Source organism: Mirounga angustirostris, unplaced genomic scaffold, assembly GCF_029215605.1.
Source record: "Mirounga angustirostris isolate CCGP_5_RB_7025 unplaced genomic scaffold, mMirAng1.0.hap1 SCAF_4, whole genome shotgun sequence".
NCBI lineage: Eukaryota > Metazoa > Chordata > Mammalia > Carnivora > Phocidae > Mirounga > Mirounga angustirostris.
Window position 1 is genome coordinate 73,086,265 of NW_026991712.1, and position 72,089 is coordinate 73,158,353.

General features: G+C 39.3%; 1 protein-coding gene across 1 annotated transcript; it reads left to right on the forward strand.

Moving 5' to 3' along the window:
- Positions 1-1,120: 1,120 nt before the first annotated feature.
- BPNT2 (3'(2'), 5'-bisphosphate nucleotidase 2) lies at positions 1,121-38,819 on the forward strand. The gene is made up of 5 exons (XM_045896532.2): positions 1,121-1,792; positions 19,026-19,188; positions 20,484-20,579; positions 30,593-30,754; positions 32,841-38,819. The coding sequence occupies exons 1-5, from the start codon at positions 1,403-1,405 to the stop codon at positions 33,110-33,112; spliced, it is 1,083 nt and encodes a 360-aa protein (XP_045752488.1). The 5' UTR covers positions 1,121-1,402; the 3' UTR covers positions 33,113-38,819.
- Positions 38,820-72,089: the final 33,270 nt, after the last annotated feature.

Genomic DNA, 72,089 nt, shown 5'->3' on the forward strand with positions numbered 1-72,089 from the left:
AAGGATGTTCAGAATCTATTCTGTATACTTGCAGTTTTTAAGGTCATTAATGTTTATTAAAGCCCACTTAAAACCACTGACTTTTGGCTATGAACTGTAAAGTAGTCTGCATTTTAAGTTGATTTTATATAAATATTCTAACACTTGAGAATGATACTGCACATCTTAATATTCACTGTGATGGAAAATAAACTTAATGTTTATTATAATACTTGCTAAAATTTAGTAAGTATTCACTATGACTGCTAATTTAAGTGGCATAGAAGGCAGTTATATCTGTTACAGGCTTCTGCAAGTACATTTGGAGGGCCTATATTGACTCAAAGGTTACGTATTCTAGATTGACTGACCATCCTGTGATAATCTTTGTATCAAATGGGCTTTCGCAGACCTTTCCTCTTCGTGTAAAGTACGTGTAAAGTATCCTAAAAAAAAAAAAAAGAAAGAGAGAAAAAAGAAATGAGAGAAGTTCCGAGCGTTTTCTTTCATTATGAAAGTCCAGAATCAAGCCATGTTTTTCAGTCGCATAAAGGATGGTTTATAGTCTGGCAGATGGAGGTATAGGTTAAAATCTATATAAACATACAGATGTAAATGCATGCACATTTAGATAACCACAGAGAGACCAATACACCAAACAGCCAAGTGAAATTCTCTAGCACCGTTCACTGCCCACCTCTCCCAGGGCAGAGCAGCGATTTAAAGCTACAGGCTCTGTCTACCTACACAAGCGCCGGAGAAAAAAGGATACCGATCTCTCTGAAAATGGCTTGTAATTTCCTCCGTTCGTCAATAATTTGAGAGTGATGGGACGTCTAGACTAAAATAACGGCTAGAACTTATGTCAGCCATACATCTTCGTTCGAAGGGAGATTTAATTTAAAATTGCACAGGGCACTCAGCACCTTCCCTGCATGGAAAATTGCCCCGTCACAAGCAAGAACGATTCAAAAACCCGAACACTGCTCCATCCTGACTGAAAGAGGAGGAGCAATCCGGCGGCTCCCCGGGCTCGCCGCCCGCCGCCCCGCCCCCAGGGTCACCCCGCCCCGAGGGCGGAGCCTATATCGCCCCACCCCGCCCCGCCCCCCTCGCGTAACCCGGATACACACCCACGCTCCCCTTTCACCTCGTAGCCGTTGGCTAACGTGGAAGTGAGTCCCGCTGGCCGGCTGAAAAGCCGGGACCGCGCTGCCCGGGGCAGTTGGGCGCGCGGCACGGCGACGGTGGGCTTCTCGGCGCGGCTCGGCCTTTCCCGGGAGGGAGCAATGGGGCGCGCGGGCGCCGGCGAGCGGACGCCGGTGTAGGACGCGCGGCGCCCGGCCCGGGAGCGCGGCGGCGGCGGCGGCGGGCGCGGGGAGGCCTGTGAGGGCCGGCGCCCCGAGCCCCGGCCTCCCGCGCCATGGCCCCTATGGGCATCCGCCTGTCCCCGCTGGGGGTGGCCGTGTTCTGCCTGCTGGGGCTCGGCGTGCTCTACCACCTGTACTCGGGCTTTCTGGCCGGCCGCTTCAGCCTCTTCGGCCTCGGCGGCGAGCCAGGCGGCGGCGGGGCGGCGGGGCCCGCAGCCGCGGCCGATGGGGGCACGGTGGACCTCCGCGAGATGCTGGCCGTGTCGGTGTTGGCCGCTGTTCGCGGCGGCGACGAAGTGAGGCGCGTCCGCGAGAGCAACGTCCTCCACGAGAAGTCCAAGGGGAAGACGCGCGAGGGAGCCGAGGACAAGATGACCAGCGGGGACGTGCTGTCCAACCGCAAGATGTTCTACCTGCTCAAGACCGCCTTCCCTAACGTGCAGGTGGGTGCCACGAGCGCTGGGCGCGCTGGGAGCGGATGAGCGGGGGAGCCTCGGAGCGAGTTCCCAGCGCCTTGACTCTTCCGACGGCCCCAGGTCGTGGGGTCCTGACCCCCATTTTGCAGATGTGGAAATTGAGAGGCGAAGTTTAGGTGCTCAGGGTCGTACAAACAGCTGGCGGGTGAGATGGGTGAGGTTGCCGGTAGTCTGACTCAGAGCCTTTGCCCTCTGGCCCCTCCCGGGCTATGTGTTCATGCTTGTACCTGGGAGCTGGAGCTCTCGGTTCTGGGTGGGCCTTGATATCAGAAGGCTGTGAAAGTTAACTTCATTCCTTACTGCAGGCCCTTTTCTAAAACGAAGGGGTTGGACTAGAGCCCCCATGGCCCTCTATCCCTCCTTGATGTAATTGCTGGAAGGGTTGTGACTATGGAATACACGTTTTCTGCCGGATCTACCAGGAGCTAATTGAGGGCCAAGAACTGTGGAAGTCTTGTTGTGGAGCTGTTAATATGCAGGGCATTTGTGGGGGGGTATGCTCATGATTTACTTTAGGGGTAGAATGATCTCTTAATGGCATGTATTTTGGGGGCTCTTTAAAGAAGTGTTTGGAAGTATATTTCCCAGCAACTTCATTTCAGCCGTCTACCTGGTATTTTCTCCAGAGAATGAGAATTGAAGAACCTTTGCCTTTTATTTGGGTAGGTTTCTGGGGGAAGAAATTGACATTTTCTTAGATAAATCCAGAATTTTGAATTTGTTATTAGTACTTTTAAAATTCATTTTAGGGGAGCTGCTGTTGAATGAATAAAACTTAAAAAAAAAAAAAGTTGTAATTCCAGAGGAAGAGTTTAGCATAGTGTAGCAATACTTTATGAGTGTATAGTGTTAACTCACCTGACAGTAGATTTTGGCTACTGGGAAGAAAAATTGTTTCCAGTGGAATTCTGTTAATTAGATACAGTGAAATCTAAACCCCAACTTCTTTGGAAGGTATCTGACCTTTTACTGTTGTTATTGGAAGAGTTAGGAGAATATTGTCATTGTAGAATTTACTTATCTTGTGTAACCTTCCTTTCGGTCTGTCATATTATTGTTTTGGTTCTCTTCTGTCCTCTGTCATTTTTTCTTACTTTTTATTTCCTTAAAAATTTTTTTTTTGCAGGGGAAGGAACATTGGCTTCATATGGTGAGCTGCTGGCAATCAGCTGTAATTGACAGGAGAATTCTCAAACAAAACACCAAACATATTTTTCTTTTGCCCTACCCTACTTTATCATCACAAATAATACTTACCTTGTATTTGCATAGATGTTAAGATGTGCTTCTAAAGTATTTTCTTTCTCCAAAACACGTGTTCTTTTCAGAGTTTGTGGAAGAAACAGGAGTTTCAGAGAAGCTGATGGAGAATAGTTAAAACAGTAGAAAAAAAATCTTTTTTTTTTTTTAAAGATTTTATTTATTTATTTGAGAGAGAGAGAATGAGAGACAGAGAGCACAAGAGGGAAGAGGACAGAGGGAGAAGCAGACCCCCTGCTGAGCAGGGAGCCCGATGCGGGACTCGATCCAGGGACTCCAGGATCGTGACCTGAGCCGAAGGCAGTCGCTTAACCAACTGAGCCACCCAGGCGCCCAATAAATAAAATCTTTAAAAAAAAAAAAAAAAAAAAAGAAGTAAATTTTATTTATGCCAGTTTACGGATGGGAAATCCGAGGCTCATGACACTCCATAGTTTACATGAACTATCTAATTCTTCATTTTAGCTAGATCTTTAGGAGGCTACTTCAAATTTATAGTATAATTTCCTGGGGCAAAACATAAAATTGTAGAAGATTAAAAAGCAGTAGTAATAAAATATATCAAGCAGAGTTGAATTTTTTTTTTAAGGGTAAAAACAAAAATATTCTTAAATACCAAAAACATGGAAGTGTGTGCATGTGTATTCACATGTGAACTCCACCCCACCCCTACCAAACCTTTTGCTTTGGGTAACCTCCACAGGATTCTGCATTTGTTTTCTCACTTATTAACAAATGCTAAGGGAATAGCTGCCAAGGGTGGTGAGCTGCATCCTATTAAACATAAAAGCTAGGCTTTCAGAATTGCAGATGTTGAAGGCTCTGCCTTTATGTAAAATAACTTCTTGTTTTCTTGTGATTGTTTGAATGTTCACATGTATATCTTTAGTGTTGGACTTTTGCTGGAGTAGAGGAGGTTATGTTCATTTATACAGTGTCAAAGTAGCGTGGTGTCATGTTGAGCTGCCTCCTTCTATCACTATGTTGTTAGACTAGAGGCCAAATATTGTCATCTAAGTAGAAACTCAGCCCTGATTCTTTTCTTCCCTCTTGTCCTGCAGCACCCAGAATACAGTCTAAAATGTCTGGTTGTTTTTGAAGCCTCACCTGGATTTTTTTGTTAAGGAATTTAAGTCAAATCCCACTCAGTTGACTTCCTTATGGAAAATTAGCATTGAGAAACCACAAATACTTCCTTCTTTTACCTGGTGCCCTGTGCAAATAGGGAGAGGTCTCTTATTTTCTCCCACGATTTTCCTGTCTAGAATCAGAAGCTTGAGCTCTCCTGATGTTTACTTCTCAGTACAAGGATATACCAGATGTATATCTCTGTACACTCTGGAGTACTCAAGTGGGAGTGGTTTTACCCTTGGGGGACATTTGGCAAAGTTTGGAGATTTTTGCTTGTCACAACTGGGGGTGGAATGCTATTGGCATCTAGTAGGTAGACCGTAAAGAGCCCACAATGCACAGGACAGCTCTCCATAACAAAGAATGATCTAGCCTAAGTTTTCAGTTGGTGCCCTGGTTGAGAAGCCCTACTCTGCAGAAGTGAGTGTTTTCCTAAGAAAACTCCCAAGTTTGTCCCTGGATTTCCTTTTGTCTTCAGCCTTTCTTATGTTAGGGATTTTGGGAGAGTCCTCAGGGCAGTCTTTCTCCTCTTCCTAAACACTCTATGCTTGATTTTATTGTAAGAAAGTAATAGTAACTGCAGCCATTTGTATGATATTGTCTGTAATTATATCCTTCTGAATAGTGAAGAAAATGAAGGCTGACCATAGGTTTTGGAGTGATTTATAGCCACAGAACATACAAATTTGGATTTATAGTTTCAGTTTAACACGGAACTCTCAATGTGAGAAGCTCTATGTCCTCAACTTTACTTGTTCAAAGTTTTTGATTTTGAAAATGATTCATTTTATTTGAAGTTAAAGCATGGTATTCCAAGCTGGTTGGAGTCTTGGGTCTATGCTTTCCTTGACCTCTAGGATGGGAGTTAAATTCTTCTCTCCATAGGACTGCTCATTGGAAAAGTCTGAGAAGTGCTAATATACTGCTGAGAACACCTATCTTGAGGGGCGCCTGGGTGGCTCAGTCGGTTAAAGGTCTGCTTTCGGCTCAGGTCATGATCCCAGGGTCCTGGGATCGAGCCCCTTGTCAGGCTCCCTGCTCAGCGGGGAGCTTGCTTCTCCCTCTCCCTCTGCCTGCTGCTCCCCCTGCCTGTGCGTGCTCGTGCTCTACCTCCCTCCCTCTCTCTCTCAAATAAATAAATAAAATTAAAAAAAAAAAAAAAAAGGAACACTTGCCTTGGCCAGTCACCCACCTATGTGATCCTGGCCAGTCATTTCACTTCTTTGAGCTACAGTTTCCTCTTCTTTAAAATCTAGATAACTGGTAATTTGATAATTAGTGCAGACATAAGCATCGCAGACAGAAGAAAATCAGGTTGAAAGGAGCTGGCCCAATAGAGGTGGTAGTATAATAAATTCAAGTATCCTGATGGGTCTGAATCTGATGCACATTGGGGGAAATGACTGGAAGAAATGAGGAAGGTAAGCAGGGGCTGGATGGTATGCCAAACTCAAAGAGGTTTGGACCTGATCTTTACTTTAATCCTAAAGTACTAAAGAAGACCAGATTTACCTGACTTTTCTTGAAGCCTGCAGTATGCTTTGTTTGGGCTGTGGGCATTTGGAGGTGGGTGAGACCAGTTAGGGGTATGTTAAAATAGGCTGTGCAGGAGATGAGGACCAGAACTCAGGCAATGGGAAAGTTATGCTCAGCTTGGTTTACTAGCTAACATGTATTTAGTTCTCAGTAAGTAGCAAGCACTGAATTAAGCTTTTAAGCTTTTTATTTCCTTTATTAATGTATTCTTGACAACAGTATAGGAAGTCAAGTACTATTGCCTCCATTCTGCAGATACAGAAATTGAGGCTTGGAGAGGCTAAATAACTTACCAAACTTTAGACAGCTAGAAAATAATGTTAGGCCTGCAGAGAGATTCACTTCATGGTCTTAGAATCATCTCAGGTCTGTTTAATTCTATATATTAAGGCAGTATAGGAGGTATGACTACAGTGTACTTTTAACTAACCTGCAGTATTTTGAATGATTAGAAGGCCTCAGAGTTGATGCTTGGAGAATAGTTTGGAGGGAGTAGACTAGTTAGGAGGGTTTTTCAAGAGAGAGATGATACATTTTAATTTGGGGGTATGTTTGTAGAGAAGATAGAATTCGAAAGAGATGAGAGAATTCCTAAGGATGTTACAGAGGATACGATTCTATATCTGAATCTGGCTTTCGCAATTGGTGTGTTGCTGGAGATAAAGAAGAGTGAGGGATGACCTGTCCAAGGGGGCAGATCATGAGTGCCATCTTATTAGACTTATGAAGTTAGAGTTGTCTTTGATATGGCCAAGGGGACATGTTAAGGAGGTATTTGAATATTTGGGTCTGAAGCTCTGAAGCGGCATCTGAACTTGAAATATGAATTTGTGAGTCATTATTGTTGTGATATTAATTGGAACCCATTGTGGACAGGATTGCTTATGGAAAGAATATAGTGTGAAAGGGGAAGATCAAGGGCCTAAGGCCAAGGGTAACAAAATAGAAAATAATCATTTAATAATAATAGCAGCCAGTTTTTATTAAAAGCTTACTCTGTGTTAAGCACTATGCTAAGCTTGTTTGTTTTACCTATTCTATTTCATTAATTCATCCAGCGAACCCAGTAGGAAGATATATTTATCATCCACTTCTAGCAGCTCAGAAAGATTAGGTGGCTAGTCTAGGTAAGTCACATTCCCAATAAATTGAGGAGCTGGCAATGACAGAACATACTCTTAATGATGGTCCTGTATGGTGAATGGTCATTGGTGAACTTTGTGAGAGCTTGCTTGGTGGCTTGATGGAAAGGGAGCAAAATTGAAAAAGATGGGACAGGGGACAATGGAGGTAGTAAAGACAAAGCTTTTAAGAAATTGGACTTCTAAGGAGCTTGGCTGGGGTCTTATATGGGACTAAGACAAGTTTCTATGGATTTTTTTTTTTTTTTTTTTGGTGTTTTTAAGATGTGAGACACTAGAACATGTTTAATTAATTATAGGTATATGTTTGAAAGATGGTATTGATAGTAAAATGCTTCTAAAAAGGTGGAAGAAGACATCCATTTAGAAAATAGTTATTGAGTGTTCGCTGTGTGATAGGCACAGTGCGAGGCACTATATCTAAAAACTTTATGATCTTATGATTTACGGAGAAATGCAGTAGTTGGTGCCTTCTTAAAGCATTAACCAAAAGCCTCTTCAACCCCAAAGTACCCGCAATTTCATGTGAATAGCATTAATTGTGTTTTGAAGTCTTGCTTTCCTATTCTTCAGTTCCCTGTTGAGGACTGAGACAGGCAGTAGCAATGAGGGAGGGAGAACAGATTGAACGGAAATGGTTATGGGGAAGAAATGAAAGTACATTGGCAAAGAATAATGTTGTCAATGCAGAAGTATTTATTCAACACCTACTGGGCCAGACACTGGCTTAGGCAGTGGGATGTGGCTACAGTGTGAAGGAAATTGTGTCCTAGAACTCATAAAACTTAAGTTCTGGTGGATCAGAATAGATGGTACACATGTGAACAAATAAACTGATTTCAGATACTGATAAAGGTTTTGAAGAAGAAAAATAAAACCATGTCAGGAGAGTGAGTGGGCGCTTCTTCGTTGGCCATGGTAGTCAGGGCAGGCCATTGTAAGGCTTTGTCATTTGAACTGAGATCTGAATGATAAGAAGCAGGCTAGCATGAAGAGATTTGGGAAAAGTGTATATAGCAGAAGAGTACAAGTACAAAGGCCCTGAGGCCAAGGGACCAGAAAAAACATGTCTGGAGTGTAGGAAATAAGGATGCCAAAAGAGAAAGGGTACTGGGGCCAAATCATCCAGGCCTCACTTTGTAGGTGATGGTAAGGCGTCTGGATTTTATTTCTGTGTAATGAGAAACCGTTGGCAGGTTTTAAGCAGGGGGTGACAATACTCTGATTTAGGAAGATGGCACGTTGCTGGGTTGCAAAGGGAAGCTCCATAAAGGCAATGATTTTGTCCATTTTGTTCATTATTTTATCCTAGTGCCCAAAAAAGTTTAGAATATGTGGTCATTAATAGTTGTTGAATGAATGAATGAATGAATGCATCAGTGAATCCATTATAGGAGACCAGAGCGATCGAAGGCTATTTTAGAAATCCAAGTGAGAGATAGATGGTAGTTTAAATCAAGATTTGCTTGGTATACATAATTTCATGTATTTAGAATTGGGAGGTAGAATTTCCAGGACTTACTGGCTGGTGAAATGTGGAAAAGAATTGAGATAGACTTACTGATCTTGATCTTACCAGCTGTTTTCAAGGCTATTTACAGGATTTATTCAATTTGTAGGTGTGTAATGATAGTGGCAGGTTACAAATAGCAGTTGTGCAAAAGTAGATGAGGACATCGTGCTGATGTTTTTGTTCTCTTGCTCCATTTGTTTCTTACTAACCTGACTCTCAGGAAAGATGTTTTCAAATACAGTTCTATAATTTGTTAGGTCATACTACATTGAAAGGATATGGAGAAGCTGACTTGAACTTTAGGCAAAAATCTTGATCATAAGGCACAGTAGTTGCTTCCTAGACTTGGCATTGCCATTTTTGTAAACTGCAGGGGTTTGTAGTTTGTAAACTACTTTGTTGTTTCTGGTAGTCACATTTGTTGTTTAAGTTTATTCTGTGATGTTTGCATGGTGTTACTCTTACATTCATTCATCTGATGTAGCTTAGCACTGTTTATTATTAAGTGCATGGGCCCTAAATCCAAAGTACTTTAAATTGATGTCTGCAAGATGGTAGAATAGGGGTTCTCTACTGTCATACCCTCACAGGACATTGATTTGGGTACTCATTCACAGACAAGAGTTCCTTTGTAGGAGTCTGGGAGTCCAGCAGAGAAGTTCCAGTATACCATTGGGGCCAAAAAAATAAAAAAAATTTTTTTTTAAATCTTAAGAATAGATGCATTGATGAGAGTAAGAGGGATATTTTCACTTTGCTTGCATCACCCCTCCATCAAGGTCAATGCCAGGAGAGACCCGTGCAGCCTGCAATTTCACCCACAGGAGTGTGTGAGTGAGTCCTGGCTTTCCCAGCCAAGCAGGACCCTGCCCAAGGAATCCACTTCTGTCTCTTGTCACCTGTATTACTAAAGTGATCTTTAAGGCTGAGGGGTTGGGAGAGGCTGTGGGCACATAAACCAGGGCTCAGAACTCCAAAGGGATGCTATGAATCTCTTCATAGATATCCATCAGGAAGGCTGCCCACGAGCCACTGAGGAGTCCTTACCCTCAGATCCCCTCAACTGGCTCACAGTCCCCCTCAACACTCTATATGCCTTGCCCAAACCCACCCCACTCACCCACGTTGGCCTGATTTTAGCGTGTGCTCCTGTAGATGGTGAGACAGAGCCTTTGCAAATGGCTGGCAAACAAGTGCAGAAAGCCAGCATAACTGCGGAATTGGGAAAAGGTTCACAGACTTGAGTATTTCAGGGTACCACGCTAAAGAAAACAAGCCTGACCTGGCTTTGTGGGATTGAGACAAAGCATATAATCTTAATGCCCTCCAGGAGGGAACAAAAAGTGTGTAGAAGGTACATCCATAGAAGAGGTCAGAGAAAGCCTCAGAATCCCACATCAGACTCAAGGTAAGATAGCTCTCTCCCAAGGCCAGTCAGTAAAGACTAGGGGAGATAACTCCTTCTTCAGATGTGAAGGCAGCAATGCAAGACTTCAAGGAATACAAAAAAAAAGTAAGGAAATACAGCATTGCCAAAGGAACATAATTTCCTAGTAACTAGACCCCCAGCCCCCAAATAGAGATCTACAAATTGTCAATTCAAAATAATTGTTTTAAGGAAGTTCATTGAGCTTAAGAGAACATAGACAACTCAAAGAAATCAGGAAAACAATACATGAACAAAAGGAGAGATAACAACAAAGAGAAGTTAAAAAAAACACTAGAAATTTTAGAGCTGAAGAATACAAGAAATGAAAATGCAGTAGAGAGAATTGGCAGAAGACTTGATCAAGCAGAAGAAGGAATCCACAAACTCAGAAACAGATCATTTGAAATCATCCAGTCAACAGAGAAAAAAGAAAATAAAACAAGTGAAGAAAGCCTGTGTGCATTATGGGGCACCATCAAGTATAACTATTTACATTTTGGGAGTCCCAGAGGAGGAGAGAGAGAGAAAAGGGCAGAAAGTTTATTTAAAGGAATGGTGGCTGAAAACTTCCCAAATCAGGGGAGATAGGAACATCTAGCTACGTGAAGCTCATAGGTCCACAAATTCAACTCAAAGAGGACTTTATTGAGATACATTATAATAAAACTGTCAAAAATCAAAGACAGAATTTTGAAAGCAATAGAAAAGAAACTCATCTGATACAAGGGAACCCCCATAAAGCTATCAGCAAATATTTCATCAGAAGTTCTATAGGCCAGGAGAGAGTAGGATGATCTATTCAAAGTGCTGAAGGAAAAAACAAAAAAAACCTGCCAACCAAGAACACTTAATTTACCTTGTAGCACTCTCCTTCAGAAATGCAGAATAAAGACTTTCCCAGACAAATAAATGACTAAACCTGCCTTACAAGAAATGTTAAAGGGAGTTCTTCAAGCTGAAATGAAAGGATGCTAAATAATAATGTGAAAACAAAGTATAAAACTCACTGGTAAGTATATAGTGAAATTCAGCGTATTCTAATGTAATAGTGGTGTGTAAATCATTTAACTCTAATATAAAAGTTAAAAGACGAGTATTCTTTAAAACTATAGCTACAAAAGTTTGTTAATGGATATGGAATATAAAAATACGTTATATCAAAAACATGTTGTGGAGGGAGTAAAAGAGGGAAGAGTTCATATGCAATCAAAGTTAAGTTGTTATCAACTTAAAATAGACTGTTATAACTATAAGATATTTTATGTAAGTCTCATGATAACCACAAGGCAAAAACCTCTGATAGACAAAGGATACCACCATGGGAAATCATTAAATCACAAAGGAAGACAGCTAGAGAGTAAGGAAGGAACAAAGAAGCTACAAAAAACAAGGAAGCAATTAACAAGATGGCATTAGTAAGTCCACACTTACTAATAATTATTTGAAATGTAGATGAACTAAATTCTCCAATCAAAAAACAGAGCAGGTGAATGGATTGAAAAAAAAAAGACCAACTGCATGCTGGCTACAAGAGAAACACATTAGAGACACACATAAGATCAGAGTGAAGGGATGGAAAAAAAATATTCCATGCAAATGGAACCCCAAAGAGAACAGGATAGCTATACTGCTATCAGACAAAATAGACTTTGAGTAAAAAACTCTTGACAAGAGACAAAGAAGAATTTATGTAATGATAAAAGGGTCGGTTTATCAAGAAGATAAAACAATTGTAAATACATATGTACCCAACATCAGAGCACTAAATATATTGGGCAAATATAGATCTGAGGACAGAAACAGACAGCAATGCAATAATAGTAAAGATTTCAATACCTCACTTTCACCAATGGATAGATCATCTAGACAGATCATCAGTAAGGAAATAACTTGCACTACACTTCAAATTGATAAAGGCACTGTCAGATATATACAGACCATTTCATCCAACAGTAGCAGAATACACATTCTTCTCAAGCTCATATGGAATACTCTCCAGGGTAGATACCATGTAAGGCCAGAAAAAAGGTCCTAACAAATTGAAGATTAAAATCATAATCAGAGGGCGCCTGGGTGGCTTAGTTGGTTAAGCAACTGCCTTCGGCTCAGGTCATGATCCCGGAGTCCCAGGATTGAGTCCCACATCAGGCTCCCTGCTTGGCGGGGAGTCTGCTTCTCACTCTGACCCTACCCCCCTCTTGTGGTCTCTCTCTCACTCTCTCAAATAAATAAAATCTTAAAAAAGAAATCATAATCATAAGTGTTTTTTGACCACAGTGGTGTAAAACTAGAAGTCAATGACAGGACAAAAACTGGAAGATGCATAAATATATGAAAATTAAACAATATACCCTTGAACAACCAATGGGTTCAAGAAGAAATCAAAAGGGAAATGAAAAAAAAAAATCTTGAAATTAACAAAAAAGGGGCACCTGGGTGGCTCAGTTGGTTAAGTGTCCGACTCTTGATTTTGGCTCACGTCATGATCTCAAGGTTGTGAGATCGAGTCCTGCACTCAGCTCAGAGCCTACTTAAGATTCTCTCCCTCTGCCTCCCCCTTTCTCTTTCTCCCTCTAAAAATTAACAAAAATGGAAGTACAACATACCAAAACTTATGGGATGCAGCAAAAGCAGTTCTAAAAGGGAAATTTATAATGATAAGTGCTTACATTAAGAAAAACGAAAGATTTCATTATACCTAATGAACTAATTTATACCTTAAGGAACTAGAAAAAGAGCAAACTAAGCTCAAAGTTAGCAGAAGGAAGGAAGTAACAAAGGTCAGAGCAGAAATAGAGACTAGAAAAGCAATAGAAAATACCAACTAAGAGCTGTTTTTTTTAAAAAGATTAGATTGACAAACCTTTAGCTAGTCGGAGATAAAAGGTTTCAAATATATAAATTCAGAAATGAAAGCATAAGCATTACACCTGATACTACAAAATGCAAATGATCATGAGAGACTACTATGAATAATTATAGGCCAACAAATTCGATAACCTAGAAGAAACGGATCAGTTCCTAGAAACATACAACATACTAAGACTGAATCATGAAGAAATAGAATACCTGAACCAACCTATAAGGACATTGAATCATTAATCAACTTCCCAGTAAAGAAAATCCCAGAACTAGGTGTCTTCACTGATCTACCAAACATTTAAAGGAAAATTAATACCAATCCTTTCAAATTCTTCCCCCAAACTGAAGAGGATGGAATACTTCCAAACTCATTTTATGAAGCCAGCATTACCCTAATACCAAAGCTATGCAGGGGCACTACAAGAAAAGAAAATCACGGGCCATTATTCCTCATGAACATAACATGCAAAAATCCTCAAGAGAATACAAGCAAACTGAATTCAATAGACATTAAAAGGATCAAACACCATGATCAAGTGGGATTTATCCCTGGGTTGAAGGACGGTTTACATATATGAAAATTGATCAGTGTGATATACCACATTAACAGAATGAAAGATAAAAATCACATGATTATCTCAGTATAACAATATAAATATAAAAAGCATTTGACAAAATTCAACATTTTTTCATGATAAAAAAACTCAACAAATTAGGTATAGAAATACACCTCAATGTAATAAAGGCCATATGTGACAAGCCCACAGCTAACATGATACCCATTCATGAAAATCTAAAAGCTTTTCTTCTAACATCAGGAAGACAAGGATGTCCACTTAGCACTTCCATTCAACATAGTACTGGAAGTCCTAGCTGGAGCAGTTAGGTAAATAAAAGAAATAAAATGCATCCAAATCAGAAAGGAAGAAGTAAAATTGTGTGCAGAGGACATGATTTTTACATATAGAAAACTAAAATTTTTAACAAAATACTATTGGAACTAATAATAATAACCCTATAAAGTTGTAGGATACAAAATCAACAAACAAAAAACAAAACATTAATAACAATGAACTATTTGAAAGAGGAATTAAGAAAATTCCATTTATCAAATTTATCATTCCAGGATCAAAAACAATAAAATACTTAAGAATAAATTTAAGGAGGTGAAAGATCTGTACACTGAAAACTAAGTCATTGGTAAAAGTAATTTAAGAAGACACAAATGGAAAGATGTTGCATGTCTTGGATTAGAAGAATTAGTGTTGTTAAATTGTCCATGCTGCTCAAAGCAATCTACACATTTAGTGCAATCCCTATCAAAATTCCAATGGCAGTTTTCAATGATATAGAGTAAATAATCCAAAATTCACATGGAACCAGAAAAGACCCAAGTAGCTGAAGCAATTTTAAGCAAGAAGGACAAAGCTGGAGGCATCACATTTCCTGACTTAAAATTAATTACAAAGCTATAGTAATCAAAACAATACTGTAGTGACATAAAACATACACACAGACCAAAGGAATAGAATATAGAAATAAATCCACACATACACGTTTAACTAATCTTTGACAAGGCATCAAGAACATACTACAGGAAAAAGATAGGTTCCTCAATAAAGGTGCTGGGAAAACTGGTTATCTATATGCAAAAGAATAAAACTGGATCCCTATCTTACAACTCTCAACAGAAGCTAACTCAAAATGCACAAAAAATTTAAACATACCACCTGAAACCATAAAGCTCTTTGATACTGGTCTTAGCAATGATTTTTTTGGAAAAGACACTAAAAGTACAGAAATCAAAAGCAAAAATAGGGGCACCTGGGTCTGTCAGTTGGTCAAAGCATCCAACTCTTGATTTAGGCTCAGGTCATGATCTCAGGGTTGTGAGATTGAGCCCCGCCTAGCATGGTACCTGCTTAAGATTTTCTCTCTCCCTCTCTATTGCCCCACCCTCTAAAAAAAAAAAAAAGCAAAAATAAACAAGTGAAACAACATCAAGTTAGAAAGCTGCACAGCAAAGGAAACAACTAAAGGAAAAGGCAACTATGGAATGACAGAACATATTTGTAAACAATGTATCTGATGGGCTAATATCTAAATTATATAAGGAATTCATTCAATTCAATAGCAAAAGAATAAGTAATCCAATAAAAAATGGGCAAAGGACCTGAATATACATTTTTCCAAAGAAGACCTACAAATGACTGTCAGTTATATGAAAAGGTGTTCAACATCACTAATCATCAGGGAAATACAAATCTAAAATACAACTGAGATATTACTTCACCTGTTAGGATGGCTATTATTAGACAAGAGGTCAATGTTGGCAAGCATGTGGAGAAAAGAGAATTTTTACCCCATTGGTGGGAATGTAAATGAGTATAGCCATTATGGAAAGCAGAATGGAGGTTCCTCAAAAAATTAAAAACAGAACTACCATATGATCCAGCAATCCTACTTCTGGATATATATCTAAATGAAATTAGTATCTGGAGATATTTGCACTCCCATGTTCATTGTGGCAATAGTCACAATAGCAAAAATACGGAAATGATTAGTTAAGTGTCTGTCAGTAGGTGAATGGATAAAGAAAAAGGGTATATATGTATGTATGTGTGTGTGTGTGTATATATACACATAAGTATGTGTATACACACACACACACTGAAATGTTATTCTGCCATTAAAAAGAAGGAAATCCTGCCACTTGGGATAACATGGTTGAACCTGGAGGGCATTATACTAAGTGAAGTAAGCCACACAGAGAAAGTATTGTGTGGTATCACTAATATGTGGAATCTAAAAAAAAAAAAAATGTTGAGCTCATAGAAACAGTGATTAAAATGGTGATTGCCAAAGTCTAGGGAATGAGGGAATGGAGATGTTGGTCTAAGGGTGTAAACTTTTAGTTATGACTAAGATGAGTAAGTTCTGAGCATCAAATATACAGTCAGATGGTTATGGTTAATAATACTGTATCATATACTTGAAATTTGCTTCAAGAGTAGATCTTAAGCATTCTCACCACAAAAGAAAAAAGTAAATAAGTGATAGATGCATTAATTACCTTGATTATGGTAATCATTTTATAGTATATACATATATCACATTATCACACTGTACACTTTACACATATATTTATATGTATGTATATATGTATAGTTTTCTCAGTGAAGCTGGGGGGGAAGAGCCAAATATGTCACCAGTGCCACAGTCTTAGTAGTCTAACATAATAAGTTAATAGTAAGTCTTGATATCTGGTCAGGAAAGTCCTCCCACCATGATATTTCTTTCTTTCTTTTTTTTTTTTTTCCTTTCTTTCACCAAAATGGCTTGCTCTTTTTCCAAGAAGGGATTAAAAAACAAACAAATCTGTGGGGTTTTGATTGGAGTTTTCATTAAATCTATAGATTTACTGATAGGAGAATTGAGAGTTGAGAATGGAGAATGTTCTCCATAGTGCTTTTGCACATCTTGGGTAGTTTTATGTCTGGAGAATTTACTTCTTTTGTTTAAGTGGCTTCCATTTTTATGTTAAATACTTTTAGTATTTGTCTCTGGTATATAAGAAGTGCAATTGATTGTTAAATATTGATCTTATATATCTAGAGACTTTGGTGTTATTCTGTAATTTATCTACAAGTTCTTTTGGATTTTCACCAGTTGTATGTTACGATTTCGCTTCTTCCTTTCTATCTCTGTACCTCCCTACGTAGGCCACCCTCCTTTAGCTTTCTGCAATGGCTAAGACACTCTGTACATTGTTAACAGAGGTTATGATGGAGGGCAGCTTACTCTGTGTCATGCCTGCAGTGTCCTTCACCATTGGGTTTCCATTATTGTCAAACCTCATCCTTTCTTCTTGGTTTACTCAGCTCCTTTCTTTTTGGCTTACTCTACTCTAGCCCTACTGGCCTCCTTGCTTGCTCTGAGTATAACAGGCACACTCCCACCTCAGGGCCTTTGCATTTTTACTCCCATGGGCTGGAAGGTGCCTTTAGATAGATGCCTGCTAGGCTCACCTCCTTTAAATTGTCATTCTAATACCACCTTTTCCTTAGCTGCCCTATCTTTGAAAACAAACAGCAACTTTTTTGCAGCATATTTTGCATATCCTATAATTTGCCCATTGCAAATGTCCAGTTCAGTAGTTTTTAGATTTGCCAAGGTGTGCAACTTTTGTCATTAATCAGTTTTAGAACATTTTCATCGCCCTAATGATATACCTGTGCCCAATTACTGCTAATCTCTGTTCCCACCCTTACCCCAGGCAACCACTAATCAACTGACTCCATAGATTTGCCTGTTACAGACATTTCACATAAATGGAATCATCTAGTATGTGATGTCTTGTTTCTTGTTTATTTCACTTAGCATATTTTGGGGGTTCATCAGTGCTATAGTATGAGTAGTACTTTTTTTTTTTTGGCTGACTAACATTTCATTGTATGGATGTACCACATTTTGTCTATCCATTCATCTGTTGATGGACATTTGGTAGTTTATAATTTTTGGCTAGTATGAATAATCCCAGGCACCCTATCTTAAAGAATAACCCTTCTTCTGTCCTACAGCACACTCTTCCCTGCTACATTCTATGTCTCCTTGTTGTCACTATTCAGCATATCACATTTTACTTATGTATCTTGTTTATTGTTTATCTCCTTCTCCAGAATTTCTGCTAAGCTCCACAAGGGCAGAGATTTTTGTCTCACATTGATCACTGTTACACATCAGGCCCTGGAACTGGCAATCAGTAAACATTTGCAGAATTGATAAAGGAATAAGTGAATGGATGGATTGGATGTTTACACCGTATTAAAAATATTTTTTGATTTAAGTGGCTTAATGTTTCTGGAATATTACTATTTTTAACTTTCTCCCTGACAATTTGGGATATGTCAAGGCACTTTCCAGAGATTGCTGGTATTTGTAGGGTTTTCACCGTGTGTGACTTTTTACTTATATAGGTGTCAGTGTTATAATCACTTTGACACTCTAGTTTGGGGTCTGGGCATGGAATCACATGCAGTATAAACACAGTGATCTGCTGTGGAAAGGGAGCTTGTCCGTCTGCCTTCAGCTCGGTCATGATCCCAGGGTCCTGGGACCCAGTCCCACATCGGGCTCCCTGCTCAGCGGGAAGCCTGCTTCTCCCTCTCCCTCTCCCACTCCCCCTGCTTGTGTTCCCTCTCTCACTGTCTCTCTCTCTGTTGAAAAATAAATAAAATCTTTAAAAAAAAAAAAAAGAAAGGGAGCTTGTCAGAAAGCATAGCACCCAAAAGCCTGTCCTGCTCCAGTCTTTCTACTGGAAATTCCCATCTTGGGGACATTTTTTCTTGCATGTGTATGTTATGATTTGATAGAGGGAGTCTTTTGATAAGGTAGTATTTAAATAAGGTTGACAGTCTGTTATTAACCTCATTCTTAAAACACAGTCAGTTCTTAGATTTGCCTCATTGGTATGTCCTTTATTTACAAAGGTAAATAAAATTCTAACACATTAAATCATTGTTTTATAAACCAAAATGTATTTTAAGTATTCATTAAGAAGCTCACTGTTGAAAGCAGTGGTTTTCTACTCACCCACACCTTTACATATCTTATGATAAATCAGATTTATTTTATATTTTAACATTGTTTCCTAGTAAATAAAAATAGAAAATTTGACTTCAGCATTTTATCCTGTGACATACCTTTGGTTTATAATGAAGAGAAGACTGATCTTTTTTTTGTCCTTTTGGATTACCCGTCTCAGTTTTGTTTACATTTTATAATGTACTAGTTTATGATCTATTTCATTATTTCCAGGTTTCTTTTTTCTATTGATCAAAGGTATATTTTAGATGATTACTTTTCTAGAATATTGTGTCTCTTAGCATTCATCATTTCTCTGTTTTAAGGCATATTTCTTTTAAGTCCATTGTCCCTTTTCTTTTCCTCTTATAGTTGATTGCATTCAGTTCAATGTTCCATAATATTGTCAGTCTATTTTCACACTTTAGATCTACTGTTTTTTATAAATATCATTAAGCTTTAAATAGTTTGTTTCTTAGTTTCTCTGTATTTTTCTATAATTGGATTCTCTGTCTTCGGCAACAGACAGCTTGAATATTGGATTGGAAGGTACTTGAAGACCAGATGTTGCTGGAATTTCTTTTATATGTGTCCATTTTACAGTGAAATGCTTCAAAATAAAAATACTGATTTACCTACTTTCAGTTTGTGTGATTTGGTCTGAAATGTTTTTCTCTTTTGTGTTTTCTCAGGTGGCATTTTTTTCTTTCTAAATTTTTTAACTGTCATCTATTTTTGGTGCAGATAAATACTGAGGAACATGTGGATGCAGCTGATCAGGAGGTTATCTTATGGGATCGTAAGATTCCTGAGGACGTCCTGAAGGAAATAGCCACCCCTAAAGAGGTACCAGCAGAAAGTGTTACTGTCTGGATCGATCCACTTGATGCTACACAGGAATATACAGGTGACTTTACATTAAAATTGATCTCAGGGCGCCTGGGTGGCTCAGATGGTTAAGCGTCTGCCTTCGGCTCAGGTCATGATCCCAGGGTCCTGGGATCGAGCCCCACATCGAGCTCCTGGCTCAGCGGGGAGCCTGCTTCTCCCTCTCCCTCTGCCTCTCTCCCTGCTCATGCTCTCTCTCTCTGTGTATCTCTGTGTCTCAAATGAATATATAAAATCTTTAAAAAAAAAAAAAATTGATCTCAAACTTCAGATTGCCATTATATATTAGAGAACCAGAACAAAGGCAGTTAGTATATACTTGGTGGTAAATACGTTACCGATCTTACACAACTTTTCCAATTAGATTTTAAGACAGACAACTGGATTAACGCAATGCGATATGAAACCTTTGAACTGGATCAGTTATTCTCAACCTTTACCCCCAGCCCCAAAACCAGTATATTGTGGCATACTCCTATTGATGATAGCGATTCACTGTTTCACTGATCCTTCAGAGAAGGGAGATTTTTAGCAGTCACAGCAAAATCATTCCTATTAGACATCTATTTATTGAAGTGTTTGTTTATAGATGGAGTTATATATTGAGGTGTGAGTTCAGGTATTTATTTATATAGCCAGAATACAATATTTACTTGTGATTTGGGGAATTTAGGTTTTATTGCGTATACATCTATCTTTGGAATTCAGAATAGTAAATCCTAGGCACCCAGGGGTAATTAAGTAGGAAAACAGAGAATTACTGCCCTCATCTCCATTTTCTTTTGTTTTTTTACCTAGTCCTAGGTCAGATTTCATTTCTGTAGCTCCTCTCTAATGCCTTGTTTCTTACCCAGAGATAACCAATTCCTGCTTTTTCTCTCTTTTGTTGGTGTATATGGTAGTTAATTGCTTATCTATGTGCCCTCCTTCTAGATAGTAAGTTCTCTGAATGTGGGGCCTTCCGCTTTTTCATCTTTGTATCCTAGTCCTTAAGCACTGAACTTGACCGTAATAGACAGTCAGTAGGTAACTATTTGGAGAATAGGAGGAAGATACAAGGTGTCTAGTAGTAACTGAAATTAGAAAATATTTTGCAGAAGTAGGTAATAGAAATAGGGAATATTGAGGGTTTTTTTAATAATTTTTTCTAAACCAGAATTGGCCTGATCATACACTAGTGATAATATTTAGTGAGTGCATATCTTGTGCAGGGACTATTCTAAGTATTTGACTTGATTTTCAAATTTAAAACTAAAATTTTAAATTATTTTAATAATTTCTGTTATTGGGTTTTTGTGTTCTTTTTCTTCATAGAGGATCTTCGAAAGTATGTCACTACTATGGTATGTGTGGCTGTGAATGGTAAACCTGTGCTAGGAGTGATACATAAGCCATTTTCTGAATATACAGGTAAGAAATGCACTAGAGCTTTCAAGAGTTAATGTTATTAAATCATTCATCTATAGTACTTACTGTCCTGTCACAATCTCAGCTGTAGCTCACTAATTATTAAAGTCAATCCCCTAGCATACCTCTCACTCTTTCATTGGATACAGTGAGGATTTTGTTGTTGGATATGATACTATATGATGAAGCAGAGCTTTCTAACCTTTCTTTAGAGGATAGAAACTGACTGACAATGAGAGATAATGTCGAGGAATACAGTTGGGCACAGACTTCCCAGCAGCTGAGTTCCTCTCTGTTTCTCTTGTGCTGTTGCTGGGGATAAGGTCCAGGGCTCTTACACATTGGATTCTATGTGGGTTCTGAGATCCACCATCAAGGGGCCTTAGCCAAATCTGTTGTCACATCAGGAAATGAGCTTGATGTTGTGGTGGTTAAGGGCAATGGCAGCTTGGCAACCTCAGCGTCAAAATTGGATGGTGTTATGGTGAAAGTCTTACTAATCAGGCTAACTCTAGTGTAGCCCTGGACACTCTTCAGAGTTCCATTTGACCCTTGTCTACCCCACCTTCTTGATGTAGTCATGTTTGTTAGCTTTGTGCAGATGGCAAGTCAGATCTTTGATCGTCACGTTGGGAGTTGGGAGTGTGGAAGACCATGCCAGAGAGCTTCCCATGCAGCTCAGGATGACCTCGCCCAAAGCCTTGCCAGTGCTAGCGGATACTGGCATGACATTTTGGCATCACCACAACCATTACGCTGTAGTTTGCCAGAGAGGCTAGCCATGGTCTTCTGAATAGCAGTGATAGTGTGGCCTGTGGTTACAAGTCTAGAATGATGCCATGAGTTGTCCGGGTGGAGAAGTTGAGGGAAAGAGTTAGTGGTGTAAGAAGCATCACTGACAGTCTGAAGGGACTCATCATACTTTTAATGAGTCATTCCCATCAAGAACACGGGGCAAGGATTATGGCCTTTTGGTTCCACTGTTTTCTAAGATGATGAGGTTCTTGATGGTGACAGGATCCATTTTGCCAGTGCCAGCGTTGAAAGCAGCCCTCATGGCAAAGGTGCTGTGGGTTAAATCATGCCCCCCTCAAATTCATGTTCACCCCTGTATTAGCTTCCTAGGGTTGCCATAAAAACAGAAAGAGAAAACCCACAAACTGTATGTCTTTAAACAACAGATATGTAGTCTAACACAGTTTTGGAGGCTAGAAGTCCAAAGTCAAAGTGTTGGCAGAGACATGTGCTCTCTGAAACCTATAAGGGAGAATTCTTCCATGTTTTTCTCTTAATTTCTAATAGTTTGACAGCAGTCTGTTGTGTTCCTTGGGTTTGTGAACACATCACTCCAGTCTCTGCCTTCAACACCTCATGGCATTCTGCCTATGTATCATTGTCTCTGTGTCACTTCTCTTCTTATAAAGACACCAGTCATATTAGAAAGAGCCCACCCTACTCCACCATGGCCTCATTTAGCTAAATACATCTACAATAAACCCATTTCCAAATAAGGTCAGACTCTACTATGCTGGGGAATAGGACTTCATCTTATCTTTTGGGGGACTATAAACTCATAACAGTCAACTTCAGAATGTGACCTTATTTGAAAATCAGGTCTTTACAGATGTAATTAAGGTAATTATCAGGATAAGATCATCCTGAATTAGGGTAGGTCCTTAAGTCAATGAGAGTATCCTTATAAGAAACTGGGATTACAGAGACATACAGAGGATAAGAGGATGGGATGGGTAGAGGCACAGATTGGAGTGATGCATATAAGCCAAGGAACACCAAAGATTGCTGGCAGTTGTTGGAAGCTAGAAGAGAGGCATGGAATAAATTCTCCCTTAGAGTTTCCAGAAGGAGTAAACCCTACCAATACCAGTATCTGGATTCTGGACTGCCAGTACAATTCATAAACTGTGAAATGTGTGAGCCTCCAGACTATGAGAAAATAAATTTCTCTCCTTCTAAGCCACCGTGTTTATGGTAATTTGTCATGACAGCCCTAAGAAACGAATACACCCAGCATCCATATAGCTCTGTTGTTTACTCCACCCTTTCTCACTGTGTCTCAGTGGTGTGGCTGACACTGCATAAAAAGGCTGGCTGTCAAGTGGACATAAGTGGAGACAAGGTTAAGTTTTGATTACTCTTAAAACTTATTTGCTTTGCAGAATACTTTGTATCCCAAATTCCAGCTCCTCTGAGATAGGCTGAACATATACTTGAGTGTTGGCTCTGCATTTCAAGACCTAATCTGTTTTGTGTTAATCTGACCTTATGTCTTTTCATAATTCAGATAGTTTTTACAGTTGACAATTTGATGAGCTGTAAAAGATTTAAGTCATTATTGAGACATATAACTATATAACTATAATTATATAGTTGATTTATGGTTTGTGGATTGCTTTCACATGTTTCCTTTAATCCTTACTGAATAAGTGAGGATATAGGTTAGGCTACTAATTTAGGCTGCTGTAATACATTGCACCAAAATACCAGAGGTTGAACAAAATAGCTGATTTCTCTCTTCTCTAACAGCCTGTATACAAACAGACCAGGCATGCAGGGTATTCTCTCTTGTTGCTTCGCTGTGCTAAATTTTGGTGCCCCCTTCTGCATGACTGAGGATGGCTCTCTGCTTCAACCACATTTCACCATTGAAGAGGATCAAAGGGGAGACGTGGAGGACATTTTCCACTAAGGGTTTGACCTATAAGTTGCACGCATCACTTCAGCTCACATCCCACTGACCAAAATGTAGCTTGAACCCAGCCACAGGGGAGGCTAAGAAATGTAGTCTTTATTTTCGGTGGCCATCCAAGCACCCAGTTCAGGGGTTCTGTCACTTAGGGAGAAGAAGGCAGTGGTTATTGGAGCATAACTTAACCTAGCAGTATTGCTACACTTAGTATAACACATGAGGGAGGGGTACACTTACTAACATCCCCACTTACAGATGAGAAAATGAGCCTCAGAAGTTTGATACATTCCTCAAGGTCATCCAGCTAAATTAGAGGAGGAAGCAACCTCAGGAATTTTATGCAAATCAGTAGTACATCACACCACTTTCATAATAACTCCACAGTTGCCAACATTTGTATAGTGGTTAACTATTTGCAGTAAACTAAGTTACCTCATTTGAACCTGGTGATAACTCTGTGAGACAAAGATAAGTGTTGTTATTTTTGTTTTTTATAAAGATGAGAAAAGGGGCTTAGCAAAGTTCTTAGGAAAGCAACATAGTTCAAAATGTTATAGCAAGAGCTAACCACTCCTTATTAATATCTCACATTTGTTTAGTATTTTCACAGTTCATGAAATGTATTGGCATAAATTCATTTCAGCTTCAAAATAACTGTGGAGGGGCGCCTGGGTGGCTCAGTTAGTTAAGCGACTGCCTTTGGCTCAGGCCATGATCCTAGGGTTCTGGGATCGAGTCCCACATCGGGCTCCCTGCTCGGCGGGAAGCCTGTTTCTCCCTTTCCCTCTGCCACTTCCACTGCTAGTGCTCTCCTGCTCTCTTGTTCTGTCAAATAAATAAATCTTTAGAAAAAAAAAATAACTCTGGAAAGACTATAAAAGAGGAATTATAGTGACCTTCAGTTAAAGAAAGAGAAAACAGGCATATAAAGATTAAGTATAGGGCTTAAGTCTTTGAAGTCCTCTCTCACTTTCTTTTCTTTTCTTTTTTTTTAATTGAAGTATAGTTGACTCATTCTTCGACATGGTTCCTGATTGCCTGTCTATATCCGTTAGGGTTACATTTATCTGTATACAAAATAAATCTGATTACAGTAGTTAAACAGATACAGGTTTTATTTTTCTCACCTGATAAGATGGGCAAAGGGCAGGGGTTTCAGTTTATGGTACTGTTAAGCACCTAACTCCTCTTTTTGCTTTTTTGTCTTAGAAGGTAGTTTTTTGTTTTCATGCTTACAAAGACGGGTGCTTCCAGTTTCCATGGCTCTCTTCCAGTCTGGAAGAAGGGGGAAAGAAGAGGGACAAAAGATCTATCCCAGATATTCTTTGTGTTAGGAAAGAGTAACTTGAAGCCCTCTGCTCCATCTCATTGGCCAAATGTCACATGGCCCCCTTAGCTGCAAACAGCCTGATACTGCAGAGAGAATTAGAATCTTAATAAAGAAAATGAAGAGGAAGTTGATACTGGGTAGGCAGAGATTCACATTCTTTGGGCCCTAATTTCCACATCTGTTCCTTTTAGGGGTGGGGAGAATAAGGATCATAAAATGCCCATTTAAAAAGAAACAACTTTATTCCATAAGACGACGTATCCTCTCCCTCTAGAGTCTTACCTCCTCTAAAATAAAAAAGCCAAAAGTTTCTAACTTAGGAACAGCTTGTGTTCCAAAATGGTTTCTGTAAGTTGTAAGGAAATGTCTGTTGTTCTGTGATGCCGCTGAGTTGCCCAGTACGCTGGAACAAAGGTGCTTGCTAGTCTGCAAACATTCTAAAAGAATCAATAAGTCCTTAATTAGGTGTGGGTTGACCTTCTGTTCCTGGATCGAAGGTTTGTTTGGCTTGTGTCCTCTTTTTGGACTGTTATTTTCAGATCCAGACTGTATATTGATGTTGGCAGAGTACAGACTATCAGGTATTATATGCTTACCAGAATTTAACTACACTTGATTATAATGGGAGCTAGATAGTATTGTTGACAGCAGGGAGAGCAAAACTGATCAAAATTCTTACCAGACTTAATTAGAAGTAATTCATTGAGTTTGAAATTCTAAGAAGCAACAGGTACTTAAATAGTATTTTAACAAAGTAATGTATAAATGTGTAAGTGTAATATATCCATGCAGTGGAAATTTGTAGCTAAGTTACAATGTCTGAAGTGTGTAGCAAAGTACCACTTTTTATTACCCACTGGACTTTTTTTTTAGCATATCCTCAGAATAAACACATTCTGTTAGCTGCTATTTTACCTTTTCATGATTACCTCATTACCATCAATCATTTATTTAAGCATCTACCGAATTTTTTTAAAGTGCTTGAAATAATTTGTCCATGTACGTGTTAGGACAGAATTTGTTGAAATTCTGTAACATGAAATATATTTTTAAAATACTAAATTACTAATTCTTATCTAAAATTATTCTGGTACTATCTACTGAGATACGCTGTCTTTATTCTCTTACACAATACTGACCTCTAGAGATGTAGCACTGTAAATTCACTTCTTAGTAAAACCATGTTTTTTCTGATTATTTCTAAAAAGAATTGAGGTTTTTTTTCTTCTCTTTGTCATTTTTTAACTTTTATTTTGAATAATTTCAAACAAACATAAAATTGTACAGAATCTTCATGTGCTCTTTCATCAAGATTTAACAGTTGAACATTTCTGTATATTTGCTTCCTTCTTTTTTTTCATGTACTTTAAAGAAAATTGCAAGGATCGTGACATTTTACCCCATGCACTTCACTATGCATCTCTTAATATACTATTAATGTAATACTATTATTTTGAATATAATATTAAAATTAACATTCCCTAATTGATCCCATATTCACATCTCCCCCAGTTGCTTCTAAAGTGGATTTTACAACTGGTTACTTCAAACCAAGATCTGGTCAAGTCACATGCATTTTTTTGGTTGTTCTGTTAAGTTCTGTTAATCTCGAACACCCTCCAGTCCTCTTCTTCCCCATGACATTGACTTGTTGAGATCAAGTTAGTTGTTACATAATGTCCTGCTTTTGGGACTCTTCTGATTATTTCCTAAGAGTGTCATTTAACTTGTTTACTTTTCATCTTCTTTTTCTTATAAAGTGCAAATTAGATCTGAAGCCTTGATTGGATTAAGGTTAAGGATTTTTGTCAAGAACACGTTGTAGATATTCTTCATGTACTTCCTGCTGCATCATTTTATATGATATATAAATATCTAGTCTTATTATTAGTGATGCTGTAAGATGGTTAAAATGGTCATGACCAGATCTCTGTTACAAATTATTTTGATTCTCTTGCTACCAACAAGTAGTCTGGAGAAATATTTTGGCACCATTTGAGATCAGGATTCTATCAAACATTTCACATAATAGTTTTAAGATCTATAGAGACATGAAATGGGATTTCTAATTCTGTTGTATTTTCTACATACATTAGCTAGAATTCTTCTACTGAGAAGTTTCTTCATCAACTGGAGTTACTTGTTTATCCTGAAAGGTAATTCCTATTAGAAAGACAAAATACATGTTTAACTTTTTTTCTTCACCAATTTCTAAGTAAGGACTTTGGGTAAAAACTACCTCCAGGGAAATGAATGTTATTTTTTCAGGGAAGAGCAGGCTTTTGCCTTTATTTTTTTGATATCCTTAAGGTCTCGTGGATTTTTCTATATTCAGTGCTATTCAAACTACAGGTATTATTTTTCAAGTTAAATCTCTTCTTTTCATTGCCCACTTTTACTAACACCTTTATATATGCCTTTTTGTTTAAATGCCATTATATGGTCCTGTGCTTTAGGTCTCGTCTGTTGGTTCTCCCCTATGAGCAACAGTGAAATCAGCTTATTGTAGCCTCCTTGACTACCATCCCATTTTAGTCAATCATACCTTTTTTTGATATGTGTCTTTCTATTATTCAGTTCTTCAGATTAAATGGTATCCTTTGACTCTCAACCAGTCAGCTGTGAGATAACATTTACACACTTTTAGTCTTCCACCTATTTTACTATCTTTGGTTTCCTCTTAAATCCACAGTTAAATTTATTCAGTATTGACCAACAGTGCTTTTGCTAAGAGTTCTTCAGTCATCCTTTGGTTGGATAAAACTTGTCCTCTGAAAGATCACTTCAGGAGAACTAGCTCATCCAGGTCATGTTACCGGAGTTCTTACATGTTAAAAGCTTTTTCTGTAGCCTTGATTCTTTAAAGACTCTCAGCTACTTACAGACTCTTTGGTTTAGCCCCTCTGTCCTTGGGCTGCGCTAATAAATTACCAGAAACTAGAGGGCTTAAAACAACAGAAATTTATTTTCTCGCAGTTCTGAGGGCCAGAAATCCAACATCATGTTGTTGGCAGTGTCGTGCTCCCTCTGAAAGCTCAAGGGAAGAATCTTTCCTTGCCTCTTCCAGCTTCTGGTGGCTCCAGGCGTTCGTTGACATGCCTTGGTTTGTAGACACATAATTTCAGTTCGTGCCTCCACTTCTAATTCTCTCGGTCTGTTTTTCTCTGTCTCCTGTTTTTATAAGGATACCAATCATTGATTTAGGGCCCAGTCTAATCCAGTTTGACCTCAACTTGAACTACATCTGCAAAGACCCTATATCCAAATGAGGTCATATTCTGAAGGTTCCCAGGAGACAGGAATTTTAGTAGGACACTATTTCACTCACTATATACTCTTTTTTTTTGGTTAACTGGTAGAAACTGTTGAACTGGTATAATATCTGTGTGGGTGCACGTTGAATCTTGTAGGCAGAAAAGCTGATAATCCGATTTTCTTTCCTTTGTAAGTAGCTCGGGTATTTTTGCCTGGAACGCCAAAGAGCTTTATCTTGAAAGTCTAATAATAGAACTATGATCTATCTCAGATTCAGAGTTGGGATTCTGGGCAGATATCTACATAGTATGTCTCTCAGTGTGGATATTCAAGTCCTCTTTTATTTCAGGAACATTTTTTTGAATCAAAGTTTTAAAGATTAGTTCTATTTCATTGTTTTTGTTTTTCTTTTGAAGAGACTCCTAATATATGTATATTGACTCTTCTCTCACTGACTTCTGTATCTATTACCTTCTTTCTGGTCCCCTTTATCTGTTTGCTTGTTTCACTTATTTTTTGCTTTTCTCATTGCTTACTGTGCTTTTCGACCAATCTGTTGCCTTTCTGTGTATCCTGTGATCTAGAACTAAGTCTTAAGTGATTTTGTCTTGTTGTTGTTGTTGTTTGCATTCTTTCCTGTATTATATGAGTTCCCATTTCATATCTTCCTATTTATCTTTCCTGAGTTGTTTTTTTGTTCCATAGTGTTCTTTTTTTGTTGTTGTTGCTTATTTATTTTTAATCGTCTTTGAATGTTGTGTTACAGTTTTACTCTGCTTTATAGAAATTTTCAAGTAGCCTGAAATGTTTTAATTTTCATTCATTGTATTTTCTTCTTATACTTTTCAGTGGACATTGCAGTTGTACATATTTCTTACTTACATTTGGGCCGGACACCGTGCAGTCGGTGGGAAGGTGGTGGCAGAAAAGGAGTTTGGGTGGTTCTCAGTTCAGGAAATTTTTTTTTTTTTTTTTTTTTAGATTTTTTATTTATTTATTTGAGAGAGAGAATGAGCGAGCACATGAGAGGGGGGAGGGTCAGAGGGAGAAGCAGGCTCCCCGCCTAGCAGGGAGCCCGATGCGGGACTCGATCCCGGAACTCCAGGATCATGACCTGAGCTGAAGGCAGTCGCTTAACCAACTGAGCCACCCAGGCGCCCAAGGAAATTTCTTTTCTGTTAGGACAAGGAAGGCATCTTTATTATCAGGCATCTTTTTTGTTTTCACTTTTCGTCTGTCTTGTTGGATCCTGTCTTGTTTCAGTAAGGCCCTTATCTTCAACGCCTTCTTTTTCTTCAGTTCTGTTTGCTGTCTTCCAGTTGCCTCTCATGCTGAGACTTTCTGAAAGGTGTTCTGTGTCGTCTGGTCTGTTGTCAGGACTTCACTTTGGCTCCGTGTCTTCTCTAGGCCTCCTCTTGTTGCTGCTCTGTTGCCACATCTCAGGCCTACATGCAGTAGTTCTCATTTTAGATGGGACCCTTTCCTTCTGGGGAGAAATCTTGGCTGTTGTTCCCTGAGTTCTACCACCACTGAGAGGCCTCCAGCCTCTTGGCACTTCTGTGAAGCTCCTGCCATGAGAATATGGCATACTGAGGTCAACTATGGCACTTCTTCTACTGATCTTCAGTATTTACTTCCCTTCTTTCTCATAAATTTGTGTTCGTGACTATTCTTCGTCTCCTCCTTACTCTTTAGCTATTGATTAAGGGTGTTACTTGTTCTCCTTGTTGCAATGTGTGGTTTTTAGAAAGAAGTGTGAGAGGAGTCCAAGAGACTGCCATCCTTAGCTCAGAACCTGGACATTCTGTTCATTTTTTTTATTTTTTCCCTGCAGCCAGGAGTAAGTAATAATGCATCTGCTTTCGTTGCTAGCCATGGTGGACTGTGTTTTACCCCATAGTGAGTGACTGCTAGAGCAACAGTCTAATTTGATAATTCTGAGTAAGTTTATTTTCTTGTATAGGTTGGTAGTCAGTGAAGAAAACTTCCAAACCAAGAAAAAGATTTCAAGCCATTTCTAGGGTCTCCTCATCTTCTTAGAAATTTCTGTTCTATTTTGAAATCTAGAGCATTTTCTTTTTATATTCTCTGATAAAGCAGATATGTAAATCTAACTCACCTCTTTAACTGTTTTATGTTTATCACTGAAAACATGAATATATCAGAAATAGGAGGAGAAATAGTAAGGAGGAGAAAATAGTAGGAGGAAAACCTATTTTAAATTTTGAATTATCCAGGGTAGCTAGTTGTGTTTATGTCCTAGGTTGTCGCAGGTTGAGTTCCCCAGAAACCAGACTTTTGAGATGGAGATTAGCATGTAGGATGTTTAGGAAAGAGTGCCCTTGGGATCAAAGTTGTATAAGAGAGGGAAGGAAGCCAGATTACGGTATAGAGAGATGTTGAGTTGCAGTATAATCCCAGTGAGAACTCAGCACCTCACTGGGAGCTCTCGAGCCTGGGAGTTCTTAAGCCAAGTTTTTAGAAGTCATTATCTCTGGTTGGGCAGGGTTATGTGACCTTTTTAAACTTTGTTTTAATATTTGCCTATTTTAATGCAAAAAATGTTAAATATCACTCTCATTCTCAGGAAAAAAAGCATTTTTGTTTTGGGGAAAAACAAGTAATTCTACGGAAAAGGGTATTTTGTCAATCAACTCTTGGTCCTTTGAGTTCCTGTTTCAAAAGCCTTCAGTGCTGTTAATGGATATCATATTTGCTTTTCAGCTTGGGCAATGGTAGACGGTGGGTCCAACGTGAAAGCCCGCACTTCCTACAATGAGAAGACCCCAAGGATCGTTGTGTCACGCTCACATTCAGGAATGGTCAAACAGGTTGCTCTTCAGACTTTTGGAAACCAGACTACAATTATCCCAGCTGGTGGTGCTGGTACGTTCCTATTCCCCTGTTGTGCCTGGGGACAGTGTCCCCCGCATGGTCAAGGCTTATGTTGGGAGAAAGATTTGGTTGTCCTGTGCTTGGGAAAAAAGTGAGAATAGACAGTGTACTTTGCAGACAGGTATGGTCTCCTACTTGGTTATCTCGAGGGTGGGATTTCAGCCACACATGCCTTCTTGTTAGAAATGACCTCACAGGGACACCTGGGTGGCTCAGTCGGGTGAGCGTCTGCCTTTGGCTGGGGTCATGATCCCGGAGTCCTGGGATTGAGCCCCGCATGGGGCTCCCTGCTCCATGGGGAACCTGCTTCTCCCTCTCCCTCTGCCTGCCATTCCCCGTGCTTGTGCTCTCTCTCTCTCAAATAGATAAATAAAAAACCTTTAAAAAAAAAAAGAAAGAGGGGCGCCTGGGTGGCTCAGTCTTTGAGCATCTGTTTTTGACTCAGGTCACGATCCCAGGGTCCTGGGATCCAGCCCCACATTGGGCTCCCTGCTCTGCGGGAAGCCTGCTTCTGCCTCTCCCACTCCCCTTGCTTGTGTTCCCTCTCTCGCTGTGTCTCTCTCTGTCAAATGAATAAATAAAATCTTAAAAAAAAAAAAAAAAGAAAAGGAAAGGAAAGAAAGAAACAGCCTCACAGTAAGGACAATAGTTTCACAACAGTGACTGCTGTTCCTTGAATACTACAAAAGCATCTTCATGTCAGTGATGTACTGTCAGTAGTGGTTTTATATGTGATCTAATTTCAAAGTAATTGTGCTGTTAGCTTAACTGTAGGAATATCAGGGAGAGAAGGGAAGATCAAGCACATTACGATGGCAGAAAGATGTCAGGAATCCTCATAAGTGTTACTAGGATGACTAATCCCTGGGCACTTTTAACACCTCTGAGCTCTTCAGCTTGCATGTCTGGGATGAGCTGGAGTCTGGTAGCCACCCAGCTTACTCTATATTCTGCACTATTTTATTACCTGTTGTTGATCAGGGGTCAGCTTACTTTTTCTAAAAGGCCAGATAGTAAACATTTTAGGCTTTATGAGCCACGTGTAGACTCTACTGCCTACTATTCTTGGATTTTTGGTTTGTTACCACCTTTAAAAATACAGAAAACCATTCATAACTTGAGGGTTATACAAAAAACAGTGCATGGCCTGAATTTGGCTCACAGGCCTTTTGCTCACCCTTGTTTTGAGTGCTTTTTAATATGACAGAAGTGTTTTAATTCAAATAAATAACAAATTATGGTGAAAAACATGTGTTTAAAACCTTTACATGATTACATGTATGTACCTTACTTAATATATTTTCCTATAAGCCCTCTGTTAATGTTGGTTAGGAAGGTAATGTTCAGAATATCCAGTATGAATGGGATACATCAGATTCTAGACCTGGTTTCTTCTGTTTGTTTTATTTTATTATTTTTTAAATTTTTAAAAATTCTGCCTCATTACAGAAAAGGCTTAAGGTTGTGTTATTTTGTCTTCTTTCAAATCAGTGTTCCTAGATATTCAGATGAAACCCGTGGGTATATAGCTTCAGTATAGTATTCCAGAGGAAAGGATACAGAGTGACTGTATCATTCCATAGAAAACAACCACAAAGTAGATTTAAATTTAAAGGATTATAGAAGTATATTTGGCTACACTTGAGAATAGCTTCATAAATTCCTTTACAGTATATTTTTTTGCTCATTTGGGTTCGATGTCTGCACTGTTAACTTCCTTGAAAAAAGAACAAAACTATTTTTAAATAGTTTTAGATTTTGCAATTGCAAAGATAGTATAGAGAACTTCTGCCTATCCTGTGCTGTTATTTTTCACAATGTACTCTTAAAAAGTAGGCTACTTGGGGGGGGATGGGTTAGCCCGGTGATGGGTATTTAGGAGGGCACGTATTGCATGGAGCACTGGGTGTTATACACAAACAATGAATCATGGAACACTACATCAAAACCTGATGATGTAATATATGGTGACTAACATAATAAAATTAATAAAAAAAAAGAAAGAAACAAAAAAAAAAGTAAGCTACTTTCTTTAAATCTTTTGAATAGTAACCTAAATTCTGTGTTTCTCTTTTAGGTTATAAAGTTTTAGCACTCTTGGATGTGCCTGATAAGAGTCAAGAAAAAGCTGATCTATATATCCATGTGACATACATCAAAAAATGGGATATATGTGCTGGCAATGCCATCTTAAAAGCCCTTGGGGGGCATATGACTACCCTGAGTGGTGAAGAAATCAGTTACACTGGTTCCGACGGCATTGAAGGAGGGCTCCTTGCTAGCATCAGAATGAACCACCAGGCTCTAGTCAGAAAACTCCCAGATCTAGAGAAGACAGGACATAAATAAGCAAAGGTGATCACAGGTCACAGCTCTTCCTGAGTTGAGCAGTCAGCCTGAAACGCTGGGGTCTTCAACGCTTTGGTGGAGACTGCATGGTTAAGGCCATCCAGAACTTTTTAAAGTATTTATGAAGCATCAGAGACTTATTTTCCCTGTAATAGGATGCAAGATCAGGGAAAGTGGGTTGCTTCGTGTCTCAAGTATTGTCTTTATTTTTGAGACTATTTTCGTACAGTTGTCATACACAAGGCCGCATATATATATATATATATATATACACACACACACATATATATATATATTTGTGAATTAAAATCTATAGCTGAGTCTACATTGTTATGAGTCACAATTTTCACACAACATCATGAATCTTCACTATTTGTTAGTACTTTCATACAGAATAGGGCTGAAGAAAGGATTGATTTTGTGTAGATTTAATACTACTTTACAATTGTATCTCATTGAAAATAAAGTAATTGGAGGTTTTTACCCCTAATTCAGATGGAAAGCACAAGAAGCCACACATTCATTAATATGCAACAAATGCTCTATTTATCTGTTGTTACTGAATATTTCTTAATGGATTAAAATAGAAAAAGCTTATTTTTTTTTCTTTGAAATTTTAACAGGTTCACCAGCTAGTCGAAAATATAGCTATATGATGATTGCGTTGTAATAGTAGTTTCTGTGTGTGTGTTTTTGTTTTTGTACAGAAAAGTGTATTTGTATCCATGGGTTCAATATTTCTGCCACCTTACTGTTGATTTTTGTTTGTTCTGTGGACATTGCATGGTCCCATCCTTTCCCTCCTAACCAGCATTTAGTCTTTAACATGTAAGGTTTGGATTAAGGTTTCAGGGTTAGCACTAAGATTTTGGTACATTTTCTCATTAGGGATAAATTATGCACTATAAGAATATAAATTATTCTGTTAATTGAGTCATTTGATACTACACAAATTGAGCTAGCTTTCGTTATTTTCAAGTTTTGTTTTAGTACTTTTTAAAAACGTTGCCAGGTTTGTATGTAGAGATTCTCACCTTATCAAGAATGATTTATGGTTGCTTTTACCATTAATAAATGGATCTAATCTAATCTCAAAGTAGTAGCTTTTAAGATACTTTAAAGTTTCCTTTCAGATTAAAATAACAAAGGTTAATGTTACTTTTTAAGTAATTTTTGTTTTAATTCAGTAGGCAGAATCTGACTGGAAGAAAGGCAGTGGCATATTCACTGTGTCCCTGTAATTAGAACCTTGCTCTGTGAACTTTCATCGGAATGTTGGATTTCTCTCAGTGTGTTATCTGGAAACTTCGTGTAAACAATACCATTATTTCATGTGACTTTGATGTCCTTGTATTTTATAACATACTGATTATAGGGGGAGGGGATTGCTCATTGTTTTCTTCTTTTCTTTCTTCAAAACAACTTTCCATTTCTTTTCCTGTCATGGAGGTAAAATTGACCAAAGAATGGACATCCTCACCTAGTGGAATGTGCATACAGCTGTAGGTCTGCCTTTTACATGGTCTCCAGGGTCCTTTCATTCCTCCTTAGGGAACTGAATTTAGTACAAAGCACATGTTTATTCCCAGTCTCTAGCAACTGTTCACAAACCTGATAGTGTGGTGGGCCTCGATAGGTTCAGTGAAAATTCATACAAAGTTTTGGTAGTTGGAACACTTGATATTTAAACAGGACTTACAGGTTCAGAACAGAGTATTGGAGACCTCATCTTTTTACTTTTCAATGAAATGAGAATATTTTTTCCTCAGGAGAGATGGCAGAGGCATATACTATTTCCAGAGTCTGTGGTATAAGCATTTGTTTTAATTGTAATGTGTCAAACATGGGGCAAGAAGACTGGCATATTAAGAAATGGCATTTAATTGGAGGGTTTTTTTTTTTTTTCAATATTACATGGAAAATTTCTAATTTAATGGAAATGAAACTAGATCATATTAGCAAGCATGATTACTTTGGTTTTATTTTTAATTCCATTAATCTGCATGTAGATAATGACTTTGCGAAGGGTTGGTGTTATGTGCAAAAGTTAAGATATTGGCTGACAGTTAAATGCATTATTTTTATAATTTGTTGGGTATAGTCTAGTTACTAATGGTTTTTAAGTGCTTTTATAGAAAATTCATTTTTAATTTTTTTGTTTCTAAAAGTCAATATACATTACAGAACTAATATAAGTACAAAGAACAATATTTATATTTATTTATGTGAGACATTATTGTGCCAGAACATAACCAGTAAAACACCATGAATAAGTGAGGCATGTACTATCTCCCAGAATTACTTCTAAATGCAGCAAAATAAAGTTGAACGTTTAGCAAGCCTCACCTCCCCAACTCCTGGTCTTCCCTTTCCTTTATCTTTGCTATCATTTAGAGCACAATGCTCCCTTAAACTTTTGAGTTTTACACATCACATTTAGTAAAAGTAGTGGCATCGATAACTTCAGTATTTATTAGCTGTCCCCTTGCTCTGCCCTTCATCTCTACCTCATTCCCTGGCTCCCCAGCCCGTTGATGTTGTTCTGTATCTGCCCCTTTCTGGACCATACTCTCCCCCAAAACTTAACCCCTGAATTCTCTCCTAGACCTACTTCTCTCAAGATTGGCTGCTGAGATCTTATGGTAGAACTGAGTTAAGTTCCTGGTCAGGGAGATGAAGCCAGGCAAGAGTTCTGGTTGACCGTTATTTCTCAAAGACTGTTCTCAAAAGGTAAAGGAAAATCACCTTCAAAACCACAAAGATTTACACAGTCAAGTCTAATCCAGTGCTTCTGTCTTTACAAACCATTTCTTTAGATCCTTTCTTCACAGAATGAAAATGCAGAAAATACAAGAATTAGGTATATAAGCCTGCTTAAGAAAACTTGCTTTTTCTGTTAGCTTTCATACTTGTGTCCCTATTTCAGTTGAGATTACAAAGGGCCTACAAGGATCATATTTGTTTGGTATTCAGTTGTCCTCTTTCCTCTAATGTTTTTTCTTGATTTAAATCAACATTCAGATGAATTGTTTATGGCTGTATGATGAAGCTAACAAGTGTTTTGGTTCATGTGTTTTAAGTAACAATTGTGCAAATTCTGTTGCTGAGTGCTCCCTTTGAATATTGTGCTAATTGGGTTCAGAGGAAGTAGGGGAGGGGCAGTGGCTAAGAAGAGGGTGGGAAGGAAGAAAGCTCCAGGGAAGGGTAGCAGAGGGAGGATGCAGAGCAAACATCTGCCTGAGCCCTAGGATCAGGAACTCTGCCCTTGTCTCAGATGTTCAAAAACTGGATCTCACCCAGGCTTTGAAGGTGACAACGATCTCTGATAGCAAAGCATAAGTAAAGAAAGCTGGGGTGCCACCACCCTCTGTTCTTCAAAAAAGAAAATATCCAGCTTGCCTCTCCTTGATAACACCTTGAAAATGGCCTTATGGAGACAATCTTTGGCAGGTTAAAAATAGAATCTACTTGGGTTATTCTAGCTACAACTATTTATCTTGGCTATGTGTTGACTGGTCCTGGATAGAAACTGATTTTTCATTTTTGATCTTCGTTGAATTTGAGGTATATTATTTTCAGTATATGCCTACAAAAATTCTGTCTTGTAACTGTTGTATAAAATCAACCTAGTCTATGGTTTCATTTTTATCCTAAAAAAAGTTGTGCCTTAACAATAGGGCATTGTATGTTAATAAGGGAAAATAAAATCTTTTTTTAATAGATGGGGAAAATAGGAACTTTTTGCCATTAAAATTTAAGTTCTTTTAACATTTTTAATATTAGAGTTGGGGAAAATTCATTAAATTAAATACAATTGATATAAACTTATTTTTGCATAACCTAGCATTTACAACTAAAGTACATTTTTATAAGAACTGGCATCTTGATGTATATAGGTCTGAAATGATACTTCATCCTTTGGTTTTTAATTTGAATTAATACAAGACCAGGATAAGGTACATTTAAAAATTTTTTTTCTTTTAAATCATTTTAGTGTGCTATTGTATCTGTTCTACTGGTCTTCTGAGTTAACGTTGGTTTTTAAAAACAGCTATTCATGGTACCATATCAATAATTTATTAATGCTAAAAAATACTGTGTGTTATGTGACTTAACAAACCAGAACAGTTCCTGGATTGAAGTGGGGAGGGGGAGAATTGGGGATTCTGATAGCAGTTACCACGAAGGCAAGAAGAATTGAACTTTGTATTTCAAAAGGAGGTTTTGGTTTTATGAGGTGCTGTTTATGTAAGTTGTTTATTTTTATTTTATCAAAGCCTGGCAGGTATTAGCATTCCAGTTTACTATTGGTTTCTGTTTTTAAAAGTTATTTTTAAAGTTGGATGGTGAATTAATTCTGTGGGAAAACGAGATTTATAAGTAGGTTTTTTTTTGAGATAAAATAATATAAGCCAAACTTTTAGAAGTTAAGGCTGATGAGTATTAAAGCAACGTTACATAATTGTGTTTGTAAGTGTTCCCTAAAGTATTATAATTAAGGTAATTTGTGTAAATTACAAAAGCAGAAACTGATGTTTGATTAGTAGTATGTTCCGTTAAAATTCCTCTTGAAGTATGTTCTACACATAGTTATTATTCAGGAAAGACTTGCTCATCCTGTATTTTTTTAAATAGGAAATACAGCATGCCAAGGCATCATTAGATCAGTTAGCCTAGAAAGACTTAAATCTCTCTCCCCAAATTATCTCTTCTAAGCTCTCTTCATCATTTATGCTGAGTTGAGGAGGTAACGTTTAAGGACTTTAATTCATGTGTAAAAATACGGACTTCCAATTTCCCTGTAGCATTACGTCCTCCACTGGCAGGAGCCAAAGCTAGTCTTAGAATCTAACAAGAGAGACTGTGTTCTGCCATGATGAACTATGGTGCTCCGGATGGATTTTTCCCCCCATTTGATGATGTTATTTAAGCTACTAGATGTATATACACACGGGGTTGAGTTTACACGAAACTATGAAATGGTGTTTCCTGTTCATGTCCCTGCCTCTTCAAACTTTGTTTTTTTAATAGACCTCACTTCCTGTCCATCACTTCCTTGTAATGGGCTAACACTGATGAGAGGAATTAAAATAAAAGAATACTTTTGAATACTCCTGCCCTATTCACACACATAAAGCTGTGGAGGAGTTAGTCCAGTCCTGTTCCCAAGCCATACTTAGACACCAGACTTTTCTTCTCTTGGCACGTTGTATCCTGCCTCCCTCACCCACAGCACAAAATTAAGGGGGTCCTGACTTTAACCTCTACGGAGAAGTAAGCTCTCCATGTTTTTAGAGCAGTTATTTTGTACCGCACTCATTTTTATATGTGCTGTTGTAAACTTCTTAAGGACAGGGATTGTGTCTTGGTGATTTCTGTATTTCCACCTCAACCCCAGCAGCTAGCCCAGTGTCTTGAATAAATTAGGGGCTTAATGTGTGTTGCACTAAATTGAATAAAGGAGTACTCCTACCATAAGCGTTTTTCATGCCCCGGTTGTGTAAGCTGATTGTTTGTTTTGTTGACTCTGCAAATATTTATGATTATCACCCCTTGCACACTAAATTATTTTTAACTACCCCATGGACATTTAGCTCTAGAAAATGTGATTGCTTCCAATGAAATGACTATCCCGAACTCTCTGCCCCTGGATATACTTTGCCAAACTGAAATTTGAATTTTCTGAATAAATTGGTCATGTCTGAAAGAGATGGTGTGCTGCATCTGCTTTTTCCCTTTTTTTTTTTTTTAACTAGGGTAACATATACATACATACATTTACCATTTTAACCATTTGTAAGTGCACAATTCAGTGGCATTTAATACATTCACAATGTTGGACAACTGTCACCACAATGCTTTTGAAGAACCTGTTCATCATCCCAAACACAAACTACCCATTGAGTCCCTCCCCATTCCCCCTTCACCTCAGCCCGTGGAACTCTTCTGCTTTCTCTTACGAATGCATCTGCTTTTGAACTAATATTTCTGAGATTCTCTCACCATGTACAGAAAGGCATCTGTTTGAGAAGGGGTGTACAAGGCAAAAATAGTCATAACAGAATTACATCTTGCATTCTTTTTTTTTAATTTTATTTATTTATTTTGACAGAGACACAGTGAGAGAGGGAACACAAGCAGGAGGAGTGGGAGAGGGAGAAACAGGCTTCCCGCGGAGCAGGGAGCCCGATGCGGGGCTCGATCCCAGGACTCTGGGATCATGACCTGAGCCGAATGCAGACGCTTAATGACTGAGCCACCCAGGCGCCCCTACATCTTGCATTCTTCATTAGATTTAAGATGGAGGTTAGAAAAAGAGCAAAAGAAGCAAAGACAAGGACAAATTTATAGAAAGGGAGTAATAGAAACAGTATGATGAGAAAGATCTCCAAGGCTTTTGTTTTCCTCAAGTCTTATAAAAAGATGTCATCAGGGGCGCCTGGGTGGCTCAGTTGGTTAAGCGACTGCCTTCGGCTCAGGTCATGATCCTGGAGTCCCGGGATCGAGTCCCGCATCGGGCTCCCTGCTCGGCAGGGAGTCTGCTTCTCCCCCTGACCCTCCCTACTCTCATGCTCTCTGTCTCTCATTCTCTCTGTCTCAAATAAATAATAAATAAAATCTTTAAAAAAAAAAAAAGATGTCATCAGCCCCATATTATGAATTTGATTATTTCATATCCTGGACTTCAGCATCAGCAGAGGTATATTACTTGTTCATATAAATAAATAATAGAGAATTCTATTCTACATCCTAATAGAAATTAGGATATAGACCATTATTTAAAAAATTGTTTCTAAAATCTGAGTATTTTGAAAGCACAGAAACTAATTTGAAGTACAGTTGACACAATATTACGTTAGTTTCAGGTGTACAACCCTGATTCTACAACCCTGTACATTGTGTTATGCTCTCCACAAGGGTAGCTATTGTCTACTGTCACATGTGCTATTATCATACCAGTAACTACACTGTCTATGCTGTACCTTTTAGCCTGGTGACTTACTCATGCCATAACTGGAAGCCTGCGCCTCTCACTCTTCTTCCCTATTTTGCCCATTCTCCCATCTCCTTCCCTCTGGCAATTACCAATCTGTCTTCTATATTTATGGGATGGGTCTGTTTCTGCTTTTTGTTTGTTCGTTTGTTTTTCAGATTCCACATATAAGCAAAATCATATGGTATTTCTCTCTGTCTGACTTATTTCAGTTAGCATAATACATTCTAGGTCTATTCATGTTGTCACAAAAGGCAAGATCGCAATCTTTATTTTTTAAGGCTGAGTAATATTCCATGGTATACAATACCACATCTTCTTTATCCCTTCATCTATCAATGGACACGGGTTGCTTCCGTATCTTGGCTATTGTAAATAATCCTGCAATAAACAAAGGACTTCATATATCTTTTTGAATTAGAGTGTTCTTTTTCTTTGGGTAAATATGATGTAGTGGAATTACTGGCTTATGTGTATTTCTAATTAAAAAAAAAATTTTTTTAAGATTTTTATTTGAGAGGGAGCGTGCACGAGAGCACAGACAGAGAGTGAGAGGGAGAAGCAGACTCCCTGCTGAGCAGAGGGCCCCATGCAGGGCTTGATCCCAAAACCCTGAAATCATGACCTGAGCTGAAGGCAGACACTTAACTGACTGAGCCACCCAGGCATCCTTGTAGTATTTCAATTTTTAAATTTCTGCAGAATCTTCATACCTTTTCCCACAATTGTACCAATTTACATTCCCACCAACAGTGCATAAGGGTTCCTTTTTCTCCATATCCTCACAAACAGCTGTTACTTCTTGTCCTTTTGATATCAGCCATTCTGACAGGTATAAAGTGGTATCTCATTGTTTTGATTTGCATTTCCCTGATCATTAGTGATGTTGAGCAGCTTTTCACGTGTCTGTTGGCCATCTGTATGTCTTCTTTGTAATAACGTTTTTTCAGTTCCTCTGCCCCTTTTTTTTAAAGAAACCCTGAACATTAGAGTTGGAAGATCCTTTTTTAAATTTTAAATTCTTGTTTAGTTAACATACAGTGCTGTATTAGTTTCAGGTGTACAATATAGTGATTCAACACTTCCATACATCACCCAGTGCTCATCACAAGTGATCTCCTTAATCCCCATCACCTATAGCACCCATCCCCCACCAACCTCCTCTCTGGTAACCATCTGTTTGTTCTCTATAGTTAAGAGTCTATTTTTGGGGGGCGCCTGGGTGGCTCAGTCGTTAAGCGTCTGCCTTCGGCTCAGGTCAGGATCCTGGGGTCCTGGGATCGAGCCCCACATCGGGCTCCCTGCTCAGCGGGAAGCCTGCTTCTCCCTCTCCCACTCCCTCTGCTTGTGTTCCCTCTCTCGCTGTGTCTCTCTCTGTCAAATAAATAAATAAAATCTTAAAAAAAAAATCTATTTTTTGGTTTGTGTCTTTTCTTTGTTCATTTGTCTTTTCTTAAATTCCACATATGAGTGAAATCACATGGTATTTGTCTTTCTCTGACTGACTTGTTTCTCTTAGCATACTCCCTAGCTCCATCCATGTTGTTGCAAATGGCAAGACTTCATTCTTTTTTATGGTTGGGTAATATTCCATTGTAAATATATACCACTTATTTATTCATCCATCTATTGATAGGTACTTGGGCTGCTTCCATAATATGGGGATTGTAAATAATGCTGCTATAAATATAGCAGTGCATGTATCCCTTTGAATTAGTGTTTTTGTGTTTTGGGGGTAAATACCCAATAGTGCAATTACTGCACTATTATTAGGGTAGTTCTATTTTTAATTTTTTGAGGACACTCCATACTGTTTTCCACAATGGCTACCCCAGTTTTTATTCCCACTACCAGTGCTAAAAGGGTTCCTCTTTCTCCACATCTTCCCCAACACTTGTTTCTTGGGTTTTATATTTTTTCCATTCTGACAGGTGTGAGGTGATATCTCATTGTCATTTTGATTTGCATTTCCCTGATGAGAAGGGATGTAGACCATCTTTTCATGTGTCTTTTGGCCAACTGGATGTCCTCTTTGGAGAAATGTCTGTTCGTGTCTTCTGCCCATTTTTAATCAAATCATTTGTTTTTTCAACTTTGAGTTATATAATTTCTTTATATATTTTGGATATTAACCCCTTATTAGGTATGCCATTTGCAAATATCTTCTTCCATTCAGCAGGTTGCCTTTTTGTTTTGTTGGTTTCTTTCTTCATGCAAAAGCTTTTTAGTTTGATGTTGTCCCAATAGTTTATTTTTGCTTTTGTTTTCCTTGCCTGAGGAGACATATGTAGAAAAATGTTATTAAAGGCAATGTCTGAGAGATTACTGCCTATGTTTTCTTCTAGGAGTTGTATGGTTTCAGATGTCACATTTAGGTCTTTTGTCCATTCTGAGTTCGTTTTTGTGTATGGTGTAAGAAAGTAGTCCAGTTTCATTCTTTTGCATGTGGCTGTCTAGTTTACACAGCACTTTTTGTTGAAGAGACTGTTTTTTCCCCATTGTATATGCTTGCCTCCTTTGTCGTAGATTAATTGACCATATAGTGTGGGTTTCTTTCTGGACTCTCCATTCTGTTCTGTTGATCTATGGGTCTCTTTTTGTGCCAGCACCATACTCTTTTGATTATTATAGCTTTGTAGTATATCTTGAAATCTGAGATTAGCACAGAAACATTTTTAAATGTCTCAGCTCTTTAATAAGTTCAAGGATTATTTTCTTTCTCCCTTTTAACTTTTGGGTGGCTCTTTTTTTTTAAAAAGTTTTTATTTATTTATTTATTTGTGAGAGAGAGAGCACACAAGCGGGGTAGGGGTAGAGGGAGAGAGAAAAGCAGACTCCCTGCTGAGCAGGGAGCCCGAAATGGGGCTAGATCCCAGGACCCTGAGATGATGACCTGAGCTGAAGGCAGATGCTTAACCAACTGAGCCACTCAGGTACCCCTTTGGGAAGCTCTCATTAGGAATATCATTTCAGAGTTTCCAAAGCACTTCAATATGGATTCAAGTTGTCCCAGAAGAGGAGTGACCCTATGAGTGCCAAGTACCACCTGATATTTCAGAGATTATATATGGTTTTTTATTTTTTGCAATTTCTGAGAATTTTAACTTGTCTCGCTCAGTTTGGAACTCAGACCATGGAGGAAAAACAACGACAAAAAAACATGATTCACAGTGAATTCACTGATGGAGTCCAGCACCTCACATGGTCTCCATTTACTCTCTAGAACTTCTATCCCTTCCTCCCAGCCAGTGCTGTTTACCAGCCAATCGTGCTTTGGGGATTAACATGAGAACATTGGGAAACGAAGGAGTCCATCTTGTTGGACAGAGAGCAGAGTGGTTTCTTTCCCAAAGAAGATTTCTGATCATAAAACAAGATTTCCACAGCTCTGGTGGGAGTTCTTCCCAGATAAGTACTGGGTCAGATCTTATTTCACAGTAGGAATGCAAACAGCACATTTGTGAAAGTTTTTCTTTCTGTTTTCAGTGAATTTAGTTCTCTAGCTGGATTAAGATCTTTGGTTACATCAAATCTCCAATTGGCAGAAGACCAGACCTAATTTTTCAAAGAGAACATTGTCATGGAAAATATTTTAAAAAGTGGATGTAATTTTGCCTAAAGCAGCTGTTAGTAGGTAAGCAGAGGAGTGTCATGGGGCAGGAGGAAATGATCTTTCTCAAATACACTTTTCATTCTCTGGAGAAGTGATAAAACATTCTTCGGTGTGTCAAATGGTTGTTTTGGACAGCAAGCCAAAGGTCCTGGAAACCTCAGCAGATTAAATATCTCAACAAAAGGAAACATTTAAAATTGTAAACTATGTCAGACAACAAAATGACACTGCACTAACAGTAAGAGCTGAATTTCCAGTAGTGATAAGTCACCCTCAGCCCCGGACCCCTGGAAAGTGACAGGGTAGATCTGCGAAACTTGTGGCCCATGTTTCATGCAACAGATGGGTTATCGAGCAGCGTGAGAGACAGGAGTTGGGAACCCCCGGCAACGAGAGTGTTGAGTAGGGAAGGTCACTGCCGGGACCCTGGTGCAGTGGTGCCTGCCTTTCAATACCCTTCTGTCTCTCATTACCTCTCATAGGGTCTTGGGCAAGGCAGTCAGACATGAAGGGGCATAACAGCAAATGAGGTAAAATACAGAACAATCAGAGAATAGTTATGCAAGCCCTAAAGGATGCACACTCCCTCCGCCTGGCCCCCTGAGTTTTTTTATGATTGTCTGATCTGAAGGCTTCTGCTCCATGCTGTATTTATTTGGCAAGACTCTCTTGCTCTCTAGAAACAAAAATTAACTCAAATTAACCTAAGCCGAAAATGATTTATTGGCTCAAGTGTCTGAGAAAGACAAAGTTAGGGATGAGAAGATGGACCGTTTAGATGATGTGGTCATTTCTCTCCCTCTCCCTTGGCTCTCCCTATCTGCTAGTGTGTTGTGCCCATCCACTTCTACAGACTGTCTTGCTCCACACAGTGGGGAACATGGCTGTCAGAGAGCCCAGATCCACATTATTCCAGCAGTCCCCACATGCATGCAACAGTCTTCTATACTAACTTCACAGGAACGTCCTGGAAAGGACGGTGGTAGGTTTGGTTGGGACACATGCCCTCGCCTGTCCTAAACTCTCTGTCCAAGGGACAAGCCAGGGTCTGTTAAGAAAAGGAAGAAAATCTGACAGAGAAAACAGTGGCTACTAAAATCTCATCAAGGATTTATCTGTGAGGATGAGGTGAAGGAACTCCACTCATCCTCAGCCAGTGCCCATCTGCGAAGAGCAGCTGACCACTGTTGTCCCCTCAGATCTCTCACTTGTTCTTTCCTGATTGGAGGCCCAGGTCTCAACAACACCCCAACTCTGCAGCAGCAGGCTGTGTCCTCCATTGCCTAAAGCCTTACAGCCAATTTCCTGGCACCTTGCTCTTATGTGAGGGATTGGGCTGCGGAGAGGCAGAAGATACACAGATTGGCCTGCACCCTTGTATTTGTGCTCAGAATTTATATCCCTCTCAAGATCTCTGATCCTTCTTCTGTAGATTTCCTGGAGTCGAGGCAAAAAGTCATTACTACTATGTTGGTCTGAGTGGTTGTGCCCCCTGCTGGTATGTAGAAACCGGTGTGGAGATCAGTGGACCAGGCGGAATGCAAGTGGAAAACAGTGAACACTGCAGGTTTGAGTGTGCTGAGTACTGGGTGCCCAGAGGCCAGATTCCCCATCTTTCCTGCTTATCCCTAGTGTTGGCATGAAGGGTTGGCCTCATCCTGACAAGAGGAGAATGTGAGTCCCAAGTCCTCTTGTGGGCTTTCAATAGGGCGGATGAACTCAGATGAAGTATTAGTAAAGATTGAGGTTGTAAAAAAATGAAATACTCCAGGTTTGTCAGATCTAATAATTCTTAATCTAACATGCAAAGAGTAAGCATGAAAGAGCCCTGTGAAATGGGTAACAGATGAAGACAGGAATGCCCTGGAGTCAACATCAGCCCTCCTTTGGGAGGACTTGAGTCCATGGTGAAGTACTGTGGGAACAGAGATGATATTTCTGATAAAAGCCAACCACAAGAGTTAAGAGGGAACCAGAAAACAGTCCTTTAGGGGTTAAGACATTAAAGGTTCTATGCTTTCAAAGCACTAACATTTAGAAGTGATTTTTTAAAAATGGCCTACATCCTAAGAATTCTTTATTATAATGGGCAAATAAAAAGGCATTTTTAAAAACTTGGCTATCAATTTGTTTATTTAATATTCTTGACTTCTGTGTTAGCAATTTCTAAGATTGTAAAAATTCCAGGGAGGTACTCCTTATCCTTAGAAATAAATATTTTGTTCAATTCTGAACTCAGTTGTTCTATGCCAACCTGAACCCACAGCCCTGATTAGTTGGAGTCTTTGCCCTGACTCTTCTGGTCCAGGGAATAAAATTACACCTGCATTAGTTTGCTTTGGGTTGCCATGACAAAGTTCCACAGACTAGGTGTCTTCAACAACAGAAATGTATTGTCTCATGGTTCTGGAGGCCAAAAGTCCAAAACCAATGTGTCAGCAGGGTTGGTCCCTCCTAAGAGATGTGAACGGAAGTCTGTTCCTCAGTTCTCCCCTAGTATCTGGTGTTTGCTGGCAATCTTTGGCGTTCCTTGGCTTGTAGAACATCACTCTGATCTCTACCTTCAACTTCACATGGCATTCTCCTTGTGTGTGTCCGAATTTCTCCCTTTTATAAGGACACCAGCCATATTGGATTAGGGGCCCACCCTGCTCTAGTATCACCTCATCATAACTAATTACATCTGCAAAGACATTATTTCCAAATAAGGTCAACATCATGAGATATTAGGAATTTTGGTGTAGAGGCAATGCACCTCATAATAATACACCTAGGAAGAACTAGGATAATGGTAAAAATGAGATAGAGATTATGTAGAAGTACTCTAAAACCATGGAAGTAGCATTTCTAGTGCCAGAAAGAGTTTTCCATGATTGTAATCCTTTATGAGTTTTTTGATTAATTTTTAAGGAATTAAAAGTATTTCAAAGGATCTGACATACTCAGCTTTTGAAAACTTTAAGCTTCAATTAGCGTTTAAATGCTTTGAGATACGCAATTTATTAAATTCATAGACCTTGGTGTATTTTTTTATGTAAGGACTATGAGCATATTTAGATGAATATTTAATCCAAAACGAGAAATTGAATATTAGAAAAATAGTAGTGAGCGGCCATCTTCAAGAAAGAGAGTCCAGCAGATACTCATGAATCTGTTAGTAGGAGGCTGCAGCAAAGAATCTGATATGGAGTATCCTGAAACTCACAACTGTCTCTGCCCATTTCCGCCTCTCAGTAAAGACAAGAGCCACACTGCAGAATGCCACGTTCTAGGCTGAGCATGGCAAGCGCTGGGTCTGGGAGGTGGGTTGTGAGGGACTTTGAATGTTTAGCTAAGACTAATTTTCAAATATCTTTTAACTGCAGAATCTTTGTGTGAAAATAATATCTTACATGTAGTCTATAAAAGGGATTGCAGCCAACATTCTCCACTGTCACCGAGGCAGTGTTTTGTTGAATGTTGTCTTTGTTATCACTCGCCTCAGCATCACCTGGAGATACTTGAAATGGTAGATTCATGGGCCTGCGGTACACTCCCAGATCCTGTGGTTTAGCTTCAGGGCCCAGGAATCTGCATTTGAACACACTTCCAAGGATTTCTCATATATGCACTAAAGTTTGAGAGTTGCTTCTTTCTTTAGCTTAATATTATGTTCTGGCACAAATTTGGCTTAATCCATGTTAAACTAAGAATCTGGGTTCAAATCCTACTTGGTCCACTTCTTAGTTCCTTGATCTGGGCTCAGTAGTACCAGTGTGCACCCCGGTTTCACTACCTCAAATGTTGTTGCGAGTGTCCAACTAAACAATGCACATTAAGCCCTCAGCACAGAGCTCAGCAATGCTGAGTGCTCACTAGGTATTTATCAGTATTAATTCTACCATCATCCTTATCACCACCATTCCTGTTCTTACCATGACTTCTACTGCTTTGAGTTGGGCGGGATAGCTCAGGAGAATTCATCATCACCACTAAATAAACAAATTCCTGCTTCTAGTCCCCCTGGAATTTTCTGCACTGGCCCTCGGAGACAGATTGCAAACCACCCCCTGCAGTTTGGATGCCTACCCAAAGGTCCCTTTTTAGTCTGGGGCTTACATTCTAACCACAGATGTTTTCTCCCACCACCCTCTTTCCCAGTTTGTGGGTCTTGGTTGTTCCAGTTGTTCTAGCCCAGCGGTTCTCACCCATTAAAGTCCATGTGAATCACCTGGGAATCTCCCTGAAGTGCCAACTCTGGATCGGTTGGGTCTGGGGTGGGTGGAGAGGCCGAATTTCCAAAATGCTCCCAGGGGTCCGCTGTGCTGCCCATAAAGGAAGCACACCCAAGAGACTCGAGGCTCAAGAAAATGGTGTATCTCTGTGTGGTTCTCCCTGGATCCCCCACAGTAGGTGTTGCTCCTGCCACAGAGCCCGTATCTCAGGCTACATCACCCAAGAGACCCTGCTGCCTGCCCTCAGCTTCACGGGCTCCAGAGAGAGATTCCCAAAGCGGGTGGTACAGTCACAACTCCCAGGATACTTAAACTTCCATTTTATGCGTGTCATATGTGTCATTTTCAGATGAATAGGAACTTGACTTTATTTATATAGATATTATTATTGTTGTTATTTTACAAAGTAGAGGATCTGGAGAGATATTTGAACTTACCATTGGCTTCCCCCTAAGTGTCACATGAGCTAAAAAAAAACCTTAAATAACACTCTCCATCTTCACAGTTAGAGAGGGCTCCTGGCTGACTTTCAAAATTGAGAAGGAAAATAAGAAGGAAATTCCTCTAAGGATATTATGAAATCGCTATTGGCTTCTTTTGTTCATAAAGGAACTCGTGATATGGGTCATTTAAAATAAAAATAAATAAACCTCCTGACTGCGCCCGCTTCCTCCTTTTGTCTTGGCTGTTAATCTGGTTTCTAGAGAGTGAAGTATCAAGCTCTACCACATAGGGGAAGCAGAGCATCACTCTTTCTACACCGATGAGCAAAAAAAAAAAGCCCTGTTTCAAGTTTGGGTCTGAATTTCCAAAATCTTGAAGTCAGAATTGAAAACAACAGAAATTGTCTCGCTAGTCATAACCCTCTTCGGCTGGTTGAACTTCCCAGGTATAACTTTCTAACTTAAGAGTTTGCTTGAAGAATCATGTTTGAGGTAAACTGTTTTTAGGGGGAGCAGCTGGTGTGTCTTTGTGAGGACTGTGTCTGGCCCAACCTGTCTTGTGACAGGGCAGTTAAGAGGAAGGAGACAGTGCAGCAGGAGTGGGGCACTGATTAATTTCATTCCAGTCCAGGAGATCAGAATGCCCACAGCTTCTAGCAAAATTCACCAGGATATCTCAATTCAGGGGGGCAGAGGGGGAGAGAAACAAGAAGCCTTTGAGGAAACAAAATGGATTTGGAAGACTGCTGTGTCTAAGCAGCAAAAGCAGTAGGCAATCTTAAAGAATCGCTTTAAACTGAAAAACCACTTCACCTGGAGGAATCATTTTGGAAACATTTGGATCATTCGAACTGCTATTGACAATGCAAGCTGTTTCAGAAGCGGATAGAGCTTATTTTTATTTTTTATTGGGTATTATGAGGCTGGCCTTTGAAAAGGCTGACAGTTTTGGACGTCCTTCTATTTTGTCTCTATGCAAACTGACCAAATCTTACTCCTCTGCGCTCTCAGAAAATCGGACAGAAGAGCGATGCTTTGAGGCTCCATAAAACATGCATGGATGCAGGTTCCATGTTCTGTCATTCAGCTGTGGCCTCGAGTCACGCAGAAAAGGCTACATTTTGCAAGAAGGCAGGAATTCTCGGTGCATCCCCTTCCTCTCCCTCCAGGCTGGAAGGTGGAACACGAAGGAGGGTTTTTAAGGCAGACGCTGGGCGCTGAATGGCAGTGATGGTGTCCTCCCTCAGTGGTGTGTATGTTCACTCAGGATAGAGTCGCCCTGTCAGCTGGCCTGCCCACAGGGTGTGGGGCTGGGCGGGCAAGGCGCTCTGTCAGCCTCAGCCCTGTCATGTGGGTGGGTGAACACGTGGCTACAGTTGACCAGAGCCGAGGTGATGTGCAGCCAGAGAGTACTGGACCACGGGTGCAGCCAGAGGGGTTGCCTGCAGGTAAATCCGGTGAGTTCCTCAACTCCGTGACATTTCATCAGGCCAGACTTGGCTTCTGACAAGAATTATGGCTGCAGACCCATAAACACAGCTGCCTATCCGAGACACCCCCTTGAAGGTGTATCTTCCCGTTAACATTGTGGCATCCTGAGGGCTCCCCACTCCAGCTCCATAGCCCTTCGGGATTCTTCCCTTTTTCCTCATTCTCTCCTGTAAGTGATTGGCAACTTTGCTTTCTACTTTCAACGTGCTCCTTGATCCTGTTGACCTCTCTCCATCTCTGTTACTACCACCAAGTCCCATAACAATCGAGTGCAAATCCAGGAAGACTGTCCTCTCTGGCTGCCCCCTCCCCAATCCATCTTCCACCCAAAACTCTGCCGGGTCCTTGGAAATGTAAATCATAGCCTATGCTGGACCTACTTAAAACCCTTTAATTTAAGCCCATTGCTCTTGTAATGCAAATGTCTTACAATGACCACTCCTAAAAGTCCCTAGGCCCTGTCCTGGGTTGCCTGGGACTTAATTGGTTTTAGGGAAGTCCTGTGTCCCAGGACACCCCTTATCCCCACAGACCAGGATGGTCGATCACCCAAAACTCTGATGACTTCATCTCCTCCTTACTTCTCCAGGTGCATCCCACTTCACTTTGCTGCATACTCTCTAGGTTTGAGCCACGCTGACCTCCACGTTGACCCTCCAGTAGGCTGAGCTCTTCTTGACCTCAGGCTGCTGTCCCTGCTCTTTCTCGTGTGACTCTTCTCCCCCAGCCATCACATGCTGGCTTTGTCATCTCCATGGTCCTTTACGGAACCCCTGCCTCATAAGCGGATCCCACTCTCTATGTGCCTGCTTTAGGCAATGCCCCCTTGGAAGGGACACTTCCAGCGATTAGAGCCTTTTTGTTCTTTATTCACCTGGCAGAGTGCCCAAGACATAATCCTTGCTCAGGAAATATTTGCTGAAGGAATTTTTACAAACATGAGCACCTCAGGTATCTTTCCGTTAGGCCTAATTAATCCTCCTTTTCATTTCACTCTGCATTCTCAACCTTGTCTTCTCAGCTTAGTTCAGGGGCTGTAGAACTGAAATGTGTTGAAGCTTAGCGCACAACCCCATTCAAGAGCCTCACCTGCAGAAATTCTGATCTCTGAGGCCACGATCCTGCACTTCAGCTGCCCCCCACCCCCACCCCCACCCCGCCACATATACATTACGGGGGTGGTCTGCAGGCTGCATTTTGAATGGTTCTGAGTCTTGCCTTTTGAAAAGCTCCCTTCTTCACCTGCTATTCCATTCCAGGCTTATTTCCCACTTAATAGCCACCCCCGGCATTCCATTTGAGTCTCCAAACTCTTTCCATTCAACATTCAATTTAACAAATACCTCCTAGTTCTTGGGGAGAAACATATCCTTTTACTTCAATTATGTCTACTATTTCTTTTTCTTTTCTTTTCTTTTTCTAATCTAGGAACCAGATTAAATAGCACCATTTATGAAGCCTTCCTTAAGTCCCCTCACAGAATTACTTGCTCTGTATTCTGTGCTACCAACAATATATTTCCATATTTTAAGACAGGAATGAGGAATTTTGTCTGATCACTGGTCTACCTCCTCCAAGAGACTATATTCTCCTTGAAGGCCAGGATCCATTGTATCCATTCATATGGTTCCTAATTTTAGCAAATGGTGGGTGCTCAACAAACATGTAGAATGGATGGATGAATGGGTCAACATTGTGCTCACTGTCAAACTTAGAGAGAAAAACACATAACCCAACAGCCACAGTACTATGGAGTAAGTGTTTTTCTGTTTTTTTTGTTTTTTTTAGATTTTATTTATTTATTTGACAGAGAGAGACACAGCGGGAGAGGGAACACAAGCAGAAGCAGAGGGAGAGGGAGAAGCAGGGAGAGACAAGACGAGGTCAGAGAAAGGAGGCAATCTGGAGAGCTCGGTACATGGGAGCAAAACACCAATCCTGTTCAACGTGGTAGAAAGGTCAAGTAGCAGGGGGTGGCTTCTGGTGTTGATGTGAGCGCTGTGGGAAGAGGTGGCTGGCTTTGAGCTCTGCCTCCATCATAAGTAGTTGTGTGACTGGAGGCAGAGACCTCCCTGGGTCTTGGTTTCCTCACCTCTAAAGTGAGACCCTGCATTCGTTTCCTAGGGTTACTATAACAAATTACCACAAACCATGTGCCGTAAAGCAACACAGATTTACTCTGTCCCAGTTCTGGAGGCCAGAAGTCCAATATGAAGGTACTGCCTGGGCCTCCACTTTCCGGAAGCTGTAGAGGAGAATCTGTTCTTGCCTCTTCAAGCTTCTAGCAGCTGCCAGCATTCCTTGGCTTGTGTCTGCATCACTCCAATCCCTGCCATGGGGTCCCACTGCCTTCTCTTCATCTGTCTAATATTCCTCTACCTCCCTCTAATGAACACACTTGTCATTGGATTTAGGGGCCACCCTGAAAATCCAGCTTTGACCCCTCTCAAAATCCTTAACTTAATCACAGTTTTGGACCACATGAGGTAATACTCACTTTTTTTAAAACCATATTCACAGCTTCTGAGGACGAGGGCATATCTTTTTGGGGGACCGCCATTCAATGCATGACCAATAAACTGGTAGACACTCAGGTCAAACATGCTGAAATTTAATGATTCACCAATCAACTGATAACATAGGAAACTCTACTATTATTTAGCACAAGTTCAGAATAATTGTCAGACTAAAGGAGAATGTATCTGCATCAAGAATAGCTTATATACAGGTGGCGTTAGTTTTTCTCCAGACTGTCACATGCCTTACGGTGGTTGGTGTGTCTGTGACCCACACATGCTGGGGAGTCCTTTGGTGGGCTGTATACTTTTTCACTTAACAGATTTCGCTTATCTCTCTACAGCCTAGTCAGCAAATCCTTTGTAGAGCAAAGTTTGGTAACCATCAATTTGATAAGGTAAAAATTTTGACTTTAAAGCATTAAGACATTTTATTTAATTTCTTTGAAATACATTAAGTACACTGCAAATGCTGATGGGTAGGAAAGAGAACCCCCTACGTAAGTAAATACTTTGAAAAATGGATAATTTATGAGTATGTTCGTGTTTCAGAACAAAATTTACATATAAAGTGGTTTTCTAAGTTGCCCTAAAATACTTTTGAGCTTTTAGCATTTCCTTTGCTTACAGTTTTAGATTGCTTTGTAAGCTCTTATTCCACAGAAAGTACAAAGGTACATGTTAGGCCTGTTAACCAGAGTTCTTTCCAATTCTGATTTAGAGGAATATCAAAAACAAATGAAGTTTTCTGCCTGCTGTACTTAAGAGAAACCAAGTTGCACTTTTATTTGGATTTGTACCACACCAGACAAGACAATGTCTTTGTCGCTCTCAACAACTCCCTCCCTCCTTTGGGGGCATTGAGAACATTTATTTTTGTATTTAGCCTTCATCTGTTCTAGTCTGCCTTCCCTTTAGCTAAGATTATGTGTTTCTCAAGGAAACGAGATGTGAAGAAGAAAACTCCGAACATTCTAAGAGTCTCCAAGCACCTTGTAGCCCACATACTGCAGTTAGTAAATGTTTGTTTCTGAAATATGAGAACAGGATGAACTTTCCACTAGCATTTTTGACAATTTTCCAACTGGTCTCTCTTTTAGAAACTAGGCCTTTCTATCCACTGTGTTCCTAATTTGGGGAATCTTTTCCCTACTCTGTAGAAAATAGGAAGCCAAATCTTTAGAGTCTCAAAACCACTCAAAGGCTAAGAAGCAGGTTGAAATCTCTTAAAGCTGAACACTAGAAAAAAAAAAATCAAAATCAAACACATACAACAAAACCCTGCGTAATTGTTCAGTATAAATTGTAATTAGCTAGAAGTTCCTTAGAAAGGTCATTTTCAGAAAAAAAGCAGGGTCTATCTGCAAAAGACTCATGTCAAAATCAGTGAAGGGCCAAGTGAACTGTGAAAGCATATTGAGGTCTGTACTTGTTGCAAAGGTGACGCCTCCTGCCCAGTAGCAAGAATACCATACGGATGGACACCTGGGTGGCTCAGTCGGTTAAGCGTCTGCCTTCAGCTCAGGTCACGATCCCAGGGTCCTGGGATCGAGCCCTCCATCGGGCTCCTGGCTCAGTGGGAAGCCTGCTTCTCCCTCTGCCCCCTCCACCCTCTTGTGCTTGCTCTTTCTCTCGAATAAATGAATAAAATCTTCAGGAAAAAAAAAAAAAAAAGAATACCAGACGGAGGGTAGCACGCCTGCCATGACCACCTCCCACCCACAGACAGCCTCCGCTTCTCCTTTGCCTGCCTCTCATTGCTTGTATGTGCCATTTCTTCTTTTTGGAATGAGTCCCCACTACTCTTCAATTTGGCTGGCTAACCACTAACTCTTTTCTTCCTCTAGCCCTCCCCTCCTCCCCTGCCTTCTTCCTCTTCCTCTGCCCTTCTTCTTCTCCTGCCTTTCTTCTCCCCCTCTTCTTCCCTCCCCCCCTTTTTCTTCCTCCTCCTCCTCTTTCTTCTTCCTCTTCTTCTTCTTCTTCCCTTTCTTCTCCTCCTCCTTCTTCTTTTTCTTCTTCTTCTTCTTCTGCTTCATCTCCTTCTCCTTCGTCCCAACTTAAGTGATGTCACATCTTTTTAAATGGTTTCCCTGAATAACACCTCTTCCCTTAGGGTTTAACTACCCTTTCCTTTATGCTCAAATAGCACTCTCTTCTGGAGGACCTATCAGAATCCACTATTCCTCTGCCAATCTCTCACTAGTCTTCTTGAGGACACAAACTATCATCCATATTAGCTGCTCAATAAATATTTTTTGAAAAAAGAAATGGAAGAAATATTTGAGGCTTGCCATGTGGTTTTGATGAGCTAGAAAGACCATAAAACTTGTTTTTACTAAAGAAAGAGCTTTCTTATCTGGTACGTTCTGTATGATTTCCTGGACTTGTCAGGGCAAATGTCTAACATTTGTTATTTCTTTGTCACTGAACTTAATTTAGCTCAGAAGCTTCCATTTTCTTTCATGGCAAAACTCTTAATCTTGCCACCTTGAGATAACTCAATCCACTTCTGGTTTAAAGGTCTCTCTGGGGTAAATTCTCTGTTAAATCCACAGGCTCTCTCTCACCTCTCCCCTACTTCTTTGTGTGTGGCCCCAGGGTTGAGGGAGGAATCCCTGGGTTCCTGGTTAAGGTAGCTCCTGAAAGGAAAGTAAACCCTTGCCACATAGGCAACAGTGGGGACCTCTCCAGGGAGCTTGCTGGTCTCTCTCTGGGCTCAGCCCTATCTCAGCATGCAGTTTGTGTTGTTTTTCTAAGGCTCAGCCTTTTCCTCTCTGGACCCTGACTGGAACTCCCAACTCTGTAGTTTCTGCTACAGGGATCTTGGGCTTCTATTAAAATATCCTTTCGGTGAGTTCTCTAGCTGTCAGTTCTTCGCCATCTTCCCTGCTGACCTAGGCTTGTGGGTACCATTTAAAACATCCCTTCATCCCAGGGAAGCCCAGGGAAACCCAGAGAGGTATGGATGGTTCTCTCAGGCTCTACCTCCCCTTCCCACCCTTCCCTTTTCACCTTAGTTCCAGACTCCTTCAGAGTGGTTAGGGAATGAACTGCTAGGAGGAGCCCAGGCCTTGGGAGTTTCTGACCTTGGGTGAGCATATGAGTCCCCATACTTTGACTTTGAGCTTTCTGTGGGGCAGACTCTTAAGCTCCCGATGTGAACTCAGCTTGTCTCTGGCTTAAATTTCAGAATTTGTCTTTTAGGGCTTGGTTTCTCTGTGTCACTTCCAGCATATCTGGGGTTTGAACAAAAGGTTTACACTGTTCCAAAAGGGTCTGGGAGAGGAGATTGACTCCTGGACAGAGAATAGAATTTCTCCCCATGTACTGTACAGTCTTCCATTTGAGACTGATTTGTTGTCAAGACCAGAGAGGAATCCCTTTCTCTCTCCTTCTCCGCTCCCAAAAGCAGAATATATGAGGCTTAGATCCTGAAGTTTTGGTGAGGAAATTCATGTTGGAAGCATCTGGTACACAGAGCTGTTCAGTTATGTTATTTTACTTCATCATAGTGACAGAAATGACAGGTATTAACAGTTGAGTAGTAACATTTTCTTTTTAAAACTGAAAAGCTATCTCCATCCCACTGAAAATAAATCATATAGGCTGACCCGATTCTTCTGTTTTTTAAAAGAGTTTTAAATTTTCACTAATAATATCTTTATATGAGAATATTGCTAAAAAAAATAAAAACAAAACCCAAACTGACCCTTACTCAATTTCTTCTGTTATATACTCATGGATTTATGTCATTTTAAGCTTTTCTATTTCTAAACTAATGATTATTTCTTCAAGCCCTTATAGGTCAGGCCCTGGCGATTCTCATTAAAATATGATACACATAAAACAGAGTTCTTTTAAAAAAAATCACATTCACTCAGCAATTAGCTTTGGAGAAAAAAAGAGAATATACGAGTATAATTTGCCACTTAGGAAAATAAGAATGGTTCTTAATTGAAGATCAACAGACTTTAATGCTTATTTATTCAATAAGCAAATACATAATTGGGAACAGAGCATCAGTTGTTCAGAATGGACTAAGAGACCTCCTCATATGGGCTGGAGCAACATGCTGTGTTTAGTGGCAGTATTTATGCTGCATATTTTCTGTGAGCACACATGCTAAGGTTAGATTCTCTAATTCCCAAGTTTCTTGTGGGAGTAAATTAGCTGCATAAAGCTAGGCTTAACCCCATGAAAGAACTCAAACTATCCTTTTTATTTCCTCCCAATTCTTTGAAGCAATGGATGAAATTGCCAAAATATCTTATGTGACAAGATCAGCCTGACCCTGATATACATGCTGAGCCACAGATTGATCTCCTCAGAGTAATAAAAATGTTTCTAGCCTCACCGTGAGTAAGGAAAGGGTTAAGGTATAGGCAGGGAGAGATAGGGGGCCCCTAACTAGGCTCTGAGACTCTTCCTGGCAGGCTGAAGCACTAGCCAGAGTGAACCGGAGATGACGGAATAGAGCAGACCACCTGGCTGGGGATATTGGGGAGAACTTTTCTTCGACGGCTACAATGTAATCAGAAGATGACCAAACCTCAAAGAAATAAGTCATTAAAGGTGTTATCAATAGTTCTTGCTCAAACCAAGATGGCACAAGAATCTCAAGGTCACAAGCTCTCTAGTCAAGTTTTCAATAAAGGACCAGCCTAAAAACCCTCAGTGGCAACCCATTCGGGACCCCTCTCACTCTAGAGAGCTTTTCCTTTCCTTTCTGCTCTCACCTTTACTTAATAAACTTTCACTCTACTTCACCCTTTTGTGTCCGCAAGATTCATTCCTCCACTCCGTGAGACAAGAACTCTGTGATCCTGCAACAACAGGACTATTGTTGGGAGAAGGTGAGGTAAGGCAAGTGGAATCATTTGGCACTGTCCTGGGAACAGAGTAAAAGTGAATATGGAGCTGTTTGAAATGAGTGGCTGGGAAAGGATGGGAGCCTCCCCAAAACAAGGGACAAGCTCACCAGGCTCCCCCAGACCCAGTTGGGTGGGATCTTCAGTAACATCACAAACCACCTGAAAATGAAGAAGATGTCATGGCTGAATTTCAGCAACGAGTGCTAAACAGTCGATTTCAAGTAATTTAGTCAGGCTGGAGAATGTACGTCAATAAATCTTTGCAACTGGTTTAAAATTTTCCAGAAAGAAGCAGTACCTGGAACATGTATGAAAATTGGTGAAAACAAATAAATGAAACAGTTCCATTCCCAATAGTTGGAAAAATATCAAATATATATGGATGAATTTAACAAAGAACTTAAAAGATATTTATGAAAAAAACAAAGCTTTACTAACGAACATGAAGGAGGAAATTTGAATGAATAAAAAAGACATACTGTAGGGTGCCTGGGTGGCTCAGTTGTTAAGCATCTGCCTTTGGCTCAGGTCATGATCCCAGGGTCCTGGGATGGAGCCCCACATCAGGCTCCCTGCTCAGCGAGAAGCCTGCTTCTCCCTCTCCCACTCCCCCTGCTTGTGTTCCCTCTCTCTGTCAAATAAATAAATAAAATCTTAAAAAAAAAAAAAGACACACTGCTTTCTTGAATGTGAAAACTTAATGCCAGAAAAATGTGATTGGAATCCATCTTAGTCAATATACTTAATGCAGATTGGATTATATTCTAAAATAAAATTTTGTTAAAATATAAAAATGATTTTAAGGTGAGTCTGAAAGAGAAGACCATGTAATTTTAAAGAAAGAAGAAAATGGGGCAGGAAATCATTTTCTTTTCATTTAAAAACATTTTATTAAATATTAAATAATAAAGCAATGGGACAGATCCATGAATTCAAATAGATACAGAGTCAAACATAAATAAAATTTAGGAAAAAATAAACTGGCTTTTCAGATTAGTGAAAAATTCAATAATTAATGTTGGAAGACTGGCATGATATTTAAAAAAAAATAATAGTTTGAGAGCTCCAGTTTCTAATGTAAACTAAAAATTTAAAAATCTTTAAGTATGCTAAGTGTTTAAATTTTAAAAATAAACAAATAGTACAAGGAGATATATAAGTATATTTAAATGAACGAATATAAACAAAGAGATAAATTTTAAAATTCTTTTACATGAAAATGCACCATAGGGGCTCCTGGTTGGCTCAGTCGTTAAGCATCTGTCTTCGGCTCAGGTCAGGATCCCAGGGTCCTGGGATCCAGCCCCGCATCGAGCTCCCTGCTTGGTGGGAAGCCTGCTTCTCCCTCTCCCACTCTCCCTGCTGTTCCCTCTCTTGCTGTCTCTCTCTCTCTGTCAAAAAATAAGTAAAGTCTTAAAAAAAAAAAAAAGAAAATGCTCCATAAACAAAATTGATCCTTGAGAGACAAATTATAAAAAAATATTTGTAACATACAGGAGAAATAAAAAGGTAATATCCCAAATAAACTACAAGAACTTCTAGCAAATATTATCAAGAAAAAGAGAGAAAAGGGATAAATAAATAATATTTCAAATGATCGACGAATATAGCTATAGATGAAACAGAGACTTAATATTGTAGGTAAATTTTTGTCAAAACTTCAAAGAACAAATAATCCATTTCTTAAACAAAATATTTTATAGCAACAAGGGGAGGAAACAGCCAACTTAATTATAAGGTTAATATTAGCTTAATACCAAAACCAGAAAATGAAAGCATAAGAAAAAGTTGGTATAAACCAATTTCATTACAAATATGGATGCAAAACCTTAAACTCTACACCAATGAGTCAGATCCATCGGTGATTATATATATTATCAGTCTAAACTTTGTAATTTATAAGTACATAAATACCTACAACTGCAATACTATCAAAAGTACATGGGAACAAACAAAGTAATGGGACTCCCTTCAGGTAGGAAGAAGGTGATTGTTTCAGAGTGGAGGGTAACAAGGGCTTGTACTTCATACGTAATTTATTACAGCTTAAAAAAACAACTGGAGTAAGTATAGAAAATTCTTGAGACTTAATATAGCTAGAGGTAGGTTCAAATGTGTTTTATATTACTCTTTATACTTTATTTGAAATATTTCATAACAAAAAGAATATGAAGAGCCCTTCAAAATAAAAAAGGAAAAGAAAAATGTTTCCAGTCGACAAATGGTCAAATGATAGGCAAATAAGCTCACAAAAGAAGAAATGCAAATGCTGAATGAGCATATTAAATAACTCAGTCCTATCTGTAAAACATGTTACTATCATTATTGATAAGATTTTGAGAAGGGGGCACCTGGGTGGCTCAGGTCATGATCCCGGGGTCCTGTCTGGCTCCCTGCTCAGCGGGGAGCCTGCTTCTCCCTCTCCCTCTGCCCCTCCCCTCCGCTTGTGCTCTCTCTCAAATAAATAAAATCTTAAAAAAAAAAAAAAGATTGTGAGAATGCTAATGTTAATATGATTTGATATAGGATATCTGTAAGGAGTGATTTTATTTAAAAGGCTTAATATTTTGTATCTCCTGTCCTGCTATACCACACGTAGGAATTTATCTTAAAGTGATAAAAAAAAATAGTGTATATAGAGAATAAAGTAGAAGATTCTGTTTATAATTATAAAAGACTAAAAACATTCTGAGAATAGCAGAGTAATGAAATGGATTATTGTTCAGCTTTAAAAATAATGTTATTGAAGAATATTTAATGGCATGGCATCTTATCAAAAAATAAGGAAGTTAAAAATATTATGTACATTATGATCTAAATTCCATTATACACACAGAAGAATGTAGGACCTTACGCATGCATACACACGCAGCACATGCACAACACTCAGAGCACACATATACTCCGCATACACACACACACACACACACATACACATAAAGGGCAAAACAATGACTAGAAATTTCTATGACAAGATATGAACAGTGATTTTCTCTGGGTAGTGGGATTATCATTATTATTCTCATTTTCTTAGTTGTACCTGCCTGTGCTATCCAAAATTTTCACAAAAAAACTTGTTTTTTTTAATAAAATAAGAAAACTTTAGGTTTAACAAGAGGAATGTGTCATACCTTTTATTATAAAGTTCATCTCCAAAACCTTAGATAGTTTAATTATCATTTCACATTATCAGTGTTTCTTACACGAAAGCCCATTATTCATGCTGTATCCTAACCTTTCCTTGTCTATTATTAGAGGTATAATATAATTAGTTGCTTGTCTCATTAAAGCTGTTTAGTGATCAAGGCATTTCTTGAGACAAGGCAGATGTTTCTGATTAATTTACTCAGGTTGATTAGATTAAAACTCTGAAATGGAAATATTCATCCATGTTGAAATTAGCTTTGCCTGAGTTTGTCATGCTAAATGGTTGTACAGTTTAAAGATTATACTGATACAGAGTGATACTGATGTAAGTAGATTTACCTGCATTAACTATTGTTGTTTGGTTATTGCTTTACTCTTTCTTAAAAAATTAAAATTGTCATCTTTTGACATAAAATATGATACCATGATAGAAACTAATGCTCTTTATGTTTACTTTCCTTTCGTTCATTTTAAGTTTAACTGAATAAACATCTACTAATTTCCTCCTCTGTATAAAGCCCCTTGTTAGTACCAGGGAGGGGCACAGAATTAAGATCTAATTGCTACCTACTAGTGTTCTGTGCTTTCATGGAGCATTCAGATAGATGCACATGTATTGGGGGAAGGGAGTAGCCTTGTGGGCAGGAAGAATAGTTTGAAAAAAGAATGCAGAAAATTATAGTAACCATTTTTAGGAACTATCAAGTAGCACGGTATGGAAGGACCATAGGGTCTGTTTGACCGGTGGAAATAAAGCTAAACATTTAAGTTGGAGCCAAGACATTGAATATTGAATTAAGAGGTTTAGAATTCACTTTGTATGCAATGGGCATCAACCAAATATTTTAACCAAGAGGATTTTCTAGAAAGAAGTGTGACCACTAGAACAGGGAAGGGAAAGACAAGAGACCCAGAGACTGGTTGGGAGGCCAGTGTGCTTGTACCAATAAGACTTACTGAAGGTCTAGAGCAAAGACAGTGTCAATGTGAAGGTGAAGCAGATGTGCTTGAAATGGTAAGGACAGGATTAGCAAAATCTGGGCACAAACTGGACCTCATATAAAATAGAAGGGGAATCTGAAGATGAATTCTATCTACCAGGCATGAGAAACTCAAAAGACAATGATGGCATTACCGTTATGGAGATGCCAGGAATAGGAATAATGATAATGATGATGATAATAGTAATAATAACATTAGGGAGAACCAGAGAAGCTGGTGAGTTTGTTTTATGTATTGAGAGGATGGTACTGTGGAGTGAACCATGTGAAAATAGCCGGCAAAAGTGTGAGCCTGCAACTCTGGAGAGAAATCAAGACTATATTTAAAGGAACATTGGAGGAAGAGGACACAAACAGGAAGAAAAAGAAAAGACTGAATAAGAACAGTCCCAGAAGTCAACAGAAGAAACTCAAAAAGAAAAAGTCATTCATTCATTGATTCATCCAGTAAGTATTAAGACTACAATTTAAATTTTTAAAAAATCTTAAAATTTTTGAAAAAAGACTAAATCTACCAGGCATTCTTCTAAGGGCGGGGAATAGAACAGTGACTAAGGTAACAGATTCCCTGACATCATGGCACTGACCACCTAGTGCTTTCATTTATTTTAAAGTCAGAAGAAGGGGCGCCTGGGTGGCTCAGTCGTTAAGCGTCTGCCTTCGGCTCAGGTCATGATCCCAGGGTCCTGGGATCAAGTCCCGCATTGGGCTCCCTGCCCGGCAGGAGTCTCCTTCTCCCTCTCCCACTCCCCCTGCTTGTGTTCCTGCTCTCGCTATCTCTCTCTCTGTCAAATAAATAAAATCTTTAAAAAAAAAAAAAAAGTCAGAAGAAGAACATAAACTTTTAGGTCAAAGACAATCTTTACTATATATTTGTCTTTATACCGATGTAGTTGCAAAATACAATTTTTAAATGTTTTTATGGAGGAAGGGGCCACAAAGGCCAACATGCCCAGGGCCCATGAAAGCCGTGATACAAAGCCCTGGAGACAGAGCCTAGGGGCTGCTTTAGAGGGAAGGTAAAGGATGATCCCCTGAGGAGCTGAGCTGAGTTTGAGGAGACAGGAAGCTAGGGAATAATGTATAGAAGAAGTCGTGTCAAACCTAACGAGCCCTGAGAGAGGTCCTTCTACCTGGCGGTTTGCAAGTCCCTGGTATCCTTCAGTAACAGATAACAGGAGTGTGTTCAGAACTAGACTGCAGTGGATTTGGAGGGAATGGGAAGAAAGACTAGAAAAGTCTTCCTTAAAACCAGTGTTGGGGAAAGGATGATGGGATCATCAGTGGGGGAGGAAGGCCAATTGAATCAGTCTTTCATTCCTTCAGATTAACTTCTTACATGCATCTTGATTCCACATCATTACATGCTGTTCACATTGTCAGGGGAGAAATTTTGGAACTTAATAAATAATTGAATCCTGTCCAAATGGTACTACAGTGTTCACTGGGCTCTACAGAGACAAAGCTAATGCCTGCTAATGTTCAGGAGATAGTAAACGAATATGGTCTAATGCAGTGAATTTGAAAACTGTTCCATACTCTTCTGGACTTTTCCAGTCCTTAGAATGGTAAATTAATATAACCCAATGTGACAGTTATTATCTCAAAAATGACATTTATCTAAATATTTCCCTCTTCTCATCTTTCCTCTGAAATTATTTAAATATAATGAAGGAGATTATTTAGATATCTAGCTCCTGGTTCATTGTTACTGTAGTCAGCCTCATTAATCCTCAAGAACTTTTCCCTTACTGAGAACTCTGTGACTCACCCAAACATACATAACAATCGGAGGTAAATTGAATTGTGAGTCTCTGTCTCCTACCACTTTGCCCTTCATTTGTTCCAGTTGTATTGTTCAAAAATGTTGCTTAGACCAATAATTTTGTGAACTCATATGGTAATTTATTTAGCTCAGATGTCATTGTTCTTGCCTGTGGAATACCTATTCCTCATCTTTCAAGAGCAGACTCCAAGGTTTCTTATCCTGTGAAGGCTTTTCTCACTGCTCCTCATCCCCTTGTTCAGGCTGGACTTAACTCTTTCCTTTTATATGCCACCCCAATCTGAACATACGTCATGATGGTTGAAGTGTCTGAATTCTGAAGTGAGACCCGCCTAGATTACCCCACTTTCTTTTGTCTCTTCCTTATTTTATAAAATGAGTATTATTATCCTAGTGTCATCATTTTTTAATCATTTAAGATTCAAATGACTTAATATATGCAAAGCTCTTAAAACTTATTAAATGTCAATAAATATTGGTTATTGATTTTAACAAATGTCATATTCCTTCCTAGACTGTAAGCCACTAACTTCCTGTACTTGTTTGTTTCGTTATATGCAGCCCTGGGCATGACTTACAGAAAACAAAAGCACATAACAAAAGAGTGATTCCCAAGGAGACTCCTCCACCTCCCTCGTCCACCTACTCTATACCCATCCATACCATCCCACATATTTCATCCTGAAGTATCTGTGACTCTCTCCATTCTCTTTAACAGACCATTACTTTCCAAATAGATAATTGTGATGACCTCCTGACCAATCTTCATCTGCTCCTGAACAATGGCTATGCATGCAGCCAGAGTGAGATTTTAGCAATCAAAATCAGAACATACTAGTCTAGGCTTAAAGCCATTCAGTGGCTTCCATTATCTTTAGGGTAAAGATGGTAAACTTTCTCATGGTCTACCTGCTCTGACACTATGCATGTCAGACTCAGCCTGGGCCACTCTCTTCCTCATTCTGCATTCTTATAGCAACACTGGCCTTTGTCCCCAGTGCTCCTTCCTACCCGTGGGCCTGACATGCAGTGGGGAGAAGGCAGCTTTCCTCTGCCCCATCTGTCTCATTTACATCCATATGTGAAGGACTGAGTCCATATTATGCCTTGTATCCAATAGGCACTCAGTGAATGTTAGTTAGATAAAAGTGGTTGAAAAGCTGCATTTGTGCCATCACTGGTGTGGACTGAAGATGAAGAACCAGATGAGTGACAGATGTGTCACCAGAGGCTGATGTGGTCAAAAGACAAGGAGGAAGAGATAGACCACAATGCTGTCCAAACCCTACTTCAGTACTCCTGATGGTCCAGAAGCTTAGACACAACCCCAAGAGAAGGGTGGAAGTGAGATCAGAATTCTTAAAATAACTACAGTTCAGTTTTTGTCACACCAGCAGATTAGGAGGTCAAAATAATAATTAGGTTGAATTATATCAAAATAAAACATGTCTTTCTTGCATGCTTGAGCAGTGGTCTGAGACTATTCTTGATGCCAAGAGCCCTGCAACTATAGTCCAGGCAAGATCAAAATAGTAAAGAGACGCATGAACCATTCTCTCCTACCCTCTTGCTGGGGGCATGGAGGAGGATGGGTGAGCTGCCTCCTGCTTTTTTATCTTATCTCTCTGTGTGCCATGGCAAAGATAAAGGGTATAACTATGTTTCTGTCCTTGAAGCCATCATGGTGCCACTGCTGCCAGCCATGGTTTTCCTAAAATAGTGTAGTATTTTAAGAGTCATCATTCCTTTAATCACAATGAAAATATCCCCTTATAGAACCAAGAGCTGGCATTCATTCTAGTTTTGTTCACCTGCATAGTCAAGCTAAGCCAGTTATGACACCTGGAAGTGCCCTAAAATAAGGCCGAGCATCTGACCAATCAGCCAAATGGAATGGATGGTACTAGAGGAAGAAATACAGCTTTGGTAGCACTCAGATCTATTTCTGGTATGTTCTTTTACTTGATAGCTATGTTGGCTGGAGTATGCTGTTTAACTTGAGTCTCAATGTCCATATATATATATATATATATATATATATATATATATTCTAATATGTAAAATAAATTTACTAATAGCTGTTTGGTAAGGTTGTTGTAAAGATTAAGAATGATATTCACAGGACACTTAATGTAGTTCTGGGTGCATTGACACTTCTCAATAATAATCTCCTATCAGTGGCTGATCAAAACCTCTTCAAGTTAAAGGATGAAGCAAGGGAGAAAAATGCCAACAAAATTCTCATGTTCTGTACCATGAAAAACAACAGATAGAAAAAACTTGTGAAAGAAATAATCATGTTATCTTCAGGAAAAATCAGAAGATGCGGAAGTCACTTAAGGTCTCAAGGGTTTATATGTCTATGCACAGTGCGTGGGGGAGAGTCAGTTAAACTTGTAATTTTAAAACAAGCATCAGGCCAGTTCGACGAATTCATGTTGGGTATGTTTCAGGACCATTCTAGCCTCTGAAAATCCAAAGATGAATATCACGTGGTTTCTGACCTCAAGTAGTTTACAATCCAGAAAGTATCTCCAACTATGGATGGCATGAAATTCATGACCAAAATAAGACTATTAAAGGGTAAATTTTGGTCAAAAGAGATAGCTCTAATAGAATGCTAATCATGTTTCTCCAGAAATACACATAATTTACAAAATACCATGAGTTTAAGGAATGGTAGAAAACATTCAGGTAAGGACAAAACAGAGAGAAACAGGCAATAATATTGTGATGTGTTGGACAGACTTCCCTGCAGGTGGAAGATATTGGGGATGGATCTTGTCTGAAAATATAGACCAGCTCAGAGGCAAGAAGTAGCAGTAAGAAGGGGATTCAACTCTGGAAACATTTGTGGAAAGTACACTATCTGACATTCTTTACTGCCAATTTCATCTTGTAGTGGGTAGAGGAAGTAGCAAGGAAAATTGTTATTCTGTATTTAATTCTTTTTTTTAAACAACTTCATTTTTAAAAATTTATTTCTTTATTTATTTTTATGACAGAGAGAGGGAGAGACAGCGAGAGAAGGAATACAAGCAGGGGGAGTGGGGAGGGAGAACCAGGCTTCCTGCCAAGCAGAGAGCCCGATGCCAGGCTCGATCCCAGGATGTTGAGATCATGACCTGAGCCGAAGGCAGACCCTTAATGACTGAGCCACCTAGGTACCCCTCTGTATTTAATTCTAACTAAAAAGAAAGAGCTTACTGTTGGAGTAAAAGTTATATGAACCTTGGGAGAAATCAAGTCATCTTGGAATTCATAACAGCGAAGAAAGGAAACAGTGGGTATAGTCAGACGAGCATTCTAGACTTTAGGAAAACAGATTTTTCAGAAGTTCATAAAAAGGCTGGCATGCTTCCATGGCTAGAGACTTTGAAAGGAAATACAAGAGCAAAAAGAGGTAGGAAAAATATTATTTAAGGGAATGTGGACATAAAAGTATGGCTATTAAAGAGTTGAGAGAGAAAGGGAGAGATGCAGAGACAAAGATGGAGAGAGGAAGGCAAACAGAGGAGAGACAGACAGAGATTGACACAGAAATGAAGAGATAAGAGAGATCCAACAGAAGAGACTGACAAGGAGAATGACGTGTGGGGTGGATGGGCTAGAGAAGTAGACAATGAGCACAGGTCCATCACAAGATTCTGGGAGGGTGGTTCCTGCTTTCCAGCTTCCTGTGGTGCACACTCTTCTCTTGGGCAGAAATCCTGGGGAGCTCAGAGCAAGTAACACATACCCTCACAAATGACCCTCAGTCCTTAGCCTCTCAGACTCACATTATGCCCAGAGGCCTCCTTCCCCAGCAAGGAAGACTTTTCTGTTTGGGCGTAGAATGTAGCCATGTCTAACCTGTGTCTAACCTAACTGGTTTCTCTTAAAAAGCACAGACAACAACAGGTCCCAGGTCCTTCTTAGGCATAGACTCAACAGAAAATATCATCTAAGAGGATTGTAAAGTTCTGAAAAGAAACTATACAATCATAAATGTTCCCAGTTGTGAAAAAAAGGTATAGGCAGCCAAAGAAATTCACATTTGGTTGTGCAGGAAGCTCTCAAATGACCTTAGATTTAAAATACATATACAAAAATAGGGATAAAAATCACAGAACCAAAAGTGAAAAGAAAAAATTAAACCCAAGATATGGCATAAAAATATACTTATAAAATAGACACAAGTAGGTAATCCAGAATGAGTTGAAACTTTAGGAAAATACTAAGAAAGACAGGAAATCCAAAATTCTAGATCAGTTATTTTGATTTAGGTAATCAAACAAAATTCTAGAACATGAATTCATTCACTTCTTTAGTTTTTCCACAACTTTACTAGGACCCAGTGATAAGCAGGGCATGACTGAGGTAGTAAAACGAATGACAGTTTCTATTTCCATGACCCTATGTTCTAATTCAGAGGTTGACAAGAGTCCCTTACCCAAATAAGGATAATACTCGGCAGTGATAGGTGTTGGGGAATGTGTAGATGCTGTGAAATGCTCTGGAAACACAGACTGGGAAGATTGTGAGCTAGGCTTCAGTATGGGTAGAATTATAACAAGAGGACAACAGAGCCTGGGAGGAGATTAATAAACTGATTTGTATTGTTGTATTACTGAAGGGTAGGCTAGGCTACGGTAATGAAGTTGCTCAGACATGTAAATGACTCATGACCATTTTTAAAAGAATATGAAGTCTAGGAGCCAGCATTCATGCCAAATTAACTATAGATATGCAATATGGTGTAGACTACAGATATTTTAATATTGAAAGGTACTTATGAATAATAGCTGATACATACCGAATTTTTGGTAGGTCCCTAGTTGCTACTACCGGTATGCCTGTCTGAGTGAGACATGAGGAAGCTGAGGCTTGGGCCAGTGTCTCGCAGCTGGTGAGACCTGGGATTTGAACCTGCCATGTCTGACTCAAGAGCTTAAGTTCTTAAACATTATTTCTTTGTTTACCATATTATTTGTATGGGTAAGGTGGCTGAAAATAAAGTCACGTTGGAATAGTAGTAAATGAACAACTTAAAATGCCGATTGGATATTCCGAGTTAACCTGAAACAAGCATTGTATTTGGTCCTGCGTCATTCAGTAGATAAGTGAATAATTTGAGTAAAAACGTAGACAACAGAATACGATCTATAGTTTTTTTTTTTTAAAAGCTGGCATATATACACTTAATATATCAATACACCACGTATTTTTATAGTAATATTTTACATCATTTATTGCCTTTTTTTAACAGATAAAGAAACTAAGGCTTAGACACCATTCTTGACCAAAGTCACTCCACTATTCACAGTGGAGCCTGGCTTAGAACCTAGAGTCTGTCTGACTTCAAAGCCTGTGCTGTCCACACAGTGGAGAGACGACATCGGCAGGACTGTGTTCAGTTCTGGCCACCAAGTTTTAAGAGCATCATTAGTGAAGAATTGTGCTTAGAGGGAGAACAAGAAGGGTTCGGAACATCATCAGCCTAGAATTCCATCAGGACCTCACAGGTTCCCTACTGTGACACTCTGCCCCTAAGCAGCAGTGCTATGTGGGCCTAGCTTTGGATTATTATGGAATGTTTTGAAGCAACTGAATACTCAGAATATACGGTTTTACTTATTTGAATGTCTCTGCGTCCCACCCTTGGCCATGCCGTTCCCACAGTGATGAATCCCCAGGGACAGAGTACCAAAATAGGGTGAGGGTTGGGAATAGTGATGCTTGTACACATTGCTCTATTCTATTACTTGCAGAGCTGTGCCCTCAATTGTTATGACTAATGGGGAATTTCTTATCTTCTCTGAGAAAGGAAGGGAGAATTCTGAGGAATGACAAGAGAAAGAATGAACCTGATAATGACAGAGCATTAAGTATCCCCATCTTACTTCTTGACGTTTTCATCCACCAATTTGTTTACTGAATATTGAAATATCCCTTTGTGGTTTCTACAATAATAATAGCCAACTTCTGAGGTAGCCAGATTTAGAAATTCAAATTCTGAATTAGCTTCTACTAGCTGTTCTTTGCCTCTAGTACTAATATTTCCTGATATTTTGTCTAAACTTAATGGTAGAAGTCTATTTTGATGAGTCTGAAGAAGCAAATTTGAGCCAATATTGACTGTAACTTCAGTATAAAATAGCATGGCTTTTCCCATTGTGGTTTTTTTATGATTATGCACCAATTGATAAAACATCATTTGCCAAAACTGTAATCACAGAAAGTATTTTGGAAGAAAATTCTACCTATTTGCCAACAGATTTGATATGCCATACCATTCAGGAATTCTGCTATTGTATTTAAACTATGATGATGATGGCAATGATGATAATGACTTTGGTTAACACAATCTGAAGGGCACGTTCCCTTGGTGAACCTTGAACCAGCCATAGAGCCCCACATAGAGCCTGGCACATAGTAGGTGTGTACTGATTAATGAATGAATAACAGTGAATTGACAGCCTGAAAAATGATGCCTCTTGCAGAAGCCCGTGTGAAGTAAGGTCTGGGAATAGAGATGGAGGGAGTAAATCTCCACTGCTAAAAGAGGAACAGTCCAGGGGCAAGATTCTAAGCCACAGAGGACACTCTTTGTTATGGAAACTAAGGTGGCAAAAACAAAAGAAATTAAGGTGGCAGTGATGATGGATGGAATTAAATAGAGGGGTGAATTTACGTATCTTGTGGGTGATAATATGAGCTAACATTGATTAAAGGACTAATTGGTGTTAGGCATTCTGTTCCATGATTTACATATAAAATTTGACTTATTTTTAAATCAGTTGTGAACTAGAGGCTTTTTAGAGGTAATTTACTCCAAATCCAATACTTGTCCACTGATGTATGCTATGATACAGTACCTTCCAAAGAATTTTTTTTTTTTTAATTTACTAATCAAAGACCAACCAACTGACTGAACAGTCGACTGACTGAATAAACAGCTAATTGTTTATGAACCCATTTTTGCTATCTTGTGCCTTTTTACTCAGGGCCCTCATTATACCTTTTCCATAGACCCAGTGGAACAGTGGGTGGTGAATTCTGTCCCTGAGCCCAGACCACAGGAAGAGGTGGTGCAGATACAGGAAATATTTGGGAGTTGGTATGTCTCTTAATGTGGAAATTACATTAATCACCCACATCCTTCAGGTACCAGTTCAAGCTATAGTTAAGAAGAGAAAAAAATTGCAGGCATTGGTCTAAAAACGGAACTCAACAAAGGAGAGGAACTCAAATATTTCCATCCCTTTCTGACTCTTCATAAATCTGTCTCCACTCTGGCCTTGACCTCATCAGTGACAATCTCTGGAATCTGCTGAACACAGCTTTGAATCTTGCTCCTTAATTCTGTAGGCCTTTTGTCTTTATCAGTTTGATAAACTCTGAGCACAATATTAGCAAGAGACGTTGATGCTCTATTTATTTAGGACATATTAGAAGGCATAAGTACGTCTCATCTGTCCTTTAAAGGTAGAACTATCTAGAGGAAGCTAATTAAACTATAAGGAAGTAGAATTGACAAAGTTGGAGCTGACACTAAACAAAATACTACTTAAGAATTAATTCATCCCAGGTGGCTCAGTAGTTAAGCGTCTGCCTTTGGCTCAGGTTATGATCCCAGGGTCCTGGGATCGAGTCCCATCGGGCCCCCCGCTTGGCGGGAGGCCTGCTTCTCCCTCTCCCACTCCCCCTGCTTGTGTTCCCTCTCTCACTGTCTCTCTCTCTCTGTAAAGTAAATAAATAAAATATTTTTAAAAAATTAATTTATCACACAGATGAAGCTTAAAAATTTTTTTTTTAAAGATTTTATTTATTTATTTGACAAAAAGAGAGAGAGAGAACACAAGCTGGGGGAGCAGGAGAGGGAGAAGCAGACTCGCCTCTGAGCAGGGAGTCCGATGCAGGGCTCAATCCCAGAATCCTGGGATCATGACCTGAGCCAAAGGCAGATGCTTAACTGACTGAGCCACCCAGGCACCCCAGATGAGGACATTTTTGTAGGCAGGCAGTCTATTGTCCTAAGACTAAATTCTATACTTTGGATGTTTTTCACCCACAAGGTAAAAAAGTAATAAAGAAACATTTTAGATGAAGGGAAAAGAGTATTATGCCAAAATAAATTAATCTCTAATAATTTATAAGTTATAATAATGAAAATTGTAAATCCAAAATTTAGAAAGCAATCAAAGACAAAACCAACAAATTAATGTGATACATTCTAATACAAAACCATATTCTAACAACCATACGAAGTTCAAAATAACATGCAAAACAGTAAAGACATTCTTTAAAAAAAAAATCTAATGATGACAATTAATATTTGCATAGCAAATGACCGCTTGAAAAATGACACTTGTTTATCACTTTGATTCTGCGGTGGTGAGGCAAAAGTATGCCTCAGAGTTGAAATGACCTGCTATGCAAAAAAACTTGAGACCTTTGAAAATCTGAATTTTTCAAATAGCCCTGTGTCTTACTTATGAATTTCTTGACAATTTTCCCTAACCAGGGCAAACCCTTCCTCTTTATGTCTTTACCCCCAATTCTCCATCGAAGTGTAAGGGCTGCTGCCGCTGGAATCTGACAGAGAGGCTAGTGACACTTGCATTGGACAGGGGGCGCCTGGGGAGCCTCCCACTCCATCAGGACCACTAAGACAGCTTCTAAGTGTGCAAGATCAACTCTGCTCAAAGTTTGGCCCCTAGCACTATAGGCTGAAAAAGTTGGTACTGTCAAAATTCAGCAATGAATTGACTCAGAGATGCTAATTCATACTGATAAAACCAGAATGTAATGCATGAACGTGCAATGAGAAATACTGTTATCAAGGGAAATGGAGGTTTGTTCTGATCTGACGAGTACAGAAGGCAAACTGCAAGTCCTCTTGGTGGTTGCCTGGATCCA

Coding starts and splice junctions, on each gene's coding strand:
- BPNT2 (XM_045896532.2), top strand. CDS start 1,403: ATGGCCCCTATGGGCATCCGCCTGTCCCCGCTGGGGGTGGCCGTGTTC. Junction 19,189..20,483: donor TGCTACACAGGAATATACAG/GTGACTTTACAT, acceptor TTTTCTTCATAG/AGGATCTTCGAAAGTATGTC. Junction 30,755..32,840: donor TATCCCAGCTGGTGGTGCTG/GTACGTTCCTAT, acceptor TTTCTCTTTTAG/GTTATAAAGTTTTAGCACTC.